The following is a 67,931-nucleotide window of genomic DNA, read 5'->3' as shown; positions in this document are numbered from 1 at the left end:
ATTGTATGACTATTTGAGAGGGGACAATTATTGTGCCCAAATTTTCTTCATTCCCCTCATCCTTGAATGTCCCAAATCATAAAGCAAACTTCAGCAATAACCCTAATTCCAATATATTTTGCATCACAGACATACATATATAAGTCTATATTATCTCCACAAACTCAGCGAAGAAACAGGAAATGTCTTGGCTTTACTAAGATCAGTCCTAGAGTCACATGGTAAATACATGAACCTTGTATAAAAAAGTCTATCGGTAATCAGTCTGTGTTTAATTTCTAATGAATGCAATGCAAATCAGACATTATTTCTTGACTTTGCTGCAGTACACAGCACTGTGTAATGACATGATTAAGTATCTCAAGCACAGTCTGTAGCACTGTCCTAAGCCCTGTTGAACGTGCCTGCATGTTACTGAATTCAAGGGGATCTGGGAGGCTGCTTACTGTCATGCTGTCAGTGCACGCTGCCCTACCAGTCAGACTCTCAAAGATACTATCCTTTTTTCCTCAGAATTTCATCTTCTGAAAATTTACCCAGTTCCAGATCCTGAAATGCTCTGAGCATGTGCAAGTGTCTGGCAAATTCCGGAGAAGAGCTTGGCAGCAAATTTTTTTGTGTATAAACTGCAAGATATATTTGAAAAAAAAGTCTAAAGTAAACTTCACTTCAGGAGTGTCACTATAATATAGTGTACTACCAAAATGCCTTTAAAGGTCCCTTCCAACCTAAACCATTCTATGATTCTATGAATATACTACTACATTAACATAAATATTCCTGCTTCATGCTGAGTCATAATTATGAAGCAAAAACCTCCTAATGTTAAATTAGCATAATGCTAGGCTGGATATGGGCTAAAGAGCACTCATGTAAATACCTTGCCATTGTCTGTGTAAACACTTTAGTGGTTAAAAAAGTAGCCCAGATTTCTCGATGGCATTCTCTTCACACTTGCCAACAGAAAGAACATTTTTTTCACACAATACTCTGCTTTGGGGCACTAAATGGAAGTCACGTTAAGAAAGAATTATAACCGATGCTAGCCAGTGTTGCTAGAATTTATAGACTTCAAGAAAATGGTAAGGACAAAAGAGGATGTGGAAACAAGATTATAAAGCAATTTTAGTAAAGAATGTGTGATACAAATCTATGTGACGCCTCCGCCATATTTTACACGACTTTAATTTACTGGACCAAGTTTCCTGATGGCATGAATCTCCACCAATTCTGAAGGAAAATAACCTTTTAGTGTACACAGCATCATTAGAGGACCTGGGAGACTGAACCACAAGTCATCTAGCAAGAGCTCAGCTCCTGTAATGTGTTCTCATATCAGGTGCCCAGATGAGCAGTATGAAGAGCACATTCGCACTGATGCCACCTCATTTATTCTAACATCCACTCTACAAGAAAATTAGAGTTCCGTGAAGAGCCATTACACACCAGAGCTTCTCCTGTACAGACGAGGACATGGTTTGTCACTGCAACAAAGCACGCTGAAATAAGTTGCAGTTATCCTTACATATGTAACTCTTTGTACAATAAAAGTGTTCAGCTTGAAAAGGAATAGCATGAGAAACAGTACTCTCATTTTTGCTCTGTGATTATGAAGTGAGGAATCAGAAGCCGGTGGCCATGGGGTGAATGCATAGCAATTGCAGCCTGCCTCTGTGCCTGAGCAGCCCACGCTCCTTTGCTCACAGTTGCTGCGCAGTGCAGACATTCTTTACATTGTGTCCCGGTGGCTCTGCGTGGCGGACAGTTCTTCATTGTATGCTGCTAAGCACAAATAACTTGAGTGATACATCAAACTGCTGGGAAGCTAGCATAAAAACAGTGGCATCTAAGATTTAAAAACGTTTCCATAATGGATATTGACTGCATAAGCAAGTAACATCCCTGCAGTACATCATAAAAATTCTTCAGAGAGAGAACTAACTTTTTAATTTTTGTACTACATTAGATATCTAAGCAGACAGTAGAGCAGACGTTCTATAAGCATCCATGGCATTAATTTATTAATTTGCTCTTGAAAATCTCACATGAGCACAGAGAGCACTGCAAAAGAGAAAGTGCAAAGCAAAACAGATTAGGCTGACTCAGTGAGGTTCTGCCTTGGGTTTGGCAGTTTGAAGAGACCTCCATGACTCCTCAGTTCTCTCTAAGAAAGTTCACCCTCTGACACTGAGACACTCCTCAACTCTGCTCAATCATATTGCTGAAAATCACCCCACAGACACTGCTTGCTCCAGATCGCTCCTGTCCTTCCATGATGGTGCTTTTCTATTACAGTACCAAATAACCCCTTTGGGCATTCAGTTGTCTAGCATATTTTACCAAAAGTAAATACATTTATATACTTACTGTGTCATACTCATATTCTTCTCCTGAGCACCTGATGTATGGATCACATTTTTCTTCTCATTCAGATATCCAAGGCCCAAACCCTTCTGAGTAGGGTCCTAGAGAACAGTGAGCACTGCGTGCTATGGGAGGCAGTTATGTGTCAGCTTGATGGCAGAGGCGGTGGCATTTCAGTGGCGCTAGACGAAACAATAGTGTCTCCAACTCTGAAGGGCTAAATCTTCTCTCAGTGCTTGGCTAACACATTTACAACCTACGCTAGGCTTCACGGGAATTGACAAGGCTAAAATTTGATCTCATAATTGAGGACATCTGAATGTCTTTCTGGTATAGAAGTGCTTTGGAAAAACAAAGCCAGATGATAATGGAGGCATATGGAACATGGTGTAGAAAATCACTATCTGATTTGGACTATGAGCTCTGCCTGTTCCTGTGTAAGGCAACATAAACAAGTCAATAGCTGTTTAGGAGATGCTGAAATTCTGGAAAGATTCTTCCCTGCACAGTTGTTCAGAGGGTGTGTCTGAGTTTGGAATTTGATCCATTTGAAACTGTCATTCTCAGCCCTGCAGGTGATACCTTGCTTTTAGCCAGTACACATGTCCTTACAAGCAAAGAATCTGAACAAGCTGCCCACTGGAAATGCAAATTCAGCCTCTGTGATGGTGTTGTCCCAGCTTCTACAACGCATGCTGCGCTGGGGAAATGTACCATGCTTGCGGGCAGCAATCCTTGCCACAGGAAACCGTGGGCTGCTGGATGATGGAGGCAGTCACCAATGAGAGGATGGTCAATCATCTAAAAAGCTGTAGAGAAATAGGAGTCTTTAGGACATACTATAGAATCATATAGGAGTCTTTAGGACATACTATAGAATCATAGAATCCTAGAATGGTTTGGGTTGGAAGGGAAGTGTTCGAGGCCAGGTTGGACGGGGCTTTGAGCAACCTGATCTAGTGGAAGGTGTCCCTGCCCATGGCAGGGGAGTTGGAACTAGGTGATCTTTAAGGTCCCTTCCAACCCAAACCATTCTAGGATTCTATGACTGTAAGTTGGATGGTATGCTCACCCACGTCTGTGCGGAGAGCACAGGTTCTAACAGGTGCAGGAATGGAAGCAATTTCAGGAGTCAAATTTTATGCAAAAGTTATTGCAGAAACAGGAACTGCACCTGAGCAGTAAATGTCTGGCTATTACTGGAGGCATATGGACAGGGAGCTGAGTGCTCCTCTCCCAGAGCACCTGGTATCTGCACAGATCCTCTTTGGCCCCTGTGCCCTTCTGTAGTAATCTCAGTAGCACTGCAAGAGTTGGCACTGAATTTTCAAGCCTTCATTTATGGCAATAAATTTCAGAATTTCAGACACCTTTGTGAAAAATTAAGGACTATCTAGTGAAATACCCTGAAATAGAAGACTCACAAATCAACAACCATTTTTACAAGATGGATGTGCGTGTTCAAGCCTGACATCACTCTCTTGACTTACATCACAGATTTGCACTTAAATGAAAATGTTTTTCAAAGAGGGACAGTCTTTTGTCTCTACTGTTCAGAGACAGCTGCCTTTGTTACCTGAAATTTCATCAAAGGTGACATTCTTCTGGGGTTGGATACTTCTGCTGCCTCTTCCCCCCACCGATGAGCAAGGCCCTGTCAGGTGCAGCATATGCTTCTTCCCAGCATAACAGACTTCATACAGCAATGACACATGCTTAACTCCATGCTGCAAGATGAAAAGTAACATCTCTTTCAGTGTCTGTGCTCTGAAGGCACCAATTCACCTTAATGATCCTGATTTGCCTCACCTGGAACTTCCCCACCCCCTGACTCCCACTCATCGGCCATGACCCTATTTAAGCTCAGCATGGAGGAATTGTTCTTTCTGTTGAGCTGTGCTGGGGGAGTGGTGCTTTTTGTTTTAGTAGTAGACAGATCAATGCTTGATCACAGACCCTATTGATCCTAGACTGAGGAATGGATTGCTTTCTTATTGCTCTAGACTTGGTGTGCAATCACTGGATGACCTGGTTGTGACTTGAAGATTGATTTCTTGGCTTTAGTAGGGTCCTGCCATGACCTTGTCTGGTACTTGGGCTCTTGGTTCCATGTGGCTACTCTGTCTGGTTCTGCTCAGCTTGCCTTGTTAAGGTACCAGAGGAGGTTTTTGGCATGTGAGATGACTGAGGGGTGTGCTGAGCAGTTAAACTGCTGCCCGGGAAATAGTGGGGTAAGGTGCCTGCCAGTGCTACCTGAGCTTCTGCTGCAGATAGCCTGCAGCTCAGCATGGTGAGCTTGCACTGGCCCCTGCTGGCTTCTGCATCAAGATGTGCACTAGAGACCTAACGTGAGCCATGGATTCTCTTGCTCTGCTCCATCTCTGGGGGTGGCTGGGGCTGCTACCCTAGACACTGTATCACAAAACAAATCTAGTCAAAGATCTTCGTTTAAACTGGCTTTGTTAGTTTTTCTTATTTTACTACAAAAAGCAAATATAATGGCAAATGTAGTTAAAAAGGACTGAGCTAAGACACTCAAATCTTCATGTTTGTATCCAGGAACTTAGATCTATGGCCCAATTACATGTGTCACTGCAACACTTGAATTTTACAAGCTGCCTGGACCACTGTGGAGTACAAATATTTTAATCATATGCTGTTAAAATATTTTCAGGAGTGTAGTAATCTTTTAAATTAATGCAGTATATGTTCAAATACTGGTGTTTAGAACTAAAATTTCACAACTTTAAATTGGTCTTGTAAAAATGTATAATTTTATACTTAATTTACTAGCTGAAAGAAAACCAAAATAGCTCTTGGATTTTATCAGAAGTTCCTGTGAATGTAAAAATAATGTCTGCCAAGTTTCACTTAGTTTGTCTATCCTGATCTCTTCTGATTTTCATTAGCTCTGTTTTCCACTGAGTCTGTTTCCAGAAAACTTGTTATTGCAAGCCTTTCCTGGTACATAAATTGAGTAAATGCTGTTGCATTCAGAAGTTCGATGTAAGATGATGTACTAATAAAAAGTATTTCATATGCCAGCCAGTTATCTTATACTGGGCTTGTTCCTTTGTACTTCACCTTTTTGTGACTGTTTAGACTATAAGTGCTTGTGATTATACATTTGTTAGCCTTTGTCCTGGTCTTTAAAGAACTGAAAAAAAAAATCACTATTCCAATATAAACACTAATACTAAGAATTATATCTACCTGAGGTCAGCAACACAGTAATATAAGAAAACACCTATGAACTCTTGGGCAGTGCCTGCCCTGTAACTCCAGGATAATTAGGATGCAGTGGAGTGGAAGTACCACAGGGTGGTGTAGCCCCAAGGACGCATCTATTTGGCTGACAATTCATTTCGACAAAAGCTTGTATTTAACTTAGTGAAGCTGAAACAAATCTACTCTCCCACTGAAGGGAGTGTCGGAGTTTGTGTATTGGAGTTACCACTTGTGAGAATGCTCTATTGACTCTGGAGTGCAGAAAAAATAACTGTTAAATTTATGCTGGAAAGGTGTTTTAAGGGCCCATGTAATTAAACAGTGTTAAGGAGGCTATTAGAATGGAAGGTAGCTTCCATGGTTTAAGGAATGGTCAAATGGAGAACACATGAAGTGAATACAGACTCTAGCATACTATATGTGGTGATAGAACAGCAGATGCCAAACCTCTCATTTACACCTGCCTTGATACCAGACTTGAAAATGGCCTAGTTTTAAAGGTAAGTCTTCTGAAAGTCTGCAAAACTACAGACCAGTAAGCTGATGCCTTTACCAGAAAAATTAGTAGAAAAGAGAACAAAGAATAGAGTCAGTGAACACAGGACTACCCCTGAAATATTGGGGAAGGGTTAGCAGCTTTTGCTGGTGAAAGCCATGCCTCAGGACCTGCTAGGATGCCTGCAGGCAGGGCAGGGGGACCCATGTGGTAGGGATACTTTGGCTCCAGGGAGGAAATCAACTATGTCCATCACCTTAAGAAAGGGAAGGAGAAATGAATCGTGTAGAAGAACAAAAGGTTAGAAACAGAAGGCAGGACTAAATAATGGTCACTTTTCTTATTGGAGAGAGGTGGTCTGAGTCCCACAGAGCTGCTCTGGGACCTGTGCTTTTTGACATAAGGTGAATCAGGAAGGTGAAAACTTCCATCTTAAAAGAGCTGAGTTATACACAAAGAGAAAACGATTCTCCTTGTCCTCTAAAACTCTTCACATACAATGTAAGTATGGAAGAACATGTTTCAATCAAGTCTCCCATATCTAACAATACTAATAGGCGATTACAGCTCAGGATAAGTATGGGGAACAACTTCATTTGTGACATAGCGGTAGCTTCCAGGTGAGAGCAAGACATTCTTGTACATAAGTAATGGTCAGGTGGAATGAACTAGATGTGCGTGAAAAGCACAGGGCTAGACATACAGATTTTGGATTTTGTGCTGAACTGTCTCTTAATACAATTAAGAGCAAGCTCTGAACGCTGTGACAAGAGGTTGCTGTATCAGACTTGGCCTCCAGGTGGAACTGTGGACCTGCCTGGACCCACAGAGAGGCTAAAGCAGTCACTAAAAAGGCTACCCGCCTTTCTCTTGCTGCATAAATGCCTGCGGTCACTGCAGCATCAGCTCTGGGAATTGGTTACCCTGTTTTTATTTAACAGAAGAGACGGTGGGGGATGAACCTCAGAGTGGGTGCCTGGGAGAAGGATGTTTCGTGCGTAGGTACTGTTGCCTTACCGGTCTTTTATATACCTCCTGGCTAAAAGATTTGTGGGGAAAAACTTGACTTCATAATTAGACTACCTTAAGAAGCACTGTAATTACATTTTATTGTATTGCGTTTTACTGTGGTGACCTGGGGCAGAAAAGAGGGAGGGAAAGGATGGACTTAGACACATCTGTCTTTCATACACTCCCCACAGTACACCGCTAGCTGTACCGAATAACCATACTTAGCATTTCCCTACCAAAGAGGTGCCCATGCTGGGTCTGAGGCTGCAGGAGCAGATGTGAAACAGAAAACGAGTCCATCCTCACGGATATCAGTATATCTTCCTGCACAAGAAATAAGAGCAGAAAAAGGTCATGAGATGTCTGGTTTTGGTTATAAGCTCTACAATGATTCAATGACAGAAGAGATAACTGGTCCTGGACAAAGAAGCTGAAATGATACTACAGTCTCTTGCTTGCTTGAAGTTGTTAGTGAAGCACTTGCAAAGAGAAATCCCAATATTTCTAGCAAAGCCAAATATTATTAAAGGAAAAAATATGGACCAAAACTGCTAAGTCCTGGACAAAATAAGAAATGGGTATGGCCACTCAAGCTCATTCTAAGTACAAGAGGCTGCTTCTGCCATTGTTGTGAATAGGAAAATATCCTTTCTTTTAGCTTTCAGATTAATGAGTTTCTAGACTGCAAAGAGACAAAATGTTCTATCCAATCAAACACTGCAATCACAGGAATAGGGCTGAGGTCTTATCTGCTGGATCTGTCAGCACCTAAAATGATTGAGATACTGGTGTGCTGCAGTTCTTAGGAGGCATGCCAGCACTGGATCACCTGCAGGAAGTATAGATACTATTTTTCATCCTGGCTGCTGTTCTCGCTAAATGGACAGCAAATAAAATCTTTATGTGAAAGATAGGGAGTGATACTGGGACTAGTGCTACAAGAGTATTCTGCTGAGAGGACTTCCCCAGGAATGAGAGCCTCCCTGTCTATTAGACGCTGTTTTCACTGAGGCTGCTAAATGGCACGTCTCCTTAATAAACGTTAGCTTCTTGTCAGTTATGACCCATACAGATAATCTGACAACTTCCAGGAGTAGGCTGATGTGCCCAAAACCAACACCACAAAACACTACAAGCACAAACTCCAGAATAGACTTGACAATACAATGCAACACTTGTGTTCAAAAGTGAAGGCTCAGTTAGTCAGTCAACAGCTTGCTATTTCCTGGGTGGTTTGTGTATGCATGCAGTAACTTGTTGCTGCAGGTTACTTCAAATGTATTATCACAAATTATTCTGTTTCTCATAAAATAAAATATGAGTACCTCCTTGTCACTGGTTCTGAAAATCACGTGGGCATCAGTTTATTCTATTCCTTTTCAAAGCAATCCACAAGAACACAGTTTAAAGTCCATGTTTGGAGACTGTATTAAGGCAGAACTTTAAAATACATCAGAAAGCTTTTAAACATTTAAACATTCAAAATCTACAGGAGAGGCAAGCATTTTATTTTAGGTTTTATTCCTCATGCATTGCACTGACAACACTTTTGGTGCTATCAATATGCCCTGCTAGTCTATTACTGTATCTTCTTCAGAAATAAATACCAGACCAAAATGTGGAGGAAAACACTTAATTCCATTGTGCGTGATGTCAGGGGGAATACTTCTTAATTCTTTTTTCTGCTACAACAGTAAAAGCAATTTCCCTATAAAAAAAGTGTGCAACGCCTGTTAATAGTAACAAGCTGCCTCTATAATAGGTCTCACTTGGGAATATGAATAAATTTAGTCTAAAACCTCATCACTAGTGACAGAAGTATTAATATTAAAAACCTAAGGAATGCTGAAATCCACGGACAAGGGTTTTTCCAAATGATGTGCTTTTGGGTACCAATTTTGAGATTCAAACATACCTGGCTTACAAAAAGAACTGAAGACGCACTCCAAAAATCATGCCACTTTCAAGCTTTCAACAAAAGTGAAGGCATTTGCAGCCAATGACTGGACCAGGAAACACAACACTGGGAAATTTTGCCACTACTGACGAGGGACACAAGATCAAGCCCAGAGCAAGCATATGCAATCCCTTCAGTATCTGGCACTGAGCAGGCAACCTCACACAGGATGGTAGTGAAGGACTGTTTACACTGAGAGGCATGCATTGGAGAAAATTAAAAAAAAAAAAAACAGGGATATGGCTCTAAATCTCAATTGCCGTCTGAAGAGTGGAGGCAAAGAGATTCAGAAAGGGCTTTACTGCTGTGCCATAACTGGAAGGAAAACCTCTGTATATTTCCTTTGCTGTACAGAAATTATTTAGATTGAGTTTTATTTCTGTTCAGAAGATTTGGGTAAGATTGAGGAAGAAGACAGGCATTCAGAAAGGTCACAGAAGGCCTCATAAGCTGAAACTTCAACTTTTGCAGTCGTAGCTGAAGGAAGAAAGGCTGTTGAGTCTTACTGAGTTTTGCTCCTTCAGTATTTCCAGCTGAATTCTTTAATGACTTCATTGAACTCCTCTAGCATGACAAGCTGATCAAAGTGCAGTATTTCCAGTATTAGGAATCTCACTGAAAAGAGGTGGCCTGCTCTTGGGGCCTTGAGTGCACCAATTGGCCTTGATGAGCCTCACCTAGAGTCTCCTCAAACACTCCCTTGCCCATGGGCCCAGAAACCCATTTAAGCTCTGGCATTTTTACTTCTTTTGAACTATGCTGGAGGAGCGCTTGTCTCTGGTTCAGCCTCAGCCTTGGGTTTGCCTGGCCATGGACCGCACTGATCCAGACCCCTGACCTGTCACTTGACTTTCTGACTTGGCCCTGGACTTGCCTCACTGCCATGAATTTGCCTGATGATGTGGACTCTGGTTGAACCTGGCTGTGATCTCTGGGCTTGCCTGGCTTGCCTTGCTCGGGCAGTGTGGGAGGGACCCGGGGCAGTGAGGTCCTTGTCCTGCCTGCTAGGTTATGGTGCTTGGCTCCCAGTATTTGCTGGTTGCTATCTCGCTCAAGATATAAAAAATTACGTTGATATTAACTGGAAATAAATTTGAAATATTTAAATGTTGGATTCAAGTAATAGCAGGGGAGACGCTTTGCAATCTGTGTTTAAATAAAGATGCTTTCAAATGGATTCTGTGAATTTATTTCTGGTGTAAGTAAGAGTATTCTCAGCTGGCACCCTCCTATAACATCCCCTTCTTACTGGTGTCTACTCGTATAATGCTTCACTTCAGGCTTTTTGAAGTAAAATATTCCCATGGACTGTAATGGTCATGAAATGATCAGATGCTTATTATGTTCACATGTTTCACACGTTCTGAAACAGAACCATTAAACCTCTGAATTCAAAAGACTGGTGAACTATGCACATGTGAAAGGAATTTGATGTTGTAGAAATGGCAGAGGTGGTGGGAATTATGTCTTTGACTCGTAGATGCTTGAAGCTTGCACTGTATCACATACCAGGAGAAAATCTTGGTAGTGTTTTTCACTTAAGCAATCTTGTTAAGGCATGTGTGATAGGGGGAAAAAAAAAAATCAGATTACACAAGTGGAAAGTGTGATAGGGAAATCACCTCGGTGACTTCAGTGGGGTGAATAAGACCCTTGCAATCCCCAACAATATATTAGGTCAAGTAATGCAAAACAGAAATAAATCATGCAAATCCTACATTAGAAGTGTGACCTGCATCAGCTCCCGGCAGGAAGTTCAGCTTTCAGCTAGTGTCTATAACTGGCATTACTATGAAAACAAAACAGGTTGCATTGAAAACCAGTGTGTCACCTGTAGCTGAATTTCCCAGCTCTAAGGTGTGGAGCAAAATCATAATCCAACTCAAATGCTTTTTTCCGTGTTAGTTTATTTGCTCAGGAAATGTGATAAGAGTGAAATATATTGTTTGAATCCTTTCCAAAGGATTAGAGGGTAGATTTATTTCAGAAAGAAAGAAAGCAACCTTTGTTTTTCTGAGTTTCAGATTCTGTTTCCATTTTAAAAGGTTAAAGTGCCTAAAGTCTTAAAGATGATTTGCATAATTTGTATACCCACAATTCACATCTTTTCCTGCAAAATACACAGAATGAAGGTGATTTTTCTTTCAAAGGTCTTCTAGACTTACATATCCTACTTCTGCAAAAAGAAAACCCAGTTTCACTTACATTGTCTGAGGTCTGTACTCTGCATCTAAGGACTGTGCCAATACTTCATTTAATCACGTAACCCACAGCAATCCTCTGCTGCTTTTTGAAGTGTATATATTCTTTAATAAAATAGTAATATTAATCACTCAGTTCTCAAGGCCTTTAAACTAACTTTCCTCCATGCTGTATACTTTAGAGTGTTTCTTTTTCTGAACCTCTAGAAAAGAGTGACAGTAACTCAAACACATCTCCTGGGAGACAGGCAGCTTCAATCTATGCAGCTGTGTATTTTTACAGAGGAGAAGTCAGGCACAGGGATATAAAACTTAAATCTTCAGAGGTAATTAATTTGCTCTGGAATGACCTTTAAGGATGACAGCCTCATCTCTGATGAGATCTTTTGCAGATCCTGGCCTAATCAGCTATCCCAGAGTCACAAAACTCTGCATGAAAGCCAAGAGCTGGACTGAAATCTCCAGGGCTCCAGGTTAATCCTTTAGGCATGTGATTGTCTCTTCTCTGAGTCTGTAAATTTTCCACATCATGTACGTGCAATAAATCTAATTTACTTGCTGATTTTGTCCTGGGTTGCCCTTATATTTTTCCTTCACAAGGGCCTACCCTTAAATTCCTAATGGGTCCATGCTTTCATGTGGGCACTCCTAAAATAAGATAGTGACTTTGTCTTGATTATTGCTCTCACAGATACCCAGCAACTTCAACAGCAGTTACAAATGTGAAAATCAGGCCACTTATTTAAGTATTCACATGCAGATTCAAGGGTACAACTTTCAATATCAAAGGCCATGCTGTTAATTTGCCTGCAGAATGTTAACATCACATCCCATACCAGATAACACTAGCTAGAAAATATGCACAATCTATGTTTTCTTCTCACAAAGTGATTTCATATCCTTGGGGTCAGCCTTAGATGAAATTTCTGTATTCAGATACCCACGCAGGAATGGGAGCTTCAGATCCAGATTCTGATCTCAGCTTTGTATCCAGGCCTCTTCTTCACTGCTTGGGACAAAAGCAAGTAGCTGCTGGTTGTGCAAGAGCGCTGAAGGATGTGGAAAGGGTCCGTGCGGTTTCAGCAATGGGGCAGTGTGCAGAGCACATCAGGGCTGAGTCACCACTACTGTTATTCATTTTTGCTGAGGCAGTGTGCAAAAACTTGGCTTCAGATAAGTACCCCATTATTTTAGATACTCTTCAAAAATAGGAAAGGGATGCTAACTGGTGCTAGAGTCTTCCAGTCTGCTGCAAGCCCTGCACCAAAGGCTCTAAGATGCTGGTAAGACTGCAAGTGCTGCTAGAAACCCTGCATATGCACTCTCTGCCATTCCTGACTTTCCTAAGTGTATGCTGTCTGCTGGGTTTATGCTGCAAGAGAGGATCTAATGCATCTCTCTTACAGAGACAGATAATTATTCTGAACCCACTAATGAGCTACCCAGGAATTTAGGCTTAGGTGGTGAAATGCCATCTGCTCAGAGCAGAAGCATTCTCATTTAGCAGAAATGTTAAAATGCTGATTGCTGCTTCTAGGCAGGAAGCTGCCTTGCTGTCCTGACAGAGGGACCACCGCAGCTCTTTCAAAATGACAGTGTCCTTGTTTGCGTGCCATTAGTGCAGGAGTGACTTCTTACACAGGGCTCCCAGGATGACACTGCAACACAGTGAGACTGCAATATGACGCGGGTATGATTTTGTTGTCTTGATGGAACTCGTTACCAAGTTCCTGCCTCCAAGTAGAAAAGTGACATGCAAACGACCTTTGGATGTCCCCACAACAAATGATTCATTTTGAAATGAGCAATGGCTGGTACATGGGCTTGAGGAGGGAGCCCTGAAAAACAGCAAAGATGCAATGTATCAGCATTGCCTTTTGCAGATAAACAGCATAGGGAGACATATTTACAGTCTGAAAGACACAAGGCATGTCTGTGAGCAGCTCACCTTAGGCAGCAACTGCTCTTCTGCCTCCAGCCTGCTTGTTTTCCCTTTATACCATAGCAGTCCCATGCTACACAACGTTCTAGCTGTAACAGTATAGTTGTGATAGTAGATGTAAACTAGAAATAACAACAGTAAGGTCTGACTGCTTCCTGAGCAGCACTGCATACCTGATACCCTCACTGGCTGCTGTTGAAGTTAAGGGATTCAGCATATTATTAGAGATATCCAACACTTTCTTAATTCACACCCATTACTGCTAGCAGGAAGAGCCAACATGACTGAACTTGCCACAAAATGAAGTGACCTATATGTTAGTAAGGCTTAATAAAGACAGCTTTTGTTCTATGATAAAAATGTCATTATGTCTTCTAATTCCATTGTGTCATACTGAATTTGATGGTGCCTTAGTTCTTTAAGGCTTTAGAGCAATCATTGTTAATCCTTCAGATATTATCTGCTAGCTAATAAAGCATGTCTAATGCTTCATACAGTGCATTACAGTAAATAATTTTCTAGGCTATATTGTTACAACTAAGGATGTAGTTTGAGACACACAGCTTTGGGGAAGCCAGCATAAGAAGTTCCTATGCCTTCCTCAGCCCTGGCTTCTTGTTCCCACCTCTGCAGTGCAGCTTTTGCACCATCTCCTCCACTACCACTATTGCAGAGCTAGAGTATAAAATGGGACCCCCTCAGAAAAATAAGAAAGAATCACCCTAAAAATAAAATCATGAGCATTGCAGTGAAAAAAAAAAATCTGTCCATAATGGTGAGCACCTCAGAAATCTCATCCCATTCCTATTCCCAGATCTCAAAATAAGTCTCAAAAGTCCTCCACTGAAGCTCTCATTTGACTGCATGTTAATTAGAAATACTATTCCTTTCTGGATTAATCTGTTGAAAACCTAGTAAAACAGCACAATAACTGTTGATTATTGGGAAATATCTTTGATTTGGAGAAGAAATAAGGAGAGGCCAATAAATGAGGACTCCAAGGAACTCACCATGGTGCAACACAACTGCCCTTAATGTTCTGCCTAACCAGTAAAATGTAATTTTTAGTATCTTCAGAAAGGAAGCAATTCATTCGTCATCTGAACGTGTGCCACCAGGTTTACACTTCTTCCTGTCAACAAGTCATGTAAATACTCAAAAAATGTGTATGAAAACCAAACTTCTTTGCTCTTATGCTTCCTGCTGCAGACATATGCTTTTCATCTGAAATTTCTTTTGGTAAATGGTTACCATAATCTTTGGCATTTCCTTTCAGACTAGGTTGTGAAAAGAGTAGGACATGCACTGGCTTATATGGAATTACAAGCATTCCTTGCAGAGTGCACTATGGTGAGTTTAAGACATGAGACACAATTTTTAACTAGTAACTTTGTAAACAAGTATCACAAAACACCAATGAAAAAAGTACATGATGAAAAGTACTACTGTGACAGAAAGCTTTGGACAGGATCTTCTTGTTTATCATGGCAGGAGTGTTTATGCCAGAACAACAAAGAATACATCAGCTTTTTCATTCTGAAAGTATATTTCAGTAGGCAGTGCTTCAAAGGTCGATAAATTGAGCTCTGTCTTGAAACTGGGCATAAAAGACTAAAAATTTCAATGAGGCTGCACAAATATACTGCAGAACTAATTTTTTCCCTTCCTGTCCAATTCTATAACTTGAAACTCGAGCCTTATTACTTAAAGATTATAATACCATAAGCTATGAGTTCAAGTGTAATCTGTAGCTATTCCCTTTCCCACACTTCTATAGTGTACTTAAAAAACTCATGTGAAAGGTGAACAGAGTGACGTTCAAGTCAACAAGTGCACATCCTGCTAATTTTGCAACATTAGCGGGAAGGAAATTGTTTTCAAACTCTGGTTTAGTAACCATTCCCTGATCAAAAATACTGTTACATCTCCCTCACTAAAGCACAAAACAAATCCTTATGAACTAACAATCACATAGTGTTTTACAACTAACCACCACTGGTACAGAATGAGATAAAACACTTGAGCCCCTGTCACTGTTCTTGGTACACAGAACTGGACAATTTTATTATCTGCAATACTTTCCCAAGTGACTTCCGTTTCACAGAGAAAAGCATTTAAAAATTCCAGAAGCAGAGCTGAGAAGTGCAGTGTGGTTACAGGACTTTTGCAGTTCCATATGTGTAATTTAGAGTTTTCACCAAAGATGGCTCCAAGTTAACACAATTGTACATAAGTACATACTTACTCGAGCTGGACAGTCAAATGCTTTTAATATGGCACTTGGTAATTACTCTTTAAGGTACTACTGCCTTAAAATTGTTTATGTCCCACCTGTATTAGCTTGCTAGGCCTTCTGTGCTCATGAAGGCTTGTCACTCTTGAAACATACATCATGCTCCACCTGCGATCAGTACCAAATTTGCAGTCAACATAAAAGTAACAATAAAGCTCATGTACAGTAGGAGGAGTGTTAAAGCAACCATGTTAATGTGCTATGAGATCTTACAAGATTCAAGGTTGGACATAAGGTTCAAACTGAACACCATACATTGCCAAAGTAACTGTCACCACCTAACTGCTTTGCCAGGATTCATGAATCACCCATTATTACAGGTGACACTGAGCCACAGAGTCAGGATCTGGCAAAACCTTGACTACAATTTTTGTAATGGTGCTCCTTGCCGGTCTGAGAAATGTCACTCTCCTGTTACCACACCAAAATGATTAGGTTATTAGCATAAATCATACTGGGGGCAACTGTGGCTGCAGCACCCTAACTGGTAGAGTTCGGCATCCTAAAAGGAGGGGGAAAGGCGAAAAACAGGATCACAGCTGTGGATATCAGAAGAGCAGACTTGGGGCTCTTCAGGGATCTGCTCAGAAGAATCCTATGGGAGACCATCCTGGAGAGCAAAGGGGTCCAGGAGCCCTGGTTGATTTTCAAGTATCACCTCCCCTCCAAGCTCAAGAGTGGTCCATCCCAGCAAGCAGAAAATCAAGCAAAGGCAGCAGAAGGCCTGTGTGGATGAACAAGAAGTTCCTGACAAAGCTCTAACATAAAAAGGAAGCATACAGAGGTCTCCATCCTTAGGGATATTCAAAAGCCAACTTGACAAGGTCCTGAGCAATCTGCTCTAGCTGACCCTGCTTTGAACAGGCAGGGGGTATGGGGGTGTGTGTGTGTGGGTGTGTGTGTGGGGGGGTGTGTGTGTGTGCGCACACATATTTGTATGAGCGTGGGCCGAGCGTTCTCCAGAACCTTATTCTCTCATGTCTTTCTGTGAAACTGTGATTCTCCATCTGACTCAGGAAGAGCTAATGATGTCTGGTTAGATGATAACTGCAGTGCCATTGGACATGAGTATTTCCAACCCAGAGCATTCATGCAATGATTTGTTGAGGAGATTGTCTGAAACAGGGAGTGAGAAATCTCTGAAGCCAGACATGGGACATTTGAATCCAAATAAACCTGAAATATAGCTTTGGGGGATATAGGGATGTCTTTCCTAAACAAAATGAAGCCTATAGACAGTCTAAAGGCTACATTTTTGAGATGACAGACATTCAACCTCAAAGTAACATGGTTTTGTTCACGTCAGCTTCAGAGAATGGAAAAACATTTTTACTGGTGGTAATAGATTTGATGCTAGTACCAGAAAAAGGTGAACCGCGGAAGTTCTTGCTCTCAGGGCTGTGTTACAAATCAGACAGTGAATAGTGAGCTTACAATGTTGCTCCAGTTATTTCCTACCAGCTCTGAGGAATACCTAGTCTCTAAGGTTTGTTCCATCAGACCTCCTGGGTAATGGAAAAGTCAGAGTTGCTTTTGAACCATCTCAAAGATTCCTAGGAAGGACACACTAAGCATGAAGGAGAAAAAAATTGTCTCAAAGTACTCAAGTCCTTTAAGACTGGCAAATCCTTAGTGGATTTGGTGGAACAGAACTTGGCCAAATGCCTCAAGTAGAACAGTAAAACTAGAATACATGAGGGCAATCTTTTCAGGAGAGAACCTTTTAAACCTCATCAAAGCCAAAAAGTAGATGCAAACATAAAGTCTAACCAAGAATAAGGGGTCCTAGGTCTCTTGCATTTCTCATTTACTCTCTGCCAGTCTACGAAAAACTCTCTGGAGGACATCTTATTACCCAGTGAGTTTTTGTCCTCTAAAACTTCAGAAATCATGGAGATTTTGCAGAAGCAATGGAAATCTTTTCTGAAGAATATGTTTGATTGACAGGATGAACCTTACGAAAGACTGCCAGCCAGTGTGCAGTCATACATGCCACTTCAGAAATCCAAATCATAAAAGATAAAGTGGAATTGAAGCTTATAATGACGCTTAACAGTTCCCAAGATCTCCAGGGGTTATTACACTTAAGAAGAATGGGGAAAGGATATTGTTTTGTGTGAGTGATTAAACGTTTGGCTCAGTGACTAACCCAGTGCATGCCTTACACTCATAATGGTTTCCTGGTTAACTGTACTGGGATTGGATACCTCAACAGGTTGGACTTAACAAACAGGTATTGGCAGACCTTCAGGAAAAAAGTGCTGGGGAAAATCAAACTCCTTGCTATAGGTTTATATCCTTGATCTACATTAAAGATTCACATGTTTGGGTTTGGCATCGACCGCTAATGGTCTGTGTCAACAGAGCTGTTTATGCTAAATTGAAGTGGGTGAATTCCTGTATTCTAATTACATTAATTTTTATAAGAGTAAATTAGCTCTGGGATGGAAGTAAGAGAAACAGTGATATATAAGAGTAATTTTCACATCTTACATTGAAACCAAATGACAATTACTTTTACTACAATAAATAGGAGAAAATGCCTTTTATTCAGAGAATTGAAGCCCAGAAAGGACAAACCCAGAAGCATAATACTGAAGAGAGGGTAGGGTGGGAATGGCGGAGGGAGATTAGGGCTCTCAGAAGTTCAGGACACACTTTAGGAACTGCTAAATGTATAAAACCACTTGCAGTTGTAACCATGACAGTTCAAGCTTGCTCAGATTTTAGTTGATGATGGTTTTGGTAAACATCAGACCCACAGTCATACTGTACACAAATCAGTCATACCGAGATAGGATCTACCTCAGATTAGGAAAATCAATCTAGGTAGGAAGTGTTTAGGTCACATTGCAAATGACTACTTTCAACTGTCAAGTCACTTTCTTCTGAAGAGTTAAAGAATAGCTTCATCACTCTCCCCAAAGCACCAGGTTGAATTGCAAATCCACTAGAAACTTAAAATATGAGGACATATAATTCAGTGTATAACTACCAAAATGGTTAGACACAGATTTACACTGCTAAACAATGGTATTTTTAATTTCAAGTTCACAAAATCTGAGAAACTTTTCACACAACTAGGGTTGCTCTCCAAAAGTACTATAATACTGCAGGCAATCCATGGAGGCTTAAAAAATTTGACTTCTGTCTTCATACACTAGAGAGCTACTTGTGAGTGCTTGGAAAAAAGGTGCAAATTCACAAACTCTCCTTGTCACGCAAGTATTCTGGTTTGCTGTCACATATCTGTGAGGAGTGGGAGAAGGCAAAACAGGTCATACCTAATGCATTTTGGCCTGTTGCTGACCTTTGATCAGTGTTACAAACTTCATTGGAGTTAAATAAAGTTCTCCATAGCAGGGGTTGCCAAGAAGTCAGAATAATGTAAATTATTCCCTGGGGTTTTCAATTTGATATAGAAACAAAATTACAACATGAAATGAAGGAAAGAAGAGGGAAAGCCAGTGACAAGAAAAATTAGTTTGGTTGCCCTGAAAACCATTACCTTCCAGCACAGTGTTACCAGTCAGAAAAACTATATTCTGGAGGTGCTGCCTTTGCTCTTTTTTCTTGAGCAGAACTGGGTGGGAAAAGACAGGACTCCGGGTCTGTTCCCATCTCAGCTGACCTTCCTGAGGAAGTGGAATACCCAGGTGCAACTGCAACACAAATCCTTATTTGTACCTATTAACAGGGGAAACCTATCGCCTCCACAGCAAATATTCAAAATCAACATACCACAGAGCAGAACAAACACAAATTGTTCAACTGCAAAAATTGATACCATGGACCCAGCAGGGAAAATACTTAACCTGTAAATAAACCAGCAGAAATGAATTCCTGGGGAAGATACCTGCTTGGAGTCAGCTAATGTTTCTGCAGTGTCCAACCAACAAGACAGTACCAGAAACAGATTCCTTAGGATGTGTTTGTTCCAGTTTGGCCTCCAGTTTGGCACTTACTCAGAAGCATTTTCCTTCAGCTCCAGCATCAGAGGTCTTTGTTTAAGGAGCTAAAAACTCTGTCATGGTTTCATGTGATGTAAACATACATACAGTCTGCTCAATGACGATCAGTCCCAAGAGGAGACAGCTTCCCACACAATGGAGATGGGCCCTCATGCATAAATGCAGACTGCAGTTCCCTGCCTCTCCAAGTTCTTCTGTCTCTCAGGTGCAGGTAAGAAGCATACATGTAAGCTCGCTACCTTCAGTTCAGACTGATTTTTCCTCCATACAGCTGAAACTTCAGAAATAAAAAATGCCTTCATGATTTACACACAGGAATTTGAGGCCAATGCACTCTCTTCTGTCTCCTAGTAGCTGTTGTGCTCTTCATCATCTCACTGCCTCACTTCAGGACCTTGTTCTCTTCAGATTTAGGTCCAATGACACAGCGTAACTCCATTGATTTTAACTTATTCCTGATTTACACCAGTAGGCGGAAAATTAGAATTGCAATACCCATGTAGCACAGGGTTGTTAATTCTGTTTTGCTTTGCAATGGACTTGAAAATACAATAGCTTTGGAAAAACTGTAATTATTTTATCTTCATCTCTCAAGTAGATAAAGGCTACCTAGAAAATAAGACTTCTAGTTTTGGCATAGCTGAGGGGATACAAACTTGCAAAGGGGAGGCCAGGGAGTAAGGGAGGGAGTGTGAGAAAGTGCTACTCCTAAGTATCTTCTCCAGTCCTATCCTTATTCTCAACTACTGTTTCTGCTCAGACCTGGAAGTCCTGGCCTTGTCACATTATATAAAATATTTGTTTGAGTAACTCTTTGGTTCATGCATTGTAATTGGTTTTCAGTTACTTATGATGATTAATGAAAAAAGGTATTTATTTATTATGAAAGACAAGACATGGTGATACCAGCTGAAATACTGGAAAGTCCCTGAGTAATCCTACTGCCTTTTTTTTTTTCTTAAAGATGCAACTAATGCAATTAAACCACAGTGGTCACTTTTTTTTTGAAAAAGTTTCTGAATGTTGAGTAGCATGAACATCCTGATCATACTTCAGGCAGCATCCTGTCCATTTTCTTTCCTTTTTTCTTTTTTTTTTTTTTTTTCCAATACTACTTCCCTTTCTGGAGATGACTTCATTTCCTATGCAGTTACTACATACACAGGGAAACCCCAGGAATATACAAAGGCAGATATTTTCCATCAAACCCCATCAGTAAATGACTTTTGATTGCATTGTGAATTGGTCAAAGGGCACAGAAAGGAAGGACTGCAATTTTGGATTCCTTCAGACTGCTGAAAACTGTGAATAAAGTTTTGAGTCAACCGTGAATGTTCTGCTTGAGGCTCAGGGACTTTGCTGAAGCAATGCTCAACATCGCCATTAATGAATTTTAGAAGTCCAGCTGCAACGGTGGAGTATTAAATGCATAGCACGAGGACCCAGAACAGCTAGCAAGATGAACAAATGGAAATTAAGCTGGCTAAGAAAATTCAGAAGTGAGTGAAAGAAGTGATAGTGATGGTTTTAGATGTGTTATTTAATTGTGTATTGATGGAGCACTTGCTTGTGCTGCAGGGAGATCCACATGCCAGATCCTCTCGAGACAGAACTTGAAGGCGCTTCTGCCTCTAAACCAGAGATTTCATCAGCAGTGTAGGTGGAAAAAAATATTCACCAGCATAGGTGTTGCAACTGTACTGCTCTGCAGCAAGAATCACGGGCTGCACGGAAAATACAGGAATAGGGATCATCATCTCCTGCGCTGTGAGGAAGTACCACTGTGGTACAGCAGAGCTCTGCCTCTCATACTTGTTCTCAGAAGACTTTGTGCAACTTTATGACTAATTAATACTCCTTTGTTAAAGCACTCGCACAGTGACCTTTGTAACACCTGCCCAGTAGAGGACTGATTCAGAAAACACACTTCACTCCATGCCCAGCACTTCTAGAAACGAATGCAGTTTCCATTCTTGTTATCAGTGGTAAATATCAAGCATAAACAGCTTCAGGAAGAGGGGCAGAGAGAACCACATGAATTTCAGTGAGTCTTTCCTGAGAAGAAGGGCTCATCAGTATGAGTTAGACTTTCAGAATTGCGTATTAACTAAACAAAAGAGAATGAACACTTTTGTAGAGGGCTGACCCAGACACTGCTGAAGCTCATCTGGAAGATAGGTACTAAACATGTATCTCATGGCTGCATTTCTATTTACAGTCATTTATTCCATATCTTTCATATAAAAGTCATTCAGTGTGACAGTTGGCAAACTTAAAATCTTGGGGTATTTGTTGCTATCTAATTAAGAAATAGTTAGGGGGAAAAGACACATCCTTATGGTATTTGTAACTGCAAGCAAGTTCTCTATTTGGCCCTCTCAAGTCAGTCAAGTAGCCTCAAGTAAGGTTCACTGTAGAGACTGTTTCACCGCCAAAATACAGATGACACTGAAGACCCAGACTACCAGACAAAGATGCAAAAAAGTTGAGACATTTTCCCTTTGCAGATCAAAAGTATGCATAGATTTTGCATACAAGGTCACAGAAGTATACGAAAATAAGAGGAAGAATTTGCCTGAAGGAAATCTAAAGCTCAAGCAGGACTACCCTTTCCTGCTGAACCTAATATTCTTTAAAAAAAAACCACAACAGGATTGGAGTTGTCACATTCACTGACTCAGCTGCTCAGCTATTTTGAAATGATCTTTTACATGTTTGGATCTAAAATTCCAGGCACGAGGCAGGATTTCTAAAGATACCGGTGAGCAATCACTAAGGGAGATAAGGACAGAGCAGTGCAAGGGGTTCCTCAGGTGAAAAAAATCCCTCACTACTCATGAGAGCATAAGGAAATGCAAAGTTCCAGGTGACCCACAAGTCAGGGAAAGTTGGGGAGAAGCATATAGAAAATTATCAGAGAAACTCCAATTTTTTCACTCGGGTACCTCAAGCTCTCTCTTACCCTTTGCTATGCCATAGCATAACTGGTGTGGAAGCCTTGACTAGTGAAATTAGTGAATTTTGTGCCTCTGGTAGCACCTACAGATTGATTTGAACTAATCTAGCACATACCAGTTTGCCATGTGATTTGGACAGGGACTTCTGTACCACACATCAAGGGCAAAAGTTGGATGCAGGATAGTCTGCATTCCTGTGTGTCATATATTGATGATGAGCCCATCATTTCTCAGAAATCTTATCACTTGGTAGGTGTTAAGGCACTCATGCCAAGAAAATTGAAGCTGCTCAATAACTATATTTATGACCCTTATGACAAAAAAAAGTGTTTATTCAGCTGGAGGCTACTAGATACTGTTTATGATACTCATATTTAAGGCTTAGGCATTATTCTCTTCAGTCAGAGACTGTATGCATTAGAAATTCAGCAGCTTTTAAGTCACCTGCCTCGTGTCTCCAAAACTAGGTCCTTGTAAATTAATTGAAACAGCAGCTCCTCTCTTCCACCCAAATCACAAGAGTTTACAATAAAACATGTGATCTTTTCATTCATGGTTCATCTTTTCTGACTTCTCTCTGTAACTACAACAGGAATTTTATCATTGTCAGTTCTGGGGTTTTTGCAGACCAAGTCTTCCACTCACTACCTCAAATTACAGTCAAAACTCAGACTCCAGAACTCTATTCAGTTGTTCCCATTGCTCTATATCAAGATCTGTTATACTTGTAATCATTATGTCATCTATGATAGATGTAAGACACCTAAGCAGTTTCTTTATATTTGAGTAGTAACATACAAGAGCCACAAACATCTATCTGTATGGATCAAGAAAGCAGAAATAACACTTCCTTAAAACACAACAGGCAGTAGGTTTTACACAAAGAAGACAAAGAATAACACCTTTATTGCATATACAGTACAGAAGCAAAAATTTATCTTAGAGTTAATGAAAATCATTAACTAAATTAAAGACAAAGAACAGTTTCTTAGGTTTATTTGGAAAAGAGGTCTACACTCCTCAGGCAGTGCAATTCATAATTCCATTTTCTCCTTGTACGCAGGTCAGAAGACATTTCCGCTGATACTCCAGTTTGCATTTCTGTAAACAGTTTGCTGTGCATGGAAATAATATGTTAGGAGGAAATAAAAAGACCAGAGATAGGAACAAGCAACCCAATCTATGCTGCTATCAGGCAAAAGGACAATATTTTGAAAAAAGATATCAACCTGGAGATGTGATAAAGGTCTACAGAATTATCAAGGAGGTGGAAATCAGGGATAAGGATCAATATATACTTCTTGTTTTCCCACAAAAGAATCAGGAGGCATCAAATGAAACCAGGCCCAGAGCGGAACACTACTAGGGATAAGTCTCAAACACACTTGATCTTTTCTTACACATTCCTAGACATCTGCTGATGACCATGGTTGAAGAGAGGATATGCACTAGGCAGACCTCTGGTTTGACACAGAAGGGCTGTAATTAAGTGCTTATGTGCTCACATTAGCTAATCCAGCTATGTTCACTGCAGGCTGAAAATTTACAGGAAAAACAGGCGCTTAATTCCATATCTACACATCTTATTAGGTTACTATTCAGAACACATCCTCTAAGACTATTTATAAACTTAGTTGTGTAAAACTACAGACACTGATATATATGGTATATTAAGTGGAATTCAGTGTGGCATACATAAATCGCTGTGTCCTTCATGATGAGTCAGAGAACAATAAACCTATATTCCTTCATATCTGGTCCTATGCTTTGTTCCTTTGACTGTCTCCATCACCTGGCAGAAGAACAATAACAGGATTCCTTCACATTCAACCCAAAAAAAAGTCCACTTGTGATTTAGCATTATTTTCTATTATTAATAAAACTTTACCTGAATAATCCTCTGTTCTGATCCCATCTTTACTTCTCCTTTAATTTTATCATAATCAGAAGAAATCTTTTCTTTACAGAGTCAAATTTAACTTTGCAAAATGTGCTTCAATTTATTTCAGAAGCAGAATCCTACAGCAGCTTTTAGAATCTTTCTCTGCCCAAATTCAAAGCATCAAACAATTAAGAGGTTTTGGCTTCAGAAGAAGCAGTGATCCTCAAAAAAAATTCCACCTAATCAGGCAAAGCAATTCATCATATCATAGTAACATATTCTGTATGTTCGCAATAGTATAACAAAGTCAGTCTGGATTCTGTTGCTTATTTCAGTGATGCTAGGTTTTAACGTATCAAAAAGTATGGTAAGTATTTCTGCAGAAGTTATCTCAGCATATAAAGGAAGATTTTTTAAAATGTAATTGCATATAAGGAGAAGGGGAGCTCATTAAAATCCAGTTCTAGTACCTATCATTTCTACAAAGTATTACCTTCTATCATGTCTTAAAATGAAAAAATATTAAAGCCCAAAGACACACAGATGGAAAATCACAGATCAAATGCCTTTCACCAGAAGTGGAAAGTCACAAAAAGTTACATAATAATAACAGCAAAATTTCAAAGGTACAGAAGAAAATAATCACAGGAGTATTACAAAAACCCTATATATTCCACAAAGCTAAGTACATGGCAATTTTGTACATATTCTATGTTTTTGTATTTCTTTAATTAAGAAGGTGTTTTCTGTTAATGAAAAGCAATTTGGTGGTCATCTAGGGAAAGGGGCTTACCCACTCCCCTGTGACTCACTTCACAGTAGCATGTTACAGGTTTGGAGTTTCCATTTGTATGACCCACCCATGATGCCAGAGTGCCCAGAGGAGGCAAAGGCAGTATATAAACACGGCAGGTCCCAGAGCACAGGCACTGGCCACCCCTGGGGCTGCTGGAGCTCACCTCACCACAGAACCAGACCCAAGTGACACAAGAAAGAAACACTCGTGCATCATGATGGGCAAGGCTGTGGCTGCTGTCCTGACTCTTCTCCTGATCTCAGCGGTTGGAACGAAAGGTAAAGAAATCCTTCCTAAAGCTCTCCTAACTAATTCAAGTGTAAATGCTGACAGGGTAGACACTATGCTGTCTTACAAGTGCAGCAAATAACTCCTCTAATATGTAAGTAAAAAGAACATGTGCTTCCTGTGGAAACAGCAAAACAGTTCACCTTTTTTTTTCTTTTTGTTTTACAGGTAAGGCCCTGCCACGTTCAGCAATTGAACTCCGGTGCCAGTGCGTAGGCACCCATTCCAAGTTCATCCATCCCAAGTTCATTCACAACGTGAACCTCATCCCCAGCGGACCTCACTGCGAGAACGTTGAAGTCATGTAAGTGCTTTTGCAAAATTCTCCTGATTACTTAACAAGAAGGAAATAGATCTGACATTAAGGATGATGTAAGTGTTCTCTAAAAGATGTAACAGGCCAGCAGGCACAACTACTCAAAATGCAGAACAGCAACGCTCATTGCTCTTACAAACGATACGCTACGTCTTATAAATTGCGTGTTGTTTTTGCCAATCTTTACTTTTTAAACACCCTATGTAATATGTCAACCTAAACTTGCAGTCATCAGACAGCAACTAACTTTCTAAAACTCTGAATTCCACCAGCATATGGGAAGATAGATAAATGCACAGAACCATGCTGAGCAAGTGATCAAAACATGAATTTCAATAGCTAGGTCAAAAAAATTATCACACTTCTACTCAAGTCAATGAAAAAACCGCCATTAGCATACAAATCATATTATCTGGTCACAATTCCAGAACTTTTACTGTAAGAAAATTTCTATGGACTGGGAAGTACTGGTTCTGAATCAACATGGAAAGATTTAGCCCTTCAGTTAAACACCATCACAAATACAAAGCAAGCTGGGGAAAAAAAAGAAGCAATTTTGAAAAGAGTGAGATGTAACATGCAAATGATGTAACACAATCAAACAAACAGATATGAGAAGATATGAAACCATTTAAAAAAAAACCCTGTATGTTAGGCTACAGCCTCAACTGATATAGCTTAAGGGAGAACATATCAGTGTACACCTGGAATGAGGTTATGAGAGAAAAGGGAAATTGCCTTGGAATTCACTAAGTAGACCTTTTCCCTTCCTTTTTTCTCTGTTGCAGAGCTACCCTGACAGATGGCAGAGAAGTGTGCCTGGAGCCCACTGCTCCCTGGGTGAAGCTGATCATCAAGGCAATTCTGGACAAGTGAGTAATTTGTTCTCAATAAGCATAGCTTATCAAAAAACGGTATTTTAAATGAGCTAGCAAACATGTACAGTGTAAAGTGCACAAAAATTCTGTCTCCTCAGGCAGTTACTACTCTTTGTGTTCACTAACTGGGACAAAGCACTGTGATTGCTTTGAGCTTTAATTATAGCATTAGGTTCAATCCCTTACTGTGCTGCACACCCCATGTGAATGTTATCTACTTCTCTTGTAAGGCACAAGCATATTGAAAACCTGCGGCTCAAGTGCTCAGGAAATCCAGGCATTAACCAGCTGGTTTTCTCTTGCTTGCAGTGGTAGAAAGCAACAACCAGTTTTGCAAAACTAATGGCATTTAGATAAATGGAGGGAAAAATCAGGCCCGAGAGTTGTCAAGTGAAGCATCAAACTATGGAAGCCCACAGTTACTGAGTACTTGTGAAAAGGTCACAATGTACCAGTGTCCCTTAGGCTCAGTAACAACTTTTAAGAGGTTTGGACACCGAAGCACAAACCCTTTGTGGTGGATTTCATCTGATTGCAGTGAGTGATACCTGTTCCATGGACAAGTTCTAATTGGCTCCTTTTCCATTTTCTTTCTTTCTAGGGCAAACGCCAAACCTGAGACAGTGTCCTAAGATGAAGAAGAATGTCTTAACTCTTCTAGGAAGGCAAAAATGGGGGAGACATTCATCCAGCTTCTGGCAGCTCACCTCCTCCTGCCTCCTAAATTCACATTTCTAACAGCATCTAGAGAGTATGGATTCCCTGGTTTTGTAGGTAGTTGACAACAATAATTTAAGTCTTTTAAAGAGGTCTCATTATGTAGGAGAGAAACCACTACCACCAGAAAAAGCTGGCAGAAAAAATGGATTGTGAAAGGAGATGGAGACAATTCAGGAGTCATTTTTGCTAAACACAGCTGAATCTGTGCAGCGCACTCTCAGCAGAGCTTTCACTAAATGACACCTTCTTTCTTGGCTAACAGTTTAGGAAAAGACGAGTGACTCCTACTCTCCAAGAAAGCATGGATAGGTAGCATCACCTGTACCTAGGTCACTGCCACTCAGAGTATGCTACTGACTAGAAGAGGGGAACCTACAAAATTAGGAAGCCAAAATTCTGAGACATCAATTTTTGTGCCATCATTTTCAAGGTATTATTTATTGTGAATTAGTGTTTGTGAAGGCATAAACATGTATTTTAATGCCATTTTTTAGTTAGAAAAAAGCACTTTTATTTATGTAATTTCATATTTTAATTTATTTTACTTTATTTACTTTTACATAAGAATGTAGTTGGTCTTCATTATTTATTTATTTATTTATTTATTTATTTATTTATTTATAATGTTTATGTACCTAATAAATGCTGTTGAAATATTTTCACTTCAATATTGCATGTTATTAATTTCCATATTGAAATACAGAAGTGAAAAAGAGGATGCATTTTCTTTCATTTTGTATCACATAATGGGTTTTCAGAAGGGCAAGTGGTGGCTGAGTCATGGGGGGTAGCTAATTACAACAGCAAATTCTTGTCTCTGGTGAGTGCAGATGGTTTGCAATATGAGGAATTACAAAAATGATCTACTTTCCTCCTCTTCTCTTGCCAGACTCAGTGTTTTCAGAGGTCTGGCTGATAAAATTCACAGATAGAAAATAATGGATAAATAATGGTTAGTCACAGAAATTCCAAGGCCATAGCAGTGGTGGTGCTCAGACAGCACGTCAGCTGAGAATCTGGCACTGAACAAGGTTTTTCATTAACTTAAATAAGCAGGGAAATCTGATAAACATCAAGGAAGTCACTGAGCATCCTCCTTAATTCCAGTGAGGAGTAAGGACTACACCAGAAAAAATCCTAAGAAATAGAGCTCCAGTTGTACGGCCACACATCTGGCTGTGACACAGCAATTTACAGAGGAATGGTTGGAATATAAGCAGCAAACACTTGAGAAAATGGGAAAGTTGAACAAATGTTTTGATACTCATTCTGCTTCAGTCTTTTCCAATAACAAGCCACTCCGTATTCTGCACAAAGAGCTCATGTTTGCTTATGGTGCAAGATAAAAAGGGAATTTCTGGTACTGTTTGAGCAAGCTCTTGTGCAAGATGACAACTATTCCAACCACACTTTGCTCCCTATCCCCATCCCTGCCCCTGTCCCAGAGCACTGCATTACACAGCCTGCTAGACCTCTAAAGGAGACAAAGTTTCTCAAGGCGACAGGTTTTGTTCAGACTTGGCTTACAACACTAAGTCTTCCTGTTTTCTGAGTGATTTTTACAAGTTGGCTTCTTTCAGAGATCTAATCTGGAGGTTAACACATCAGGAACACCAGCCAAGAATGGGGAGAGGTGGGGAAGAACCACTTTACATGCACGCCATAAAAGCATGCGTGTACCCTAAAGGACTGGCACCAGTTTCAGTGCTATACAGATACTTACTGTATGCACGTAACCTTTGCCACCAGCAAAATCCCAGTCAAGTTACTGGGAGCTGAATCACAGCCAAGGCAGGGCTCTTCTCCTAAATTCTTCTGTCCAAAACATCAGCAATGGCTGAGCTTCCAGGACCCCAAGCAGGGCATCTGCACAGTGGCTGAACCGCACCCCTTCTTTCTCCATAGATTATCGTTCATCAGTGAAACATGATGCAGAAGTTGGCTAGAAATGATAAAATATTGCATTTCTGTTCTGTGTGCACTCAGACAATACCTTTCTTAGGAATACGACAACAACCCTCGCGCTTCCAAAAATGTGTTTCAGTGCTCTCAGAGGCTGCTAAGAGAAGCACTGCAGCTCTTCTGACTTGATGACTACCTTTGTCAAACGTGGGCTGTTCTTCCATGTTGTTTCTGCTTTGCTAATACTGTCTCTCCAAAGCTGAACTCAGACTCCATGAAATTACTAATTCTTCTGGCAAAATATTTTTACACTGAGACACTTAACAATTAAACCAGTTATGAACTAGTTAACAATCTTAGCTAACATATCCAAAGTGTTGTCTTGTTCCCCAGTGAACAAAAGCTATGTATGTCCAGGATAAACTACCATCTCCCCTACATACAATACTAAGGCTCTCATTTGGCAGGCTCCTTCTTTTCAAAACGCAATTGCTTTCTTAATTTTTGTAAAGTACTAAAATTCACATGGACAGCATATCACAATTTGGTTGTTTCTTTCCTTGAGACCACCTTTTTTTCACCTCACAAAAATAAGAATACCCAATAACCCAATGAGTGAACAATACACACTCTAGAAATGGATTCCTGAGGAATTATCGAGAGATTTCACTTATCACATGTATTTATCTTCTGTTTTAAACACCTATGATTATTCTAGATGCATGAGGTTAGAAAGAAAAACAAGTAACCTCCTATGTGCTTATTTTAATCAGTTGTTACCACAGCTCTTGTTAAGTACTTTCTCTTTTCATATCCTGAGCAAATGAAATTTTCAGAAGGCCTAAGTGACTTAGGTGACAATGCCTCAGTTAAACTCATCATTTCCTGTTCAATGACTAAAGAAGCTTTCCAGTACAGAATTAAGCATCTAAATTCCTTTAGCCAAACTGAAAATTAAAAAATCCTTTCAGAGAACAAGAGAAACTAGTTATGTCTTGCCTTCATAAGACACTGGCTAAATAACTTCACTAGAGTCATATCAAAATATAGTCCATAAGATTGGGATTAAAAATTCCCATAATTATGTTGGGTAAAAGTTTTTACACAAGGCATTTAAAATCAATGCAAAGAGCTGATCAGAAATTCTGCATTCAGAGAGGGGGGAAAAAGTCTCTTTATTTTGACTTGGGGGATGTCTGGTAATGCTGTATTGATTTCAAGTGCAAGCTCAGCATTGTTGGCTAAAATCAATTTCCCATGAAGAAGTGCAAACAGAAAGTGATGGATAATAACCACAATTTAAAGAAGTAGTTTAAAATACACAGCAGCAGAAGTAACTTAGGGAATTCTGAAGTGCCACGGAACAAACTTCAGAGAGATTTGGATTTCTTATGCAACACACTCATGTATTAGGAAACCTGCAGGTACAGAACCGTGTTGTACTGGAGTGTACTTGTGCTGTCCTTGGGCTGCTGGGAGTGCTTTCCAATATAAAACCTGATGTGTAATAGAACCAGAGGAGGACATCTCTCAAGAAGCAAACTTCTGCACAGCAATGGATGGCAAATCTGTTGCTGTTGCTTTGTTTCTCTATCTGGTCTTAATGGTGGGGTCAGAAGGTAAGAAAATGATTTCTTAAAACTCACATAACCAAAGAATACATATACATATGCAAATTCAAGTGGGCTTATGCTATGTTAATACTGACTTTTTGCAAGAGATGTGCATCTTCAATAAATTGTCATTCAGAAGTAAAAGTATCATTTGTATTTGCATCTGTGCATCTGCTGTGGCCGTTTCCGGGGGTAAAATATGCTTCTGTCAGAAAATTAGTTTATTCCTGTGCCATAATAACTTACCCTAGATTTTAATAAATGTTTGAATTAAGACAAGACCTCTTTTCTAAACGTGTCCATACATGTCTCCTTTTCCAAATGACAACTTTCTCCTGTTTGTACTTTTATTCTTGATAGGCAGATTGATGATAGTGCTTCCTCAAAGCAAGAATTATGCAATTTGCAGAAAAGAATAAAGAATGCGAGCAGATGACTATGGCAGAAACTAGAAAACAACATATGGACATAGCTAATGATGTTAATCTACTTTGTTCAAGTGGTGCAATTTAGGTGTAGAATCCGGCCAGGCACAAACGCACTATGAAAACATCTAAGTATTTTCACTTAAAGATACGAGTTTAACTTTAAATGCATCTGTGTACCAGCAGCTCTGAAAATATAACGGCTGCTGTTGTGCAGATGCAGTTAATTTTATCCCAAAGTCTTCAGCAAACCAGAGTCTCTGAGTAACAAGAATAAGGCTGACAGAAGGGACTACTATTTGCTTCATAGGAGCAAATAATGAGATTGTTCATTTACCTAGACAAAACTTACTTATATTGTTCTACAGGTAAGGCATTGACGAAGACAGAAGGAAAACGCTTCCAATGCCTGTGCATAAGCACTCATTCCAAGTTCATCCCTCCCAAGGCTATTCAGAATGTGAGATTAAGCCAAAGAGGACCTCGCTGCAAAAATGTGGAAATCATGTGAGCACTTTTGCAAAATGTCATCTTGCTTTCAACAGGAGGGAGTGACTTGGCATTCCACACACTAGTTACTTACTTTGGGTGGAATTACATATCATAGACACTAAGTATAAGGTATTAGGCCTTCTATCCAAAGGAATGAGTTAATTTCCTGCCAATGTTACAAGCCACTTCCAGACAGTATTTTAAAAAGTCTCTCTATGCTAATATCTTAATCATGACCAACATCACAAGAGGGAGTTAGACCCCCATAACACATTCAGGGCACAATTAATGATTTAGACAATGAAGAATCAATCAAAGATACAATCTTGATCCCATTGACATGAATTCAAACAATTTCCAGTAACTTGGTCTGCATGTGGCAAAGCTGGAAATGCCACAAGTTATTCCCTATGTCAGAATTGCATACTGAGCTTTTTCCTGTGTGAGGAGTGCGGAACTTAGATTGTAAAATCCATGTGAGTACAAAGTGAAAGATATGGTAAGCTTCATTTAAAATCATATCAGGAACTATTCACATGAATTGGATCAATGCATTCATGTAAACAAGGGAACTTTCTGCTTTTTATGCTTTCACTATGGTATCATAAGCAAATAATACCTGTATGATCATACCCTCTGAGCAGCACTGTGTGTCATTCAGTTCCACCTCACTAGTAGTTGGTAATTTCAGCCAGGTTTGATTCAAAAAAAAAGTTTCCAAGATAATTAAGTTCCTGAAAGATCTGCTAAACTATGGCCAGATAGAGAACAGAAACCAAATAAAAAATTAATCAGGCTCATTAAAAAGATTGCATCATAAGCACCTATATTGACATCATTCATTAAAAAAAAAAAAAAAAAACCAAAACTTAAATGCCCAAGTATAGAAAAAGCATAGGAGAATATTTTTTCTCTAGTTCTCTCAGAAATACTAGCTGGAAAATATCAAACAAGTTTAATAAACATAAGTTTGTACCGTGTTCTCCAGTTACTTAATTGACAAATAGCTGAGATAAATTTCAAAACATTTGGAGAGTGGGAGGCATCCACCTAGCCTTAACTTCTTTGTTTCTTTCTTGGCAGAGCTACACTGAAAGGTGGCAGACAAGTGTGTTTGGAGCCCACTGCTCCCTGGGTTCGGCTCACTGTAAAGGCTATTTTGGCTAGGTAAGTTGTTTTCCTTACAAGAACAGCTTCAGTTGAAAGCTATTTTTAGAAGGCAGATTTTAATTTCTTGGCATGAAAATGTATACTCTCTTCAGACATTAGTAATTCTTTCCAACAGTTCTCTCTAAATCTGTATTTCTAAACGCCTGAGGATTAAAATTGGTTTTCTCCTGTGTGTTATGCCACCCAAAAGGCCACAGGTATGATGCACCAACACATCCACTGAGAGACAGCACAATCTGGGTGCATGTTTGACACTTCCAAAAATCAAGCTCTAAAAGACTCACTTCGTCTTTCTGGGTATAATTCAGATGTACAGCTGGCATTTCTAGGCTTATTAGCTTTCACTGCTGTAAATGGGGACAATCGGGTCTCTACTTCGCACAATTTGGACATAGGTATATGGAAGTCCTTTCTGTTGGAGTAGTACTTGTGTAAACACAGACTTTTTTTGTCTTTGCACATATGTCAGTTTGTTGATACAGTTAAAATAGGTCATTAACAACTTGTGAGCACCTGTTGCTCTCCCTGTAGCTTGTATTAATGGTAATTGTTTCATTAATAAATTTCTGAATTCACTTCATCCTTCATTTAATTCCAGGGCCAGAGACAATATTGAGTCACCTATCAAAGAAAAGTCACAGAAAAATATACCTTGGAGTTCTTCAAGGATATGAAATGAGAGGAAACACTTGCTGATGAGAATGTCAAGGAACAGATCCCCCTTCTGCTACATTACATTTGATTTTTTTTTAATTCCTGACTCAGTTGCTGATTCTACCTATTTCCTTTGCTGTGTCTATCTCTAAAACTCTATCTGTGATGGATCAAGGAGTTCAAGCTTAATAAATGTGTTTTAGTGCTGTAAGGACAAGAATAAAGAAGAGGAAACTAGTTACCCCTAAATGGTCTTACTTAAAGTAGAAATAGAAAGGATACAATTAGTAAACACATGAATAAACACATAATAAGGAAGAGTCTGTGTAGCTTTGAAGGAAGTTTTTCTTTCATGCACTTGTTTCAGTTCATTGAAGGTGACAACAAGCCTACGGATGTGGAAGGTGCAACGGGTATAGTCAAACTGTCTTTCTGAAATCCTTTCACAACCCTCACTAAACATCAGAAATAATGGGACTAAGAAGGAAATCTTGGAAATGGATACATAACAGGTGAATACACAGAAATGAAGGAGAGAATGAAAAGGTCAGCTTTTTTTTGATAAAGGGACATCACCCATGGATTCCCACACCAGCTCTGTGGGGTCCGATTTGGTTTGGCATATCTACAACTTGTCCAGGAAGGTCATTTGCTACAAGCTGAAGTATTCTGATGATACTAAATGAAGGGCAGTAAAGACTAGGCTCAACTATGACAAACTGCAGAAGGACCTTAGGAGTCTCATTGAGTATGCAATAAACTACCAGGTGAAATTCACTGCAGGAAGTAGGAAAGATGATTGACATAGGAGGAAAAAATTACAAAGCTCATATAAAAATGAGGCATTCTAGGCTGACTATTAGCACATAGGAAGAAGATTTTGAGATTATGCTAAATTGTACGATAGGAATATCAGACCAGGGCTCAGCAGTGACAAAAACTTCAGAAACAAACCATAAAAAAACAGAAACCCAACCCATCCAAACATAACTTTAGGAGTTACTAGGGCATGCATAAGAACTACTGTGTAACTGCATGATTCACCCACATGCAGAGCACGGTGGAGCCTCTGGCTCCCATCTTCAGGAAGACAGAGTAGAGTTGGGAAAGGCTGAAGGTAATGCAGCAAAAATGAACAAATGCTCCACACAGAAGTGATGAAGCAAACCAGATCTTTCATTCAAAAGTGAGATACCTCTGGGCAGCCATGAGAGAAATGAATTCACACCCATTTCTCCATGAAAGAACCATCTTTGAGAAAGTGGCAGCTGTAGCAACACCTTCTACAAAGATTTAAGGTGACTTCATTGTCTATGAGTACCCATAAAATATTTTTTTTGCATCATATCTTTAAAATTATCTATGAGACGTGCCACTCACTGAAATAGAGAATGATGATTAAAATGTGACTGACTGAGGGAAATGAAGAGTGTTCATAAGTGACTTTAGCAGTATGTGACTGGGTGTACCTGCAGCACAGCTGCAAGCAAGTAAGCATGGACTGACACCTAAACCACCTCCTGTGAGGTTCTTTGGTATGTCTCATCAACCATTCTAAGTCACTGCCAGCCTCAGGGTAGCTTAATGACTATGAGCTAATGGCTTTCAGAAGGAAGCAGCTAAAATTAGAAATAATAAATTACCTGTGTTATTTCTGAAGTGAAATTTATTGTGCTGTATTTTCCACTTATAGATAGGAAGATGCAGGCGGAGAGACACATATATAGAAAAAGAAGTCATATTTCTGAAAAGAACACATTTTTTCTTTTTTCCATTTTTTTTTCTCTCACGTTAGTTCTGTCTGATAAAATAGACCACACTTCTTGCTTTGCAAAAGGATTTTGCAGCTTACATATTTATTATGTTAAAGGTTACTGCTCAAAGGTCCAGGAGACTGCTTATAAGACTAAACATTGGTTTAATGTGTTAATTCCCATTGCATTTATTATTAATTTCTTTCTAGAGTCAAAAAGGGTGTTAAAGATGTTTTCCCTTAATGATTTGCTACACATTGTTTATGCCCAGCAATATAAATCTAATTTCTGAGGATAGAGAGTGCTAAAGTGCAGATTCTAGCAGCAATCATCAGACCAGAGGTACATGGTCAGAGCAATGGAGGACTGCACATAAAAATATCATGACTGTCCCATGGAGTTTGATCTTCTGAGCCTCAGGGTGGGAGAATGGGGTTTGGGGCTTGTGGGATAGCTGCAGGCTAGACCAAACATCAGACTGCAAACAGACATGTAAGAAACTCTCAGGACAGTCTTATTCTTGATAGGGACTGACCCCCACTGGAACCCCTACCCAGAGCAACTCTGGACTCAAATCTGCATTCGTAAGCTGACTAAATACATTGATTGTTCCTTCCCACTGCTGCCACCCCTCATTTTGGGAAACAGTAAGATTTGACCTGTCCAGGAGCTTGAGATCAAATAGATCAGCAAGTTTATATATAACAGCTTTTATGGAAACCAGATCTCATTTATAATACTAAACAGTATATTTTTATTCAAGATTCAGGTGTTTACATTTTTGCACTTCTTTCACAGGCAGGCTATCTACCTGCATTCACCTGAGTGCTACAGAGAAACCCTCCATCTCTATGCACACCTCAGTGTGACTGCACTGCCAGGAAGTGTACAGGTTAGCATCTGCCAAGCTGCATTGGCTGTCGTTTAATCAGAGAGTAAGAAGACAGCAGGCAACCTTTTAAGAGTCAGAGAAGTAGTAGACATGACGTATGTCTACTGACCACTTCTAATTTAATCAAAAGTTCCCAGCATGAACTTCTTAAAACTTACCATGTGTTTCCTCCTGCCACTTCCACATCTTGTTTCCACAGTCAGAAAATTCTTCCTGCCAAACTCATGAAAAGGAAATGCAACTCAAGCAATAAATGCAGCCTTCACAGAGCAGGTAAAACCCCAGCTGCTAGTTTCAATTCTCTAGCTGGATTTAGTATCTTCTCTGTTAATACCAGGTAGATTGAATTTATTTTTAATCTGAATATTTGTTAATATTTGCTAATATTTGATGTTAATATTAGAATGAGTATTAGTGTATCCTTTTCTAATATTAATAGATACCTTATACTGTTAATGACTTTTCATATTGAATTGGATCAAACGAAACATTTCATTTAACCCACAACAAATTTTTAACTGAAAGCTACAATAAAGAATTGACTGTTTTCAAGCAGAGCTGAAACATATATCATAAATAAACATGCAGTCACATAAATATATACTTATACTATCATATTTATAAATACATACATTAAAAGGCAAATCAACTAAAAAGCTGTACTGCTATTTTGTGATTCCAGAGGGGTTCAGGAAGGTCCAGCACTTACCATGATCTGACTAACGTTACACAACCATCTATATTTAGACACTTAAGTTTGAAAAAAAATCACAAACTGACCCTAAACTTTTCTCCTTTCCTTGCTATCATGTCCTCATATAGCAAGTCAAAAGCCAGATGTTTAGAAGACTTTCTGCTTTTTACGTATCTGCTCCCTATGCTTTGCCTCACTTCCAAAAGCATTTGCACAACATAGTGCCCAGTTTTTAAGCAGCAGAAGCAATTATTTCCCAGCCCTTGTATTTGCTCTTTCTGCTCTCCACGGGTCAAGTGGAATGGCAGGTGAAGGCCAAGCCCTTTGTGGGGAAAAGGAGGTGCTTTCAGAAAACAAAGTGGGATTTTTTCCCTGGGGAACAAGAGGAGCTGGTAGAGAGGACGCACAGGAGACAGGAGTTGACAGAGTTCACCTTGCACAGGCTGAATCCTCACTCCAGTGAAAGCTTTGTTTCCCAGGTCTTTGGGGTCTTGTGTGCACAACTTCTCAAGTGAGAGGTTTGAATTTGTCTAAAACAAGACAGACTCTTAAGTTTCTTAGAGAGAGTAACTTTATCAGCCCAGAGGCTGGAGCATTCCTCTGGAACTGGACCGACTCAAAACAGTAAGGGACTGAAGCCCAGCTGTACTCCATCCCTCACGATGGTCTTGGTCACTAGAGAACACATGAATCCCCCTCACTGTGTCCCTTGTGTTTGGGGGTCCTTTGCTACATTCAGACTCTAAACAACCCCAGTCAAGATCCCAAAAGATTTCCTTTTGACTTTTGTGTTCATTACACAAGGCAATGAGTCATAAAAAAGAAAAACCACTAGTTTCCATCCTGCAGGACAGAGAACACATCCTATACCCTGCCTTAAAACACAGGCAAGGGAGGTATTTACTTCCCCTTTCAGCAGTCTTTCAGTAATTGGACTATTGCATAACTGTTGTTATGTTCGTTACAAGCGTGCTTTTAACAGGGTTAAGCATGGAAGGTCTCCGCTTGCAGCTGTATCAGCTCACTCAGTGACGTTATCCTTCAAAAGGAGCAGCAATTCCATTTGCACAAGTCATCTCTGATGGCTGGCAGGAAAACACATGTTGCCAAAATCAGATAATGGATTTGGAGTTCCCATAGGCAGGGGCTGGGATGAGATCCTGGGCAAAGTGTTGAAGGGATGTCGGGAGAACCTGGGCAAAGCACGGCACTCCCAGAAGCACAGGTTAGGAGTGCCTGGCCTTCGGGCTTGATCTCATGTCTCAACCGTTTTATGCCACTATTGTCTCTATTACACCCCCTTCACATAGTCCCGATGAAACTGTGTCATATCAGAGAAAAAGTGGAGGTGGAGGAGATGCTTTAGCTCTCAGAAAACATAGTGGATTTTTATTTCATTACAAACATCCTGCTCTTTTAGACAGATACTTACTCTTAGCTCAGGGGCAGGGTTAATCATATAGGTGGAGTAGGCTTTTGCCTTCACTTTTGACCTGGGGATTTCTGCAAATCCCTTACTGCCACACTCAGGAAATAGCTGAGTCTAGTGGTAAGGAGGACAAGCAGTCATTGGTTTTACTTGGGGATTTGAGGGGGAATTTCCTTTTTTTGCCTCAGACATTAATGACATTTCGGCACACACCAATATTAGATACAAAAGCTGAAAATAGTAACTAAGAAAAGTGAGATCCCTAATCAACTTTTAATTACCCTGTATGTGTGCATACACATGTAGAGACACAGAGAGAAAGAGAGAGAACCCAAAAGAAGAGAATCAGCAAAACCTCGTTCCGAGTAAACTGGTTAAAGCTCCAGCATCAACAGTCTGACACCAGTGCAACCATCCTGTTAATTTAACATAAGACATACAACATAAACAATAAAACATAACCTTTAGTACCTGGTAAAATCCTGTCCTTTTTCACGCCTTCGGAGAACTAGATGTATTTTTGAGTAAAGCTCTCTCAGTCACACAGCTAAGGAAAAGAACCATTAGAAGTCAGAACCAGCATCTTTTGTTGACTCAATGCTCAGTAAGGGGTAGGAGAGACAAACTTGGTGATATTTTTTCTTGGGACAGCTGACACTGTGATGGGAAACAGATGAATTTTCACCACATATTTCCTTTTATCAAGTAAGTTAATGACAAATGATACACAGTAAACCATAATAATTTATGGGCAAACTATTAAATTATTACTATAAACAAATTATAATGCTTTACATGCTAAGGGTAATTGAGTTTTTACAAACCTCTCAGAGTTGGGGACAAGTACCTCTATAAAGCTACAGACCACAGAAACATGAAGCTTTGAGGTTGGAGATGACAAGCAGGAAAAGCCATCTGGTCAAAGGGACGTTCTTACGGCACCGAAACAGAATGGCTTCTCCTAATCACATGAACTCCAGATGTGTTAAAAAAATGACTCTTCATTTAAGCAACAGATCAGCATTTGAGCCCAAGTTTTCCCTTGAAGTTCTCTCCCTTGCAAGGCAATATCTCTGCCTACAGCAAATAAACACCCAGCATTCATGCAACAAGGTTCTTTAACAGAAATGTCTATAGCAGTGCCATAATACTTAATGTTATTTCCCTTTGCTAAGACCTAAGGGTTATGGTCACTGTAAAAGATTACAGAAAAGACTTACCAAAAATATCTAGACTTACAAAGGAAACAAAAGCAGTTGTGTTCAGCAAGTCATGCTATTTTGTTTGCATACAAAACTTCCTCGGTTTATCGTTCATTTACATGTGTGACATGAAAAATGCAGACATGATTTTCAAAGTTGTTCAGAATTTAGTATCTGCTTCCTACAGGAAGCTTTGAATACTGCAGCCTCAATTCCTTTACTGAACAGACAATATTAGGGATGATTTTACTTTGTAAAATGCTACTTGAATAGAAAAAAAAAGAACAAAAATTTAAAATCGTTAACATCAAAATAATGCTGAGGTAAAATCCTGAAACCAGTGAAAAAGCTTTTCAGTGATTTCAGCACTGCCCAATTTCCACTCCAGTGACTTAAAGTTAGGTAAGTAGAAGCCATCACCATAAAAAAAGAAATTAAATATATCAAGTATAGATCTAGCATCCCCAAGAAGAACAGTTATCACCCTGAAGAAAATGATAAAAAGTTATAATACAAACATAACTGAAACCATCATAAAGTTATATTACTAAATAAGGGTATGCATTAGAAAAAGCACAAAATTTTCAAAAGTCTACAAAAGAAATGGAAATGCATGGCTATTGCTTACATATTTTAATAAATTAATACATTATATTATTCTCAGCAGAATAGTTCCTTGTCATCTAGGAAGGAGTTTCACAACAGTCATGTGACTCATTTTGACTGCATCTGGGAAATTCCTCTAACGCAATCTACATGCTAGCAGAGCACACATACTGGGCACAAAACGGTATATAAGCAAGATGGGTCACCCAGATCAGACATCAGCAATCCTCCGGGACAAGAGGCCACTGCTCCACAGAACCAGAGCTAAACAACCCAGTGAAAAACTCCTGTCTAATCATGAACGGCAAACTTGTGGCTGTCCTGGCTCTCTTCCTGATTTCAGCGTCTATGTCTCAAGGTAAGCAAATCCCTCCCAAGATCCCCATGGCTGTAGTATCATCAAGGCATCTACCAAGATGCTTGTCTTTGCAGAGAGATAGCTTTATATTTGTTTCAGCAAATTAGTTTCTTTGGAGAGATTTTCAGCAACTTCTCTTCAGTCAGAAATCTACCACGTAGCCCTTGTACTGAAGAGTTACTGACATCTTGTGGGAAAAATTTTAAGGATGCAACTTAAATTTGCTTTGTTTCTATGTTTCACTTGAAGTGTATGCAGCTAGAGACAGGACCTTCTTAAGTGTCTGAATGTTTCTCTCCCTTCCCACACAAAGAACAGTTTATGATCTCATATTTGTTACTTAATGATCATACTGCTTCAGGCAAGTAATATACAGCTGAGAAAGGAGAACAAACGATACGAACATAGAAGCATGGGCAAGCTTCCAATTAATGAAAAAATCTAGGGCTCTATCTTCTGTATAGTTAGTCGAGCTGGGTATTAAAATGATGCAACTAACTGTACAGTGTGGTCAGTACAAGTAACCACAAAATATGTGGGTTTATTTTAAAAAGAGGTGTTGAATTAGTTTTAAATGTACTTGGGCATCAGCTCCTCCAAAACAAATGAGGAACTGATCTTTATACCATGAGGACAATGCAGTATATTTAATTGAGAATGTTGTTAAAATAGAGCAGTCATACTTTATGTCAGATAGAGTGATGGTAAGATCACCTCTCAAACCACAGTCTTCCTTTCCTGCTCACAGGTATGAGCCTGGCAAGGATGGCAACCGAGCTCCGGTGCCAGTGCATAGCCACTCATTCAAAGTTCATCCCTCCTAAGTCCATTCAAGATGTGAAGCTGACACAGAGCGGTCCCCACTGCAAGAACGTTGAAGTGATGTAAGTAGCTCTGCAAGAACCTCCCTCCTCTTCACCTACTCTCTGCTGCTGCTGCCACTGCAGGGACTTTTACACTTCATGACAAGTATGACAGTCAGCAGGCTGTCATGATGTAGTTGGACTTGGCTATTCTTTTGAGAGAAGTTTCAAGTAATGCAGCATGTTTTTCACCATCTCTATGACCTTACATATTCCTGAACTGATCATTATTTATCTGTCATAGGACATATTACATATTTCTGGTGCTAGAACATGAATTTCAAGGACTGGTCAGTTCTCAACCCATGAGATAATAACCTAGTTTAAATCCTGCATTTATTAGGCAGGCAAAACTCTTATTAAAATACTCTGCATCAGTCTCAGAGAGAAAAATTAAGTTACCACAAACAGATTTAGAGAAACAATGAAACTAATCTGGTCTTGAATAGCATGGAGGAGAAACTAAAATGTTGAAATCCTTACACTGCTGAAACACCTTTTCACCAGTGGAGGTTTCAATCGTTGTGTAAGAAAGCTTTACTAATGTAAACAAATTCAAACCAAATACCCACATATATATTGTGAAAGATTTTTGGGAATGCATGACTGCTTTGAGAGCAGGCAACCTAGAGCAGTTGGGATGAATTTAAACTAACTTATCTAAAAATGCAATATTACATTCTGTGAGTAAAATAAATCCATGTAGTAGTTTTCTGACTTTTCTTTATTCCCTGTTTTGCAGAGCTACTCTGAAGGACGGCAGAGAGGTGTGCTTGGAGCCCACTGCTCCCTGGGTACAGCTGATCATAAAGGCAATTTTGGCCAAGTAAGTCGCATTTCCTCTCAGTTTGGGCAGTTGAGGGGTAAACCTCCCCAAAAAGCCAATTTGTAGGATTTCTTGGTGATGCTTCACATTTTCTCTTAATCAGATTTAGAGAACAAGGAAACTTGCTGCTTAATTATAGTTAGTCATAGTCTTTCTGACTCTGCTGCAGGGTCCTTGTTCAAGCCAATATGTCACTGCTAAACTTTTGAGTACTGGCAACTCCATCTGGAGGGAAAGGAACACAGAAGTGTTTGGCTCTCTTTGAAAAATGAGCCTTTAGAAAATTAATCTTCCCCTTACTTACAGTAGCATATGTTAATAATGCATATTTCTGAGTTAGAGTTTCTTGATGCAAGTAAATGCAGAAAATCATGCTGCAGAAGTCTTCTAGCTGGGCGCAAGATAGGCACACCCTGGGATTTCAGTAATTGCTTTCAAAACATCAACTTTATTCTCTCTGTGCCTCAGGATAGCACATAAAGTTGGAAACAGACCACTCATCCTTAACTGTTCATGCAATGCTAAACAATGATAGCTGTTCTTGAACCTCCTTTTAAATTATCCTCTTCCCTCACCTCTTAACAGGGCTCAGCTCAATTCTGACTCACCACTCTAAGAAACGCCAGGACAGAAAAAATCTGGGAACTGCTCCTGCTCCTCTGTTACGAGAAACATTCGGGAAAAGCATCATTTAAGCAGTGTACCATCTTCCACCTCCTGCATCAGTGTTACTGTGTTAATTAGGGATTTATTTATTTATTTATTTATTTAACTGCATCTATTTAAGAAAGTCTTTCAGAATGGTCAGTGTTGTCTGTGGGACACGCTGTTCATTGACACTGAAGACACTGAACAGGAAAAGTGGTTTGCTAAAGGAAATGAAGAACCCTTGGCAGCCACTTCAGCCAAACTCAACTAGTTAAGTGCAATGCACTTGCAGCACAGCTTATTTACACTAAGCCTTACTATTTTGCTATTACACCAGCAAACTGGTAATTCCTCCTGCTCCCCTGGAGTGCACTAGTATGTTGTGTCAACAACAGTTTCCTGAACCAAAGTCAGACTCTGCCTAGACTGTGAACTAGCGATTTCTAACTTTAAAAATCTAGCCCACAGAATCTGTAAGACAGTGGGTTTCGTATTTATTTATTGTGATTTCCGAGGTATTTATAAATGTATTTATTGAGTAGTTTCTATCTAAGAGAGAAAATGCTGATAATTTATTTCATTTCTACTAGATTTTCCATTCCTATTATTTATTTCTTAAGAAATATTCACAATCTCATTGCTCTGTACAAGGACTTGGTTGTATGTCTAATTAGTTACTCAATTAGCTAATGGAAAAAAAATGTATCTTACACAGAATATTCTTGTGAGAGTGTAATTATTCCTAACAATGTATTATTAAATATTTTCTGCAAAAAATCTGTTTGTTATCTGTTATTTTACATTTTCATTTGCTTTATTTCAAAACAGTCGGCTTCATTTTTGCCACCTCAGACTGATTTCTGGAACTGAGATGAAAATTTTTAGTACATGGCACCATAACTCACACTGTTATTGTAACCTGATGTGACTGAATGCAGTAACAAATTCTTAAGGCAGGCAAAATGCTCACTCTCTTCTCCTCAGGCTATTCCCAGTCCTTGGGGATGGGAATTTAAGTACCTTGCAGACAAGCGAATTTTCCCCTCAGATGCCTAGACACTGCCAGTGTCCAGATCAGCCCCAGAGCTGTAAAGCTTTACTACATCAAGAAGCCACTATTTGACTATCAAAATGGGAATTTGTGACCTTTACTTTGGGTACCCAAATATCAAACCTTTGCCCTTGTGTAATAAGTGCTTCCTACTCTGATCCCTGAAACAGAGAGTGCTGAGTACATGATGCCTGCCTCTTTTAAAAGGCCCCACTATTCCTCCCCATCATGCACAGGCACTGATGCTTGGCCCCTTTGGGAGAGAGCATATGAACACCAAGGAAGGATTCTGGCAGATAAACTGGGGTGCTTCATATTGTTACCACCCCATCTCCCGTCCCATGGGGCTGCTGGAGAGCACGGCTCTCAAGTGTGCAATGTGTCTTCTCATAGGAGTTCCAGAGCAGTTCATAAGACAGTAATATAAAACGTCCATGCTTAACAATTCTCTGAAATCATCAGCTCCAAGTGCAATGGCAGTCAAATGAAAGCCAGCGACATGCTGGGCATCTTCAGGAAGGGAACTGAGAATAAGAGAGAGAGGGCATAGGTTTAAAGCCTATTGCTTTAAACTAGTGTATACCCATTTATTTGAGGCATGCACACTTTTATTTCCCTTTTACCTATGATGTAGATACCCTTAAAACAGCAGAAGGATTTTTGCCAGGTAACTGTGTATCATAAGAGAGCTGTCTTTGGCTTGATTCTTCCTGAAGACCCTTTGCAGTAAGACTGACATGAGTCCTCTCCTCAAGCCACATTATTTTGTCATCAGTTTGTGGCAGCCACTTGAACTCTAAACAATGTGCCCTGTGGCCCTCCAGGTACCGGGCCATGCAGAAGCCATGGGAGAAAACTGCACCCTTTGAAAACATGCAGACTATTTAGTAAGAGTCTTTATGTGTGTGTGTGTGTATCTCTGTGTGACATACCAGAAAGCTGACCAGGCAGTAAGAGCGAGGACATTCACACCACAATGAAAGGAAGGACGCTGAGATTTCACTGCAGCTAACTACACACTTTTGTCCATCTTCTCCTTTTGCCAATCTCATGTAAGCTTCTACTCCCCTTGGCCACTTTATTTAGCATCGAAATTGTATTTCTACAACCCTGTCAGAAGGCCATTCCATGTTACAGCTGCCATGTGTATTCATCACCTTCCATTAATTTCTCTACTGCCCTCCTTGCAATTAAATGTAGCAGAGGGGTTTACATGTCCTTTCTGTCCTCAACTATTTTCTTGGTACCTTACTTCATCTTTCATCCAATTCCTTCTTCGACCAATAATTTCAGTTTTGGGGCAAGAAGACAGTAGCAACAACCAACTAACCACCTCGTGTCATTTCCTTGTCCTCAAACTCAGCCTCCCATGTGCGGTTGTTGTACCTCTGTTCTTGCATTGAGAGCCTTTTCAGTCACAAACTGTAATTTGTTCCCTCCAGTTTCAACATTACTGTTCTTATAATACCAAAAGTGTATTTCTCTCTAATGTATAAATGCTGCAAACCATAGAGGAAGTCATTGAAAGAAATACTGGAAAGTCCCTGAAAAATACTTTCAACTCTTCCTTAGGACAATAAAGAACACAAATGCTGGTTTGCTGACCTCCACTTCTCTGACTGTGCTGAATACTGACTAATACAAACATCCTGGTCATGTATCAGGTGACAGATGCATTATCCATGCTTTACTTTTGTTTACAGATTGCTTCTCATTTTGGAAATGATCACATTTCTTATGTTATCACATAACATGGGAAAATCCCAGGAAAATTATACATACACTGGCTTGATATTGCAGACTTGTTCCAAGCATTGTATTTGTTCCTGTTTATAACAAGATATTATGAGCGACTCCACAGGAAATGGATCCATTGGAAATTACACAGACTGCCATGGAAAATTTCCGAATGCAAAAGTGAAACAAGAATTTTGGTACCTATAAAAATATGTCTGAAATCTTTGTTGTTGAAAACCATCGTGAAAATGTATTTTTAATATTACCTGCAGTTATTTATTTTTATAATAAATATTAGTGCCGGTCAGTGCACAGATGACCACAATTTCTGTGGATTTCTAGAGAGAAAGATACTATGCATGGAAGAATCTGTAAGGTAAACTGAGAATATAAGTGCAATTCGGAAATGACAAAAGGAATAAGCTGTTTTCCTTTAGTCAGATCTAATGCTTAGCAAGAGTACAAGTGCAAACTCTGTACTATTACAGTGGTGTACCTACAGTACTTACAATGCATTTTCTTCAAATCTATCATCTTTTGGCCTGCTCATCATCTTGTGACAATGACTTCTACTGCTTAATCACACCCTGTAGAAGTGCATACATCTGGTTGCTTTCAACATGATATTTTCCTCTTTTTTTCCCCCATAATTCCTTTCTAAATGCTTCCTAGAACTCTAGAAGCCTTTCTGACTGCCATAAGACATTGCACACAGTTCTATAAAAACATCAAACCTGTGACAGCCAGATCTATTTCCTCAGTGACAGTAGCTAATTTACAATTCCTTCTGCGCATATACAGTTAGGTTGTAGGTATAACTAAGCTCACTGATACTAAGTTTCATCCACCCTTTCATGAAACAGGCAGCATTGTGACATCTTTCCATAACTTTCTGCAGGCAGATTTCAACATAGTTAATGATCAATAATTTTGCATCGTTAACAAATATTATTTATTTTAAACAATTATCAACCTCTGACAGGTCCAACTATCTTATTCCACAAAAGTTACAATTCACGAGAAACATGATCAAATTTTCTGGAATAAAAAGTTGTACTAGGTTGACCAGATGCCACTTGCCTGTATCTCCATGGACTCAGCCAATTACTCCAGCTGATATGTGAAGTAAGACTTTTCCCTCCAAAGGGTGCATTGGCAACTCCAGTATCAGTCTACCAATTTCTCCTATTCCTTACTAGAAGACAGGTAAACTGAGGAATATCTAATATTTTTTTTCTTTTGCAGATAACTATTTTTTATACCTATAATCCTTATAAAAATCTGTGGAAATAAAAGGTCATTAGAGAAGTAGCTTGTTTTTAGGGCACATTTGGACCAGTTAATCACCTTACCTTCAAATGAACCTTCAGTTTTTGAGAAGGCAGCAAAAAGAGGAGAGTTAAGCAGCTTTCTTGACTCAGCTAATATAAAATGCCAAAATGCCAAAACCAGTTTTTAAGCACTGAAGCAACACTCACATGGAGCTCCTGAGATTAATGATTTCTAGTTTTTCCTTACAACTATTTTCCAGAATGATGAAAGTTGCATGGCTCATAAGAGGACCAAGTGAGTAAGTCCACACTCTTAGCCTGGCTTTTTTAACAAAGATATATATTACATGCTTCCACAGAAATAATGAGACTTCAAAAATATTGACAATTCTTTTCTTCCTTTTTTCGAGGTCACATTTTTTTTCAAGATTGCAAGCAGACAAGAGATTCAGAATTTAACTGTCCAAGCTAAAACCAAAATGTCAACAAAATTCTAAAAGCTTTAAATGCTCACCACTTCTATTTACCTTTAGGGACCTTCTCTGTAAGTGTTTCTATTGCATTTGTTGACCTTTTCATTACATAAGGATATCATGGAGAAGGGAGCTTCTCATATCCAGTGGCACAGATATGCATTTCTTCTTCTTCTATGCTAAGTCAGGGCAATGAGTGTATTTATGGTTCCTGGATTCACATCTCTTCTTTCTTGACAGTTTTGTTTTGCTATGAAAATAGGATCAAGACACGAGTGTGAAAACGCTGAGAGGATCTTGAATGAACTACTAGCATTCCCAGGACTAAGACAGAAAAATGCCAGGCCCCTGGGCTCCTGGCTCACCCCTCTGCCCTCTGAACTACACTTGTGTATGTGACACTGTTCAGGTTACCTTGAAGGGACAAACAAGATGGGAAGGCTGTGTTTACTCCACAGGGGATGCAAGCCCAGAGTTTCAGTGGACTTGAGGATGCTCCCTGTAATAGAACTTGGACTTTGGGTTTGTGCTCAAGCCTCTGCCACCTAAGCTATTCTGTATTTATTTCACCTCACTTCTACTGTCATCTATCTTATCACAGGATCCTTGGCAAATTAAAGGAATTGAGTGGTCCCAGGGAGAATTTCCCTCCAGGAAATAATGAATGACTAAAGAGAAACTAAAACATAGGCAGATGATAGGAAGACAAACCTTATATATGAGAAATTCACTTTCATGGAAAATGCTTTGATATATCAGCATTTTCTTCTTCACAAAGTGTAACAAGTATATGAGGAAATACCTTAAGAACTTGTGCAAAAGACTTACTTGCTTTTATTACCTTGCAATGGCTTAATAACTATCTTTAAAGAAAACCTCTATTTACAAAGTACCTTGGCTCAACTCAAGTCCATGTTGTGCTTAATCCTCTTTCTATGTTACAAGTATTCATCTGTCTTCTTTTTGGACAGAGCAGCAGATTCATAGCAGTGATTATTTCAAGGGTATGGATTGAGCTTTTCTATTAGTTTATCTATCACTGATGACACAGAGAAGTTGTTGATGCCCAGAGAGCTGTGGCTGCCCCCTCCCTGGAAGTGTTCAAGGCCAGGTTGGACGGGGCTTTGAGCAACCTGGTCTAGAGGAAAGTGTCCCTGCCCATGGCAGGTGGGTTGGAACTAGATGATCTTTAAGGTCCCTTCCAACACAAACCATTCTAGGATTCTATGATTCTAAATGGAAACTTTTTTTGAAACTATTTGTAGTGTATTCTTTCCTTCTTTACCATTTTATGAAGTGGAGGACACATATGAGGCACACATTCACCTGTCCTCTAGACTGCCATCTCTCTTAGAGTTCTGCCAATGTACATTCAAACTATAGCAATCTTCAGCAGTGATTACTGCTAACTTTTGACAGGACTTTTTACACCTCTGTGGTGGTGCAACTCCCCACCTGTCTTGGGCTGCTCAGTGCTTGGTACAATTCCACCCCACCCTTCCCTGGGCCACATACCAACCCAAAATGGATTGGGAAAGGCAGTGGATTAGAGTGTTAAGGCACTCCATTAGCACACATCACTCCTGACTCCCCTACCACTTGGAAACAATAACAATTGATACCAAGAAGCAATATATACCAAGCACAGGAAAGGACCAAAGAGCAGAACTTGAAACATCACCTGCCACCACCCAGTCTTGGACATGGAAATACAGCACCCAAGAAAATAAGCTACAGAAATCAGTAAGTGAAACTATACTGCTGATACAACGTAAATGGATTATTTTTTTTCTATAAATTTGTGCCTGTCCTATGTTTGGTTACATTTCTGTCCTTAGCGTGGTTTCTAATGTGAACAGCAAGTTCAATAAAGTCTAGGGTGACGTGCCACTCACAGGAAGATTTTATCTTTTCCAACATTTAGGAATTTTTTATGACACGACCAACCATTCTGTTTGTATACATAGGCAGTGACAAAAAACCGGACAAATTATTTTCAGTTTCAGCAGCCTACTCTCCCAGAGAAAGCTACCTACCCTGCTCAGTACTTACTCTGAACTCCTGGCATATATTTAAAGAAACAGTCCACTCACATTAGAAAATTATTTGTCTCCTATCTTCTACTTGTCTGACCTCCTTCTGGCTAAGATAACATTACACAGTGTTCATTTTTCTTAACTTTGTATGACAGAGCCACAAAATTTGGTTTGTACTTGTTTTTCCACTGTAACAATTCTTCTATACAAAAAAGGATTGTACAAATGGAAGAAGCATCTATATACACACTTCAAAGCAATAACAAATATTTGGAAAGGCATTAATACATACTCAATATAACTAGCCACAAACTGTGGTTATATCAGGTTCCAGGTGCTTTCGATTTTTTTTTTTAATATTGAGGCAGTTTAGAACAAGGATCAGAGGCAATCCTTTATTCAATTTTTGTCAATATGAGAATATTCTTCTAATATAAGAACCTAAAGCTAAAGATAGCAAAGTTCAGACAAACAATAAGAGGTGGTTCTTCATGCAACAAATACTTGACCTGGGGAACTTCTTGCCAAAGGATTTGGTGTATTTCAAAAGTGTACAGAGACTGAAGACGATTCAACAAGAACATAGAGGAAAATCCACTAAGGACTGCTAGATGCACAGAAATGTCATCCAGGTCAGAAAATCCCTGCTCTAAAATTGGCTAGAGTGTAAGAATATTCTGGACAAGTAGCCCCACATGCTTGTCCTCTTCTTTTACTTTTTTTCCAAGGTATCCCCAGCTAAGAATAAAATACCAACTTCAATGGATCTTTACTCTGATCCTCAATGGTCATTCCTACATTTTCTGGTGTACATCAGAATCCAATTAGATCTATGAAGGAAACTTAAAAGTCATGTTGGAGATGCAAGAACTAGGCAACCTGCCTGAATCAAGTTTGTATAGGATTACTTTGAGTGCTAGTGTCTGATAGTACCTGCTTACTGATACCTTCCCAGGTAACAACTTATTGAAAGCTTATTGTCCAGTCAAATAGAACTATTATTAAGTGTCAAGAAACCAGACAAAGTATGATACATGTAATAGCATTTGCTCAAAATTTCTGGAGACACTCAAAAATTAGCAAAATTAATTCCTGTGATATTATTTCACAGGATCCTGTGATAATCCAATTTCACCCCAAGCAGTATGGACATGACATAACAGTGCCACTAACTCCAGCACTAACCTCATCTTAGGCTTTTACAGACTGCCCCTTTATATATAGGGACACAAGCAATAACAAAAACCCTCTCACACCAATTCAATGTCCTGCTGCTAACAAATTGTTATTCTACTTCTTAAGAGCTACAAATCCTATCTGTTGCTGACAAACAACTGTTTCCATCTATAAAGACATGCAAGAATTAATTTCAAGTCAATGTTTCAGCCTTGCTGACAGGAATCTGAAGCCCAGCAATGTTCTTCTGTGGAAATGTAGTGATTGCTTTTAAGCATATAGGCTTGGTCTGTAAAACAATGTAACTCAGTTTGCTTCCTTTTACCATATCAACAATCAGATATCACTGATAGGAAGTGTACTTTGTGACCCTGCAATCAAAGATGAGCTGCAGTGCTGGAAATCCTGCATTTCCTACTTTTAAAAAAGGCTGTAAATTACATGGCCACATACCAAGTATTTCTGAATGCCAAGTATTTGATCTGAGTGAGAAAACATGTTTGCCTACATGAATTCTTTCCTGATTTACACTATCTGTTCCCTCCTGATATTAAAGATGCAGATACATATCTAGGGGAACTTTTTTCCCCAGCACTTAAAGTGCAACTGAACTTAATCAAATTACTTCCAACCGATTTCAATCACTGCACTGTAGGAGGTTTCTGATTCCCACCTAAATCAGCTTGCAAACAATGCCAGATCCACAAGATAGGCCACAAGATACAATGGTCCTCATGTGCTCGAAAAAGCAAAAAAGCTGCTTTGTCCCAGCTATATTATGAGGTCATTTACCTTTTCTTCACCACTCTCACATTCGCATTCAAAATCATTGAGGCTTGAACCTCTTCTGTTTGTCTAACCTCCCCTTTCTGGCCAGCCTCAGCTCTTCTGCCTGGTGAAGTGCCTATGCAGCTCCACACCAGCACATTTGTTTCTACGTGAGATTTAAAATAATTTTTGACATCACTGCTGTTTTCAGCAGAAGCTGCTATCCCCCTTCTTCTCCTATCTTATCTCCACATTTCCTCATTTCTTCCAACCCTTCAGTAGCCTAACATGCAGGCACATATGTTTGTGCAGCTGCATGGCACCTAACAATTAGGAACTGGTAACTGAACAATAATGTGGCACAAAATAGGAGTTAGCACCTTTCTCTTGACTTATTCATTCTATGAACACCTGTGTTGGTGTAATCAGCACAAGGAAATTGAGGCTAGGAGTGAATATCTGTACTGGGATGGGGACCATTCAAACCAACACAAAGACCATTCCTACCTACTCTTAACAGTGGTCTAGGATTGTAGTACTCTGGTTTCATCACATAATGGCAACACACTAGTTTGTCCACATTTACAAGTAGTGTGAAGTGAGAACAGGATTTGAGCTACAGCATTAATAGCTTGAGTTTGGGGAATGATGATGCCCTGTGATGATCTGAACTGGTACCAGTCAATGCAAAGGTTTTATGCAATCCTTATACCTTTACATTTAACTTTATTTTATTTTTACTCCTGATAGCCCTATATTAACAGATTCTAGGCTCTTTACAAGGTATCCTGTATGTTTCTATGAGACCAAAGATTTTCAACCCCATAGCACCCTACAGTAACTGGCTTTGGAAGAAACAGAAGAAGAAATATAAATTCTACCACAGTGCAAATTCCTTTCCTGTGGGATGGCAAATAAAAGGTTTAGAAATAGCAGGTATTTGAACCCCACCCCATTTCTGGGGTAACCATAGAAATCAAGACATTATTCAGTAAACACCCCTAACCATAATGAGAAGGGCATATATACTCAACGCAGTCAGTTGCACTGTTCCATTCAAGTCTAATCTGTGCTATTTGGCAGTTGGTATATTGCATGTATGCTTATGGCTGATGTTTTCACAGTAAATGTGGTGGGTTTGGTTCTGAAAAGCACCCTCCCTTCCTCCTGCTTTGAATGCTAAAAGTATTCTGGAGACATTGCGCAAATCCTTTTCAATCCATGTGCCACATGACCTGCCCTTCACAGATTCGCAGAGTTGAAAAGGAACAAGACCTCATCATCAGTTGGATTTTTCTTTATTTTTTCTCTCCTTTATACTTCAGCACTATTACTGTGTCAGGTATCTGAAAGTGGTTTTTCAAGCTTTGCTCTGAGTTCACAGGTCTTATAAGTACAGAGTAATGAGTGGTTCCTAGGTGGTCATGAGGTGCTGGTGCATCTGAGTCATTTTATTATTCCCTAGGGGCACCTTCTTTTCTCCAAGCAGAGCTATGTTATTGCAATGACTAAAAAAGCCAAAGGGCGCTGCCGCTTCCCTCAGCACCATTGCTTCCTCAAGGTTCCTAATTTGTACTCTCTCTCATCCTGCTCAGCATCACTGCTGCATTCACAGTAGGGAAGCTGTGTCAAGCACAACCCCACTGCATCTACTCCATTACCTGTTGGCAGTATACAGGCAAAAGCTTGTATCCAAGGATACCCAGAGATGTTTGCATATTGTGTGTGCTATAATTAATTACTTTTTGCTTTCCTGTCGCCTCGGCTAAGAGGTAGCTGAAAAAGTGAAAACCTAAGACAGCCAATACTGCATGTTCACCACTGACCTGTCCAGAGACTGTTCCACCCCAAAACACAATGAGAATATCTTCCTGGGCTTTCCCCAGCTATGTGTCTATCCTAGGGATAGGCATTTCTGATTGACCAGCCTGATAATAAAGTATGCGGCCTGTAAACAAGGCAGCAATTTCCCCTTCATCTCTCCGGTTTCACACCATCTCACAGTAATTTGTTGAAGACAGATATCAAGGGGCAGCTCTGCTTCTTCTGAGCTCCCTTGCATTGTGTCACACACTCTCACAGAAAATAGGGCAATTCCAGGCCCTTGTTGGGCAAAATGACCATGATACACTAACTTGATAATAGCCATCCACCAATTTTTTGTGCAAGTGGGTATTTCTGCTACTCCCGAGGCTCGTACCATCTGCAGCCATCTACACAGCTATAGATGGGATATCCCTGACAGTCCATCATCTACCATAAATCAGAAATAATCTATCTCATACTAACAAGTCAGGCTGAAAACTGCACTACCTCAGGAGTAGCCTGACAAGTGAATTCACCATCCGTACTTTGAGGGTGGGAACCTTTTCCACAGCGTTAGGTTAGATTGCTGAACAGATCCAGAAGCTGAGTTTTGATTCACAGTCCAAAGCCTGTCAAGACACCTAGCCCCATTATGTAAATAGGAAGTAGATATCTAAGTACTTTGGATGTTCTGTGTCTCTAGAATATTTATTTTCAAACAATGAAACTTGCTCTATGAGCAAGACTTGCTTGATTTATTTAATCCACAGACACCTTGCTTCCATGCAGAGCTAGCCTCCAAATATGTACTTACCTACCTGAAATAAGCATGTTCTGGTACATTTCCATCCTTAATGCTTCTCAAGACCGGGACTGGACTCCTCTTTACACCTGCTACATCAATGGCTCTAATAACTGCTGTGGTTAGCCCTGCAAATGCCACAGAAACAACATGTGAGAAATGACTTCTGGAAAACTTACGTACTCTGCAAAGAGCTCTAGATGAGCATGAGGATTTCTTCATCACATGCGGCTTTATATCAGTGGTTGCCTCACACTGTACAGGCTTGTGATACCAACATTAAAACTGGTTTGAATAGAGAATGAAGGGGAATATCCAGGTTTGGATGCACCAGAAGGAATGGCAGAAGGACTGCAAGAATAACATGTGTGGATGGCGTCAAGATCCCAGTACCCTCCATGTGGCTTTTGAGATACTGATTCAGAAGACAAATGACAGTAAATACAGTATATACAGCATCATGGGTTAAGATTAAATCATACTGAAGCTAATAAATATAGTCACTGTCCTTCATTAGTAGTAATTTTTATGAACAAGTAATATCTTTTCCAGATGAAAAAATCAGCACCAAAACAAAAGCCCATTTCACCAAGCAAAACAAAGACCTATGAAAAGCACATGCAAGTAAAGGGATATTGCTGACTGATGTAAGCCAGACTGGATAATACCCATTCCCAGCAGCTCCATCTAAAATGACGGTTTTGAGGGCCCTTCCCAATTCTTGGAGCTGCACAGATGATCCAGCTGCATCCCAACTCCCTGTCAGAAGAACATCTGGATTTTCATAATTCCCTGCTATATCCTGGTCTCCACAGGAAAGAAACCTGGACATGCAGGGAACAGGATCAGGCACCAGGTGGGAAAACATCACTTTCCCATATACTAGGAAGACAAGGTTGGAGATGGAAATGAAGCAGGATATAAACAAATACATACATTCAGCCAAGAAAAGCACTGAGAATATGTTCCTCAGAAAACACTAGGGACATTCTGGGCTAACTGCTGTCTGGAAAAAACTCTAAACAATTTTTTTGCTACTAGCGTTCAGGCAGAAATAACTTTGTCCTTTCCTTGTAAGCAAAGCCAATTTAATCAAAATAATATCTGACTTCATTGCAACTTCCTTCGGTTCCCTAAATTTACCTCTCTGAACCCTGAATTTAGGTCTGTCACTTGGCACAAAACCTGGTGATGTTATTTGCAGGTGTCAGTAGGTTAACTACAGGTTCTACCATGAACTGTGAAGGGAAATTGGTCTTTTGAGGGGGGCAATACAAATAAGAACTTGTTCACTTGGCCCTGAAAACCAGAAGCCTGAGCACACGGACTCAGTGTCTGTGAAAGGGGACAACTAGGCACCTCAAAATAAGGCCTAAAATCTGGGACATTGTGAAAAACCTGCTTTTAGGTCTGACCTCTAGAAACCCCCCCAGATCCGGCCCATCTACTGGATAAAAAAACCACCAAACATTAAAGCAGTTTTATAAGTAACCACGTAAGTTTAGAACTCCAGAAAGAAGGCATTTTGAAAACAGAGAAAAAACTTTTTAAAAACTGATCTTTTGTTTTTCTGAGGTCCTATGGGGTGAAAAGATTGTAAGTTAAACACACCTGGCAGCATTGCTAGAGATCAAATATGATACAAGGAAATACAGATTCTGTGTACTTATTTAAAAGTGGAATATTTGAGATCACTAAAGATCTCATGAGTGCACTCAGTTATGTTTTGCATCTGCAAGAGGGAAGATAAGCCAATTTTTTTTAGCACTCTGCAACATAGCAGAGAGCTTATAGTCCATGTTGAATATCATCTGCATCTAATTTCTTTTACTGAGACAGGAACATCTAAAACATGTGTTCATCAAGTTAATTAGAAAATACAATTAGCTGCAGCTGTCACTGCCCTTCTGAAATACCATGAGCCCCATATGATTTATTGGAACATGTCTTCAGGACATTGCTCCAGATGCCGTGCTGCTGAGGGTTTGGCAGCCATGTTTGTTTGTGTGCATCCATTATTTGTTTAAGTAGCACTCACAGTTTTCCAACTATGAACTCCGCTGTTCATAAACAAGAGTGTAGCTGAACTCTTCCTAGCAAGCCAGAGTTCACTGGAAGGTGACAGTATCTTAGAGATACAAATTTGGGGGAATACATCTCTTTGCTTCTAGGCTTCACAGGTGCCTCAGGATCTACCCAGTATGCAGTAAGAAAAATTGTGAAGATTTTGCAGCTAAGAAGTTAAAGTTTCTGGGCCATTCCTCCCACTGGAATTGACTAAGCAGGGAAGCTGACCACTTCTTGCTCTTACTTCTGCAGAGGCAGGCAGCTTTTTATTTTTCCTATGTTATGGGAAATTTTATTAGAATGTCCCCAAGAAATGAAATCTGGAAAACATTTCATATTTGGAATTTAATTCTCAAAGTCCCCCTATGTGATCCAGGAAAAAGACAGAATCTGGTTTTCAAGTAAAACATAGGTGAAATAGAGAAAGAATAAACAAAAGTGGCACAAGACACAGGAGAGAGCCCTCACTAGCATTCAGTTACCTTTCTCTGAATAATTACGTAAGAGAGACTGCCTAGAACAAACAGATGGTGTTTTCACACTAAATGCATAATGAAAAATGAACTGTACAACTGATGAGGAGACAACCTGTAGAATAAATGACAATGTGCCACTGTAACTTAAACACACAGCCCTTCCACCCAGTAGTTTACCACTTCACCCCTGCGCTGAATGCCCTGCTGATGCTGCTCTGTGAATCCCTCTGCACCCCAACAGCTTTGCTATTACTGTTTCTTTGATGCAATGCAGGAAACCTTCCAGAGAACCGCCCAAATGCAGGGTGTTGGCAAACAAATGTTTGGTTGGAGACATTCAGGGGAATTGGTTTTCCCCATTGTCAGGAAACTCGTGCCTATTAATGAAAATGCACAGACAGTACCTGAGGTAGGTGGTGACAGCAAGACATTGTTCATCTGCCCTCAGAGGCTGATGAACTGATTGGAATTCAACAGTCACACCTCCAGGTTCAGGGTGGGAAATGCTAATAGCTCCAGACTACACAGGGCTCAAGATGTAATTATGTAGGTAATTGGGTGATTACTGTTTCTCACATTTTGTAATCCAAATACAGGACACAGAAACACTCAGAAAATACCATCAAAAAGAAAAGCTGAAAGACAGGCCTCACAGAACTGTTCTGCAGTTTAAATTAAGGTCAGAGCATTAAGACAAAAAAAAAAAAAAAGTTTTTTAGGCCCATGCAATCCTCCTGTGACGCAGCAAGTGTCTTGCCAGTGGTTTGTGGCAGCTGCAAAACAGGACTGTGCAGGCCACTCCACCGTGCCCCAGACAGGCTGACAGACCCACAGGCTGAGCCCAGCTTTGGGGACAGTAGCCACGGGAGCCAGCTCAAAACTTGGCTTCGCACCAATGCTTCCTGCCTGGCTGGAAATCAATGGGAGAAAGGGAGCACATGTAGAAACCAGGCAAGGATAACAGGCAGGCAAGCACACAAGAACCTTGCAAACAAAAGAGCCTAGTGCAGGTGGAATTTAGTGCAGTAGGAAAAAACACCAAGACAAGGCTTTCGCCAGATGTTGGACAAAAGAAATTTGAAGTGGGAAAACTACATCTGGCATTTGGCTCCTTAAGAAAGGAATGTTTTTTTCCATTATAATAAATACACGGGGTTACATGAAAAATATCTAATTCCATCAACAAATCTTTTCCTCAGACTGAAAAAGCACTTTGAACCCTCAAATTTTGATTAATCACCAGTAACAAGAAAGGGTGACACTGGTATGAGAAATAGATTCACTTTGTAAAGAAGATACACTGCCAGCTAGCATTCCTGGTGGAACAAGGTAAGTGAAGGAGCTGGTGGGGGTGGGTTGGTGTGGAGCAGGACTGGAAGGAAACCGATGAAAGCAATTAAAATCAAAAGAAAGTGAGACCATGAAATCCAAGAGATGGAGAAGGTTCAAAATAAACTGTGATGTTCTAAAACTGGGGCTGGAAGTCTTCCAAAGAAAACTGCAAGATGTGTGTTGTTAGAAGTGAAAACATTTTTTTTGGAACAGCAAACATTAAAATTCTGCTGTGAGGGGAAGGCTAGCTTCAGGCTTGCTAGCTCAGAATGGAGCAGAAATTAAGGAGATGGGCAAATTGATCTTCCCCTCAAAACTGTGGGGGACATTAAGTTTTCATTTAGTCTAGAAATCACCAGATCTAAATTGCTGGTCAGAGACACCACAAATTAAAAAAGCAAACAGATTAAAAAAAGTAATTTGCCCCAGAAGAACAATCAGTGAGAAGGGGATTTCCAGTACAAGAAGAAATTTGAAGCTATATAGGATTGGCCAAGTCTCCATAGAATTCCAGAGGTGCAGTTTGATAAGTTTCTCATCCTGTTACCCAAGACTTATTTTGGAATTGCTTTTATTGCAAAACTAGTATCCTGGCTGAGTGAAGAAGGAAAGTGGTCAACAGTACATTTACTCAGCAGTTTCACTGACAGAAAGAGCTCCTGAACTGAATTGCCCATGTTTCCAAATTTCTGTCACATCAGATGTAGATGTTAATGCCTACAGTTAGGAACAGTAGCAACTGAACAACCTAAAGCCCAAATCTAAGGTTTTCTCCACAAAATAATTTCACCCAGCAGAAGCTTCTAGAAGTTTTTAACCTTTTTGTTACTTTTTGCATAGAAAAAAAACCCCTTGTGGTCAGGATAAATCGTGCCCCCTTGCATCAAAATCCTGGGACAACCTTCCAACAAGTTACAAACTGCAATGCTATGATCCCAGTATTATTCGCAAATCCCAGCACAATCACGATAGCACCAGTACCTTGCCTAACTAGCACTGCTATGCTAACTGCTTCACAAAATGGTCTGGGATTGACCCTCCAAAAAGTTACGTTACTGGGAGACTAGCAGATAGCCCTGTAAAGTAATTATTCATCAGACCTGGAGATCTAGGAGGCTAAGCAAGAATCAAGAGTATGTCAGCAAGTTAATTGATTCTAGTTTCATAAAACACATCCCATATCTGCATGTCGACACTTTGAGCGGCTGCTGGAAAAGTGCGACAGTTCTTGGGGAGAGTGGAGACCCTGCTGCTGCAGAATGAAACACAGGTGCAGGAACCAGCATATGCCATTGCTTTTAAGAATTTACTGAACATCAGCCAGTAAGGATATAAACCATGCCTCGTGACAGCTTGTGTTTGGGCTTCACCTAGCACTATAACCTAACAACACCAGTGTAAAATCAGTGCAAATAAAATCTAAATACAATCTATATACTTTTACTTGCTTCTTCCTGCCAAATCAGAACAATTGTTCACTATATTTGCAAGCAGAACACCAGAGCCCAAGTTTAATTTGCACTTCACTGTGCCATGTGGGGTCTGCGAGAAGTTTGTAGATAGCATACTGTAACTGGAAGCAGAAAGGCATTCTTAAAATCAAGCACAGTCCACAATGTGAGCACAAAGTCTCTATTCTCTTTCATTAAAAGGATCTGAACTATAGCCTGTACTTCCCCCAGAACTTCTGGACCATCAATCTCCACAGTCTTTCCTTAAATACTAACTCATTTTTTATGCAGCTGAGTTGCTCCTACTAAAAAGTAAGAGTTGTCCATGCAGGTGTCAGATCTTTGTGTGAAAGCCACCCAACACAAATAATGAAGAATGACTGACTTGTGAAGAAATCCGATGCTCTGAAAGCTTTATGTTTTAATTATCAATAAGCAATAAACAAATGCACAGCAAGTCAGGCTGGTACATGGCTGACTAAGCCAGACATTGCCAGCAGCAGACCAGTAATCAAGCCAATAAAACCATGTTTGCTGACTCACTGAATTCCTGTTGTCAAAATTCTATCAACTCCTCACTTTCTGCTAATTCCTTTTCCAGAAAGTTAAGACAGGTGAAGTCCCTGTGTCCTCAGGCTCCTATTACAAGAGGTAGAGTGCACAAGGCTGCACTAACTCCTGCTTCTCTCTTGCTCTGGGATTTCTCTGTTTGGTACTTCACCTCTGGCAGCAAAGACCATCATTCTACAAAAGAGAAGCACTGTACGTAAGCACTGCTCACCATGAACACAATTTTAATAACAAGAGAGACAAAGAAAACAGACATTGTTATAGCTGGTTCATATTGAACGTTGTAGCTTGACCCACTGCTAGTTAAGATTAACACACAGAAAAAATAAATAAATGGTTTTTGCATACCCAAACCTTTCACTGAAGTCAGCAGGAGACTAGATGGAGTAAGAAACATGGGGAAGACCTGTACATCTGTCTGCACATGCTCGACCTGTTGGCAGACCAAATGCTATAGAATAATTTCCTTGTTGAAAAATTCTCATAATACTATTCCTGCTTAGAGGAAAGGATAAAGGAGGGCATGCAGATGTCTTCTGATACTAAAATGACTATTAAAAGAAACAGAATAAGAAGCCAATGGGTAATGCTGGATCAGTAAGGTCTACCAGAGTGAGTTCTCAATGAGAAGTACTGATTACGGTTTGTTTCAAATGATGTGTAGCACGGATACAAGCCAGGGCCGTCCAGGTGGAAAGTATGCTGAACAGTGCTCCACTAGAAAAATGAAGATTCAAACAAACTGAAAAACTTCACTAGAAAGCAATGACTTTGTCAAATTCAAGTATATATTCAAATGCTAATAGCAAACTGTTTATCTAAATGAAACTACTCTGATCTCACAGCAAAACAGCATTTGGAGATAAGCGAAATTATTCTTTTCAGTCAATGTCCTGATCAATTTAATTTTATGGGAATTTTGACTACTTAGAAGAAAACCAAAGGTAAAAATGCTGACTTCCAAGCAAATCAAAAGTTGCTTTTTTCAGTAGCCTTTTTCTAAAGAATCCCTCTAGCTAACTTACTCTTCCGCCCTCTCTGTGTACTCCTGACACCAGCACTCACTAGCAACTTTAAGAAAGAAAAAATGGTGTGCTCACATTTGTTGATGCAATGTTTAGGACAGTCTCCTTGCATATTTCTGTACCCTGTGTGTATTGAGGCTATCTGAAGTCAAGCAATCTGAAAATTTAAAAAAGAAAAAAAAAAAACAAGATAATGGGGAAGATAACCATTGACAGTAACCTCAGTGATGATCCCATTTACAAAAAATGTTATCAATGTTTTTCCTGCAAACACGTCTTCCCTAAACACCTCCCTTTAACAAGCTGAAATGAATACTTGTCCCTCTTGCTGCTTTGTATGCTATTTTGGGTAATTCACTGAGAATTAAGCAAACTTACCAATATAATTTTTTATTCCTTTCAACTAAATAACAGGCATTTTTTGTTGCCAGGAACACTGTAATTGATTTTACTACAGAGTCCAAATACACTGAAGAATAAACCTGCACATAGCACTCCAAGTGCTTTACAAAAGTACTCCCTGAGATAACAGCTTTACTATCTTCTAGAGTGTAAGTCAAGTACAACTTCTTCATTTTTCCTTCATTGCAACACAACCAATGAAAGTAACATAAAGGATTAAAGTGTGGGTGTCATAAGAGAAGACTTCAAAGATTTTGTGATGATTCTAACAACTGTTCCCATTTTCATGTGGTCACCAGTCTTGTGTTTGCTTTCTCAACTGATGTCATCGCTTCAACTAAAAGACCACAACTATTCAAAGCACACCCTCAAAAATTACTCAGCTCCACTAAACCTGAAAATTTAGCTGGATTCAAATTAGCTTAACCCAGGTTTGGGGGGTGGTTTTGTTGGTTTAGGTTGGGTTTCTTTATTTGGTGAATAGTTCATTTTTTAATTGGGTGAATAGTTCAATTTTTAAGAGACCTATATTTGCTTTACTTCCAACTATTTGCAGATGTAACAATTTTTTCTGTATTTATTTTGAAACAACTTGTGTCCAAGTTGAGGGAAATCTTTACTGTCAGACTTAAAGTATAAGGATGGGAGACCTTTGTTTTCACAGGTTCTTTGAGGGATCCCCCCTTGGGAAGCAAAAACTTCATCTCAGTTAACAATGCCCTGAAATGAAACATGCATTTTACTGCTTGTGAGCTGCTCAGCTTGAACTGAAAATACTGTTTCAACTTTTCAAACTGAAAAAACGCCACTTTTTTTTTAATCAGTCTTTTGATCATGCTCTGTGGTGAGCCCCACATATTTCTACCCACCACTGCAAAATACTATTACCTAGAAAGTATCAGCACAATGGCAGCATATTGCTGGCTCTGCATCCTTTCTCCCATGCTTAGATAACACCACTGGAACAACCGTTAACTGTTACAGGATATGCTGTATCATGCCTGTACAAGGCAGTGGCAAAGTATAAGTCCTGCTGTCAGATGTTAGAGCTAGATACATGTGGTGGTTTGACTAGCTGCACATTCAGTATAATTATACCTGAACTAATGTGCAAATCATAGAACCAATATCTGTTCCCAGCAATCAGAAAACCTGCCTGCTTCTGGTAGACAAGCTGGACTTAAGAACCCACAGCAAGAGATCCACCTTCTAAATAAAGAGTTGTTCCTGAAGTTTTTACAGATCCAAGGGCAAAAACCTGTAGGAAGTTCATAAGATGCAGAACATTTTCAGCTGCTGGTAAGGCCAAGAAGAGCTCTTTATACCTTCCAGGAGTTGTGATGACCTCAAAATCTTTTCAACTGAGTTTTCAACTGTGGGGGTGGAAGGAGTCACCCAATTGTAATCTTTATAGAGGATCACACCTGCCCCTAAAAAGCCTGGGGGTTCTTCTCCTCAGTAGGGGTAAAAACAAATTGCGTGGACAATTTGCTCTTGTCCTCAAAAGGAAGCCCCTTTTACCTTTATATATATTAGGTATAAAATACCAGAACCAGTCAGTTCACCACAAGCTAGTCAATTCATGTGCTTTTTGAAATTGTTGTATGTCCAGGAGTCACACAAAGTAAGGTCACAGCGTGGCAGTAACTACAATCCCATTAGCTATCTCAGAAAAGGTAAGTTGGTACTTGAAACTGAAAAATGGAGAAGCGATTACCAGATGAACTAAAGTCAAAGCCAACCCTTTATATTTGCTAAGGTAATGCTTGAGTAATACAAACACATTCCTTTGCAGCTATTCACATGGTGTTTCTTCATGCTCTTATTGTCACCAGTGAGCACAGATGAAGGAGAACCTCTAACTCTGTTGAGCAGAAAAAGACAGACCTGAGGACTCCCAAATGTTAAAATTGGGTGAAGATCCAGGAAAACAGGTAAGAAAATACTGACCGTCATTTGCTATAGGTCATCATTTTAAATGCAAATCTTAACATCTCAAAAGGTATTAAAGAAATGAGTGCACAACAGTGTGTGATGTGGGCCCCGATGCAGTGGACAAAACTGAATTGAGATCCTTCATGACACAAGTTGAACAATGGCACACATATTTCTTACATATTCAGGTATTATTTACAAGGGGAAAAGGACTGGAAACTAGAGAAACACACAAGGAAATTCAAGCAAATAAAACATCTGACAGATATAAATCATATTTTGCACAAAATCGTAGCATGATATTGAAATTTGGCTACAACCTCCAGCAAATCTTCCCAGAGATTGAAAAGCCACTGGTTGGCTCTCTAAGAGCAGAGACGGTTTTATGTACCTTATGACAGAGCTGGATCCCCATGAGGAGTCATAGGTGCTAGGGGATAGCAACCTATCACAGCTAGGGAATACTATGAAACATAGTATTGGTACAGGAAAAAAAAGGTAACATAATTACAAAGATAAGAGGAGATACCAGCATTATATACCCTCTGACTGTAGCCACTCACTAGTAGGTAGCAGTGACTTGATGTTTTTCTAGCTCTCACTTACAAATCAGAATATAATTCATTCCTAATCAAAGCACTGGAGGAAACACCTGACTTGCTAGGAAAAACCCCTCCCCCTTCAGAGACTGCCCGTGTTAAACAGTTTCTAGGTGATGTTAAGAAGTTGACCTAAGACTTGCATCTGGGATATATCCTCCAAACTCATTTTTGTGCAGTTAGGAAAAGTCCTCACTTGTTGAAACGAAAGAGACATTGTTTCCTGTTTAACTGTCTTTTAGCTTTTCTGGGCCTGCCGCCAGTGAACGCATGCTGTCACTACAGATGTCAAGCCAAATACCTGCTGTGGAAAGGCAAGCAGCCAAAGCCTGCAACCAAGCAACAGAATCACTTCCTGCATTTAATGAATTAACAACTGGATAACATAAAGAAGATTAAGTTATGTGGCTAGTAATTCTCTGTATGCATTTCCTTAGGGCCTGCCTAAGCTGGGCCAGCTTTCTATGCTCCAGCAACCCTGAGGCCCACGCTAAAGACACTGAGGGATTTCAAAGTATCTTCACACAGCAGCTCCTACCAAAGAACCTAAGCAAGGTGGGTAACTTGAATGGTAACTTCAACGAGGCCAAGACAAACACTTTAGTGAGTTCTGTCACAGCTATACTGATGCTGCCACTCATGATAACTAATTTAAACTTAACTCAAGCACATCTGTACCACCTGCAGCCAATGTATGACAGACTTATCTATAACGAAAGAGATATAACAGCAGGCAAGGAAGAACTCAGCTTTCTAAATTTTGGCTGATGTGGTGCTACCTGTTCCCTGTCTTTTTCTTACTTTCAAAAGAAAATGTGCCAAAGGTGGTGAGGAGGGCCAGAGGGAAGGGTAGAATCCAGGAGTTCATCTACAGCTCAGCCTTGTTGCTGCTGTCACCTGGACTGAAGAGAGCCCACCCCCATTCACATGGAAGGTAGCTAGAGGTGATCTGGAAGTCTGCAGGTACAAAGCCTTGCTCAGGCAGATGGTCTTGCTTTCCGAAATACTCCTAGAGATATCCATTTCCCTTGTGCCAGGCCTGTTTGCATGAGTACTGACTCACAGGATCAAGCTCTGTAATGCCTACTGCATCTCAGCGTGTTCACTACTTTTCTGACTACTGCTCATCTCAGCACATGCCTCTGCTGGAGAGTTGACTGCCGAGTTTCACACATTGCTGTCCTGTGTCCAAAAGAGCCTCATACTTCAGACCCCAGGAGACTTCTGGAATTTCCTCAGCAGTAACCACTGTGGAATGAGTCTGACAGTTCAGATATTGTGAACAGTCATCCAAGCATAAAACCAAGCACTGTCACGTAAACTGTCCTTACTCATGTGTACTGTCCAAGAACAGCACATAATCTGACTGTGTATGAGTGACGATTTCTTACTTAACAGATCTGCTCTCCACGTTTATTCAGAGCTGGATCTGCTAATGACAGTTTCAATGACCTGCACTGGATTATCTGTGCATCATCCTAACCGTTTATTGCCTCAGTTTGCTACAGCTGGGCAAATTCTTCTTCCTGGTAATACAGCATAAGCCTCAGTTTTGCTGTTCAGCTTGTGAGGGGTATATTTAGGAGAAAACTAAGTATGGACACACAGAGGTCTATGAGGCTGCAGTAGGGCACCTGATTCCCATAGATTAAGGTCACTCAAGTGTGTGTGTTCCTATCAACATAGTAATGTACATATGCAAATAAAAACTGCGTTCATTAGTGTTGTCCTGCAAAGAACATGGCACTTCCTTGGGGCAGCCATACTGGGAACTCACAGTGCAATGCTCATGGTGCTATAGCCTGGAGGGAATGGTGGCTCCATCCCTATGATCTCAAGGGAGCTTAGGGGATCCCAGGGAAGGTTTCCAACTTTTCTGCTTAATGGGTTGCCCCTAAGCACCTGTGGGCAATTGTCCATTCTTAACAGCTGTGTTTCTTATGGTTTTCTTAAGGAATCTCTCTAGTTTTCAAGGAACGTATGCCCCTGCCTCTCCCTGGCTCCAACCTCTTCAGTTGCCACTCTACTGGTTTCAAATAAACCATACAACACTACTTACCGGGGTCTACTACTACTATTACTATTATTAGAAGGGTGACTCAGGCTGCAAAAACAGAGCCTGGAAGAGCACCTCTGCTACAAATTTCTGTCTTGAAGATGGAAGCCCAAGTTAAATGATGCATCAGCTTTATGCATGTATATTTCATATACACATTAGTGGAGAATTCATTTTCATTAAAAATAATTAATTAGTTTTCAACTAAAAAAAAAGAAGTGAGATAGCATATAACTCACAGGAACGTAACAGGCCCAGATCTAAAGATGTATGCTACTTCCAGGCTACTCAATATAACACCCATTGGACTCCCACACAACCCCTATGTCCTCTAGTAGACTACAATCCACAGCTCCTTCTCTTGTAACCTCTCCACTTCTCCCCAAGGCCAGATAAGCCACCCTACATTTCCCCAACCCAGCGTTTTTCATGTTGTAATTGTACCTAAACAGATGGACAAGAGAGAGCACAGGAGGTAGCTAACTCCAAGCTATGCACTGGCTGCAAGCAGGAACATCTGGATTGGCCAGTGACAAGGTGGAAAGAGCACAGCTTATGCTGCACATTTTCCCTCCATGGCAGTGCTGGTCTGGCACTCCCTCTCCCTCCATCCAACATCAAATCCCCACAAACTTGCACTAACTTGGTTCGTATCCCTTGATAGACCTTTGTCAAATCTTTATTAAGTTGGCCAAATGATACAAACTTTACTGGAGGGGTAACATTGGAAGGTGGGGGGGAATGACAGAGCAGGACAGAGAGTCTTGATCATGTAATTTCCTTTCAAGACCAATCTACAAGCCAACAGCTTCCAAAGATGTCATTACCAAACTGCAACTGGAAAGGGGTGCAAATTAGTCACTAGATATTTCCTGATTACATGGGACAATTGCCATTTGCTTATGCCATACAATCTTCCCGCACAGCTGATCTCCCAAGAGACTAATCCAGTGGCCATATCTGATCTGCAGATGACAAAGCTCAGGAATAAGAGTCTCTGTGTACCACTAGGTACACTCAGTTAAGCTCTCGCTAGGACTGATTCACAGGCTACATCTTACCTGTTCTGAGTCCTGACTTGGTTTTGGTTTCACACAGTAAATCTTCTAATGGGATTACTGTACTGTGATCCTTGTAATTTCAAAAATCACCTTATTTTGTTTCCCATCTTGGCATCCCTGTCAGTATAGTTTTACCTGCAGTTAATTCCTGCTCTCTCCTGTTAATGTCTTTATAATACAATGATTACTTGGCTTGTCTCTAAAAAGAAGTAAATATAATCTACATACTTTAGTTGCAAGCAGCTACCTCTGTGTTGACGTCTTCTTATAAGGAAACAATGTCAATTTTCCCCAGAAAATCAAGTCAAGCCAGTTCAAAACAGTCACTATAACATCCTTGGTTTCAAGTCATTCTAATAATGATTCATGAGCTGATCTCTTCTTCACAAACCAGGAACGATTAACTGAAAACTGACTGGTTCTATCTGATTTTGCATTAGCCCTTGAGGTTTCAGATGTATATTCTACAGCAAAGAAATATTTATTAATAAAGATTAGAAAGTTGCAGGGGGAAGGGAGATCTAAGAACACACTTGCAAATCTTAAATTCCTGCATAGCCATACAAACAGGTCATAAATCAAAGCAACATGTGGTATGTGGTACAAAAAAACTGACCTAGAAGCTTTAGGGATACACAAGGCATTTGAGTTGTTTGGGCAAGACACTTGGCAGCCTGACCCAGTGATTTGCTGAACTCCACTCGTGTTCACAGGCACTTGTGGAAGAGAGAAGGAGGATCGGCCACAAAAAGATGTGCAAATCATATTTCATACCAAAACTAATTACAAAAGAAAATGCTCTGTTCATAATTGAACTAAACCTATGTGTAAATAAAGCTCAGAAAAATTGCATCCATTTTTCTTTAAAAGCTCCCAGAAAACTGCTCTTTTGCTGCTTTAAAACAAAAGTTACCAAAATGATTTGACAGTCATGAGGACAGAGAGTGACCTATCTGTGCATAGGTGTGGAGTAGAAGGCTTATATTAGTGGAGTGTAGGTATGGAAATT

At 39.9% G+C, this 67,931-nt stretch overlaps 3 protein-coding genes and 1 long non-coding RNA gene across 4 annotated transcripts; 3 read left to right on the top strand and 1 right to left on the bottom strand.

Annotated features, from left to right (window-relative positions):
* The first annotated feature begins 25,256 nt into the window (after positions 1-25,256).
* On the top strand, positions 25,257-28,018 carry LOC141922328 (interleukin-8-like). The gene is made up of 4 exons (XM_074821464.1): positions 25,257-25,376; positions 25,555-25,690; positions 26,491-26,574; positions 27,182-28,018. Exons 1-4 carry the CDS (start codon positions 25,313-25,315, stop codon positions 27,210-27,212), a joined length of 315 nt encoding a protein of 104 aa, XP_074677565.1. The 5' UTR covers positions 25,257-25,312; the 3' UTR covers positions 27,213-28,018.
* Positions 28,019-30,745: 2,727 nt separating this feature from the next.
* LOC141922327 (interleukin-8-like) lies at positions 30,746-33,874 on the top strand. The gene is made up of 4 exons (XM_074821463.1): positions 30,746-30,821; positions 31,609-31,747; positions 32,816-32,899; positions 33,501-33,874. The coding sequence occupies exons 1-4, from the start codon at positions 30,758-30,760 to the stop codon at positions 33,574-33,576; spliced, it is 363 nt and encodes a 120-aa protein (XP_074677564.1). The 5' UTR covers positions 30,746-30,757; the 3' UTR covers positions 33,577-33,874.
* A 4,921-nt stretch (positions 33,875-38,795) lies between these two features.
* LOC141922329 (uncharacterized) lies at positions 38,796-67,613 on the bottom strand. The gene is made up of 3 exons (XR_012622955.1): positions 67,539-67,613; positions 53,965-54,076; positions 38,796-38,872 (listed from the first exon to the last, which is right to left on the bottom strand). It is a non-coding gene; the product is annotated as an uncharacterized LOC141922329 (long non-coding RNA).
* LOC141922326 (interleukin-8-like) lies at positions 40,336-43,607 on the top strand. Its single transcript, XM_074821462.1, has 4 exons — positions 40,336-40,491; positions 41,240-41,375; positions 42,097-42,180; positions 42,766-43,607. The coding sequence occupies exons 1-4, from the start codon at positions 40,431-40,433 to the stop codon at positions 42,794-42,796; spliced, it is 312 nt and encodes a 103-aa protein (XP_074677563.1). The 5' UTR covers positions 40,336-40,430; the 3' UTR covers positions 42,797-43,607.
* Positions 67,614-67,931: the final 318 nt, after the last annotated feature.

The sequence above is a fragment of the Strix aluco genome, chromosome 4, assembly GCF_031877795.1.
Source record: "Strix aluco isolate bStrAlu1 chromosome 4, bStrAlu1.hap1, whole genome shotgun sequence".
Lineage (NCBI taxonomy): Eukaryota > Metazoa > Chordata > Aves > Strigiformes > Strigidae > Strix > Strix aluco.
This window is presented reverse-complemented; position numbering and strand designations above follow the sequence as displayed.

What these genes read in the sequence shown, in the direction of transcription:
- LOC141922328 (XM_074821464.1), top strand. Translation starts at nt 25,313, where the DNA reads ATGATGGGCAAGGCTGTGGCTGCTGTCCTGACTCTTCTCCTGATCTCA. An exon ending in CTCAGCGGTTGGAACGAAAG is followed by an intron (nt 25,377 to 25,554) that starts GTAAAGAAATCC and finishes TTTGTTTTACAG; the next exon opens with GTAAGGCCCTGCCACGTTCA. An exon ending in TGCGAGAACGTTGAAGTCAT is followed by an intron (nt 25,691 to 26,490) that starts GTAAGTGCTTTT and finishes TCTCTGTTGCAG; the next exon opens with AGCTACCCTGACAGATGGCA.
- LOC141922327 (XM_074821463.1), top strand. Translation starts at nt 30,758, where the DNA reads ATGGATGGCAAATCTGTTGCTGTTGCTTTGTTTCTCTATCTGGTCTTA. An exon ending in CTTAATGGTGGGGTCAGAAG is followed by an intron (nt 30,822 to 31,608) that starts GTAAGAAAATGA and finishes ATTGTTCTACAG; the next exon opens with GTAAGGCATTGACGAAGACA. An exon ending in GTAAAGGCTATTTTGGCTAG is followed by an intron (nt 32,900 to 33,500) that starts GTAAGTTGTTTT and finishes ATTTAATTCCAG; the next exon opens with GGCCAGAGACAATATTGAGT.
- LOC141922326 (XM_074821462.1), top strand. Translation starts at nt 40,431, where the DNA reads ATGAACGGCAAACTTGTGGCTGTCCTGGCTCTCTTCCTGATTTCAGCG. An exon ending in TTCAGCGTCTATGTCTCAAG is followed by an intron (nt 40,492 to 41,239) that starts GTAAGCAAATCC and finishes TCCTGCTCACAG; the next exon opens with GTATGAGCCTGGCAAGGATG. An exon ending in TGCAAGAACGTTGAAGTGAT is followed by an intron (nt 41,376 to 42,096) that starts GTAAGTAGCTCT and finishes CCTGTTTTGCAG; the next exon opens with AGCTACTCTGAAGGACGGCA.